The sequence below is a fragment of the Pelophylax lessonae genome, assembly GCF_965119305.1.
Source record: "Pelophylax lessonae genome assembly, chromosome: 5".
NCBI classification, from domain to species: Eukaryota; Metazoa; Chordata; class Amphibia; order Anura; family Ranidae; genus Pelophylax; species Pelophylax lessonae.
The window spans coordinates 302,101,590-302,173,678 of record NC_138772.1 but is presented as its reverse complement, the minus strand read 5'-3'; the positions used below and the strand labels follow the sequence as shown (position 1 = coordinate 302,173,678).

General features: G+C 42.6%; 1 pseudogene across 1 annotated transcript; it reads left to right on the top strand.

Moving 5' to 3' along the window:
* Window positions 1-60,254: 60,254 nt before the first annotated feature.
* On the top strand, window positions 60,255-69,084 carry LOC309556492 (elongation factor 1-alpha, somatic form-like; annotated as a pseudogene). Its single transcript has 4 exons — window positions 60,255-60,439; window positions 61,673-61,709; window positions 65,669-66,451; window positions 68,403-69,084. The product of its transcript is annotated as an elongation factor 1-alpha, somatic form-like (transcript).
* Window positions 69,085-72,089: the final 3,005 nt, after the last annotated feature.

Below are 72,089 nucleotides of genomic sequence, written 5' to 3'. Positions count from 1 at the left end.
TTTTTTGCAAAATTTTCGCTAATTTTTTATTAATATCGCAAAAAATGAAAAGCGCAGAGGTTATCAAATACCACCAAAAGAAAGCTCTGTTTGTGGGAAAAAAAGGACGTAAATTTCGTTTGGGTACGGCGTTGCATGACCGCGCAATTGTCAGTTAAATTTGCACAGTGCCAAGTTGCAAAAAGTGGCCTGGACGTAAAGCAGTAAAATCCTCCGGTGGTAAAGTGGTTAATAATAAAAAGGTTAAAATTGGCGCAAATAAAATATTTACTTGCATTCAATGTCCTGAGTATTATCAGAGTTCAGAAGCTGAGCCAGTTGTGATCGGTTCTCAAACTTTATAGATGTTTCTTCTTGATGATAGATGTTTCTACCATGAGAACTCCCATAACAAAGTTTGAGCAAGCTTTTCTCTTTTTTCTTTGAGCCCCAGTTCACACTTATGCGAGTGTGGGAAGGCTGCGAATCCGCCGCCTGTTCCCGCATCGCACACGCACCCCCGGCAGTTCACACTGCCATATGCGATACGCTGGGGGTGTCAATGTAATCTTAACGACACCCCCAGTTTGATCGCATATCACAGTGCGATCGTGCAGTTCGCACAGGATCGGATTGCACAAGTGTGAACCGCTGTGCGATCCGATCCTGATGCGGCTTCCAAAAAGGGTCCCTGTGCGTGTTTGCTGCGTCTGCGGTGCGAATTTAGCCATACAAAGTGTATGGCTAAACTTGCACCGCACAGCCGATCGCATGTAATGAAGGAGCAGTGCGCTCCGACATTACATGTGAACCCGGCACTCTCACAAGTGTGAACCGGGGCTGAGACTGCAGGGGGTGTTAACAGATGCACCTGACCAATAAACACAGTGGCCATGGGCTGCCCTAAGGTTTATGACATTACCAAGGAACCTCCCGTATAGACAGACTTATAACATAATTCATATCTTCCAATATCTACCAGTTGCCTTCTTGAAACTGATAAATTATTGTGCAGCATTGAATTTTATATCCATAGATACCAAACACAGGCTATCTTAAAGTAACCTCTGACCCGTAAGGCATCTGACAGCTAGCTTGTCTTCCATAGGAGCTAAAGTGGTCATGTATGATCTTGTTCCGTTCAGTATTTTATTTTGATTTTAACTATACACTTTCTACAGACATATCTTGTTTGTGTTTAAAGTTATGAATTTGTTTGTGAATGTGTTCAATTAACAGAGCTTTTGAATGGCTCTGTTTTACGAACCATTAGCCTTTATCCTTCTTTGCCCGGTTATGGCTTTACGACCGCCCTGAGTATCAGAACAGATATCCGTCCAGACATCTTTTCAGATAACGGCTTGTTTGAAGTCGAAACTCTCTGCATTCCAGGAATTATTTAGCTCGGGGAGGGGGCTGTGTGAGTGAGGGTCTTTTGTAAACTGTCATGGCGTCCTATTGTAATGTTCTGGTACCTCTGGTACCCTTTATTCCACTTTCCAAGTCAGTGTATGCGTCCCACCATTCTCTTCTGGTAGGTGCGCATACACCTTTAAGACCGATGCTGTCATCACTGAGCGCCGCAGAGCGGCTATTTCAACCGCCGGCGTTCTCACTCACATGTTCGTTCAACCGTCATGGTTGGATCGTCCCTGCCTGAAGTCAGCATGCCAGATGTTACTCGCTCCTGTATCTCGCTACCTGAACTTGTTCCATATCTGATCCTGTGTCTCGCCACCCGATCACTCCCGGCATGCTGCTTTCACCCTTCACTCTTCAACCTGCCTTGAAGCTCACATGCTCACAAGTGTACCTCGCTGTCTGAACCTCGCTACTGATCCCTGTATCCCGCTACCGGATCACTCGCTCATACCGAACCTCTCTACTACTGCTTGCTATTAGTGATAAGTACCCCGCAGGGGAATCCTCCATAAACCTTCCTACTAAGCTTACACTATCTAGCTCTGCATATTAAGGACTGTTACTATCATCTGCACTGTTGTTTAGATTGCTAGCTCTTGAGCCTACTAACATCTATCCTTGCACTGGGTTAGTCTCTCCTGTATGTCATCTGCTATCCTACCACCTACTACCATACATGATTGCTAACCTATCTGCATCCTACCTGTTACCATCTATACTCTCATGAACATTTCTCTCAAGTGCTGTTCACCTATTGTCACTGTTCATACCTGTCTCTTTAGCTCATCACCACTATACTGCTATATACATCTATCACTCCAGGAACATCTTATTGAGTGTGTATATTTGTATGCTGAATCAGACAGACCACAGTGATGAGTCTTGGGAGTTGGAATTGGTATTTCAACGTATCTCTACATGACTACTGAGTGGAGTTTTTCTGCAGCTGCAAATCCATCTTGTTTCAGAAAACGCAGGAGCGTTACACCTATAAGCAAATCGAACAACATGGCCACCTTGTTCTGTGTCTAGTACAGGTGATCATTACAAGTACTATGTATTATGTACTATTTTATGATTGTCTAAATAAAAACTACAGTTTTTATTATACTGTATGCACTTTATGACTCATTCCAATACCTTAAAAGCTCCTTCCTCCTTTTCTCCTATATATTAAATAAAAATTTGACAATGGCTACGGCCTTCTTCCACTCAAAGACATGTTTTTGTTTCTGTCTATGTTGCTGTTACAAAGTTTCTTTCTTTTCTTATGTGTTCCAACATTGTCAACTAGACAGGAGGTGAGACATCTCTGTAACAAAGCCACAGAGAGCAATGAAAAACAAGCAGGTGTTCTAAAACTTTCATAATCTCCCAAAATCAATCAATCAATAAAAAAGGCTTGGCATACACTTTAAATATGGTTTGCATTGAACATGTAACCATGAACAGGCTTGGCATTTCACTAAAACTGAAAAATATACATTGCTTTAGTTTTAGGGATACAAGAGAACTGAAGAAAAAGTTTGCTAAAAGAGGAGTTGGCCGTGTCTTCAAATTGGTGACAGAAATCAGAAAGATAAAAGTAGAAAGTATTTTAGTCTTAAGGCCCGTACACACGTAGCGATTGTCGGCCGTAAATATTCGGCCACCGACCGATCGGCCGATTTTCGGCTTGTTAGTATGGTGCTTCCGACAACCGACTGCAAATTTTCGGCCGAACAGAATCTGGTGTGCAGGTTATAAAATATTTGTTGGTCAACACCAGAACGGCCGATTGTTCCTCAGTCAGTACAGAATTCGGCCGACAAACAGCAGATGAGCAAGACTGGGCATGCTCAGAGAAGAAAAAACACACGGAAAGTTAACCATCACATGACATCACTTCTGCAGTCGGCTGTTGTTGGCCGACAAAATTCGTGTGCAGTCTTTAGCACTTTTCAACCGACAGGACAGCACCGGACAAAAGACGGCCGATCGTTCGGCCGACAATCGGTACGTGTGTACGGGGCTTTAAAGAACTTTTAGGCATGGCTACTTTGTGTGTTTGTGTTTGCAACTGTGGACTGCCAGAGGGCCCCTGAGAATAAAAAAAATATATATACAATGACACAAATAATTGTGAATGTCAAAAAAAAAAAAAAGCAAATGTTGGAAATTTAAGTAAGTTTAAGTTTAAAGTAAGTAAGCTTAAAATAATTTTACATATCCCAGCATTGTATATGGTGGCAGGCGTAGTTCTAGCCACATGATCCAGTGGGAATCAATCTTCTTCACATTTATGAAGGAATATAATACCCAATTTGACTATGTTTCAAATATTTATGAGAATCAAAGATATCATCATTATAATGCCTACATTCTCCTCCAGTCTTCACTGCATCAGGTCAATATTTTCCTGCTGATGTGCTGCAAATCAAGTAAATGTTATTGTCAGTATCTATTGTGCAGCAAAATTAACTTGAATCAAAGACTGTAAAAAAGGAAAAAAAAAGTACCCATACCAAGAAGGCAACCAGTGTCGATGCCATTTCCAAAGGAAGGCACTAACCTGCCAGAAGGCCCCAGGAGACTGCCAAGAAACCAAGCTGATTCAATGAAGCTGCCTGTACAGATATGCACAAGCAGCCAGAGAGGATTAATGAGGCATTCATGTGCAGTGGCCAAGGTAGTGCTTAGAATTATTGGGTATGTAGTTTTGAGAACTATCAAGTAAATGATCAGTGCATACTTTCAGAGGTTTGGGGAAGTGGCACATAGGAAGCCAGCTAGTACTGACAAGGTACGCATGTGCAGAGGTCTGTGGTGGTGCTTGGAATTATTAGAGATGTACTTCCAAGGAGTGGGATCAGGGGGACTATTTATGAAGTGATCCGTTCATGTTCCTGGAAGTTTAGGAAAGTAGGGTATAGGAAGCCATAGGCTGCAGTTTTAAATATAACATAGATGTTTCAGAATTTTCTTTAAGGCAAACATTTAGGGGACAATTTAAAAAATAATATGCTTTGTGATAGGGATGAGCTTCGACTTTGAGTCAAACGTAAGTTCGACTCAAACATTGGCTGTTCGCTCGTTTGTCGAATGACGAACAAATGGGCTTTTTTGATGGAACTTTGAGTTCCCGTATTATCATGGACTCTGGCTTCTGAATTCCAATAAATCACCTGCTGGCTGGGGGAATCAAACCCACAAGCCCTCACATTGCAACCCTAGTATTCTACCACCTACGCCATCATTAAGCCTGCTTAAGCTAAATGCACTCTCCCTAAGTGTTTTCAACCTAACTGTGCTTGACGGTGGCATAGCTGTTAGAATACCAGGCCTGCAATTGTGAGGTCGTGGGTTAGAATCCCCTGACCAGCGGGTGATTTATATGTGGAATTCTACAGTTAATAATACATTGCTGGCAGTGAGAGAAATGTTTGCTTTTACAGTTTGTCAAGATCAGTGCAGTGTATACATCAAAATTTTTTATATATATATATATATATATATATATATATATACAGTATATATATTAGACACTTCAGTTTATATCAGTTTGTCAGTATTGCTGAAAAAAAAACGGCGTGCCCCCCCCCTTCCGTACCAGGCCCCTCGGCTCTGGTATGGATTTTAAGAGCCCCCCCTGCCCCAAAGCCCCCACTGCCCCATGTTGAGGGCATGTGGCCTGGTATGGCCAGCCAGGCTGTGTGCTCAGGTAAGGGTCTGGTATGGATTTCAGGGGGAACCCCATGCCGTTTTTTTTTTTATTTTGGCGCGGGTTTCCCTTAAAACCCATACCAGACCCGAGGGGTCTGGTATGGATTTTGGGGGGGGCCCACACCATTTTTTTTTCATTTTTTTATCTCTACTGCCAGGAGCCGACAATACATAACAGCCGCAAGCAAGTTTAAATTACTTTTTTTCCTTTAGAAATGTCAGTATTGCTGCAGCAGGCTAGAAACATTGCACAAATGTGCAACTTGAAGGGGGCCCGCCAGGCACAATATTTAAAGAAATTTTTAATTTTTATTGTTTCACTTTAAGCATTATTAAAATCACTGCTCCTGTAAAAACAATCATTTAAAAAAAAAATTGCATTGATGCATGTCCCCCAGGGCAGTACCCAGGTCCCCATACACTTTTTTGGGGCCAACAACTTGCATTTAAGCCTTTAAAATTAGGACTTTTAATTTTTCATGTTCGTGTTCCATAGACTTTAATGGAGTTCACATGTTCGCAAGAACGTTTCCTCTGTTCGAGATGTTCTGTGCGAACCAAACAGGGGGGTGTTCAGCTCATCACTACTTTGTGAATGTCTCAACATTTGTGCATGTACAATGAATAATTCCTGTAATGTTTGTAATATGTGTGCGAAAGTTCTATTGTTGCCTTTTTCTGGGCGAATGCAACAAACGCTAACATTCTATCCTAATTCTATTATCCTAAATAGCTAAAGAACAATCTGTCACTAGAGTTAATAGGCTAAGAACATTCAACCAGCAAGGGAAAGTAAAACTTTTATGCTATGTGCAGTCTATAGAGAGTCTTGTATGAATAGCCAAACTAATGGGTGTTCAGCCGAATTAACTTCCAGCTGCAGAGTGAAATGGAACATTTGTTAGTGGTATCATTATCACTGTAAAATGTGTTAGCTTTACCCTGAAGAAGGTTATGAGTGTGCTCCCCCCTCCCTAAACCATACCAATCTTAGTGACTTCAACATGAGGTTTACCTTGCCGGGGGGGGGGGTCCCTGGCAAAGCACCTAGTCCACTTATTGATGAGTATGGGTCTCTTTCTCACAACCCTCACCCAGTGGTTGTGAGGTTCTGCAGGCAGAGGGCATATTGAAATCTCAAAGCACCCTTAAAAGAAGGGGGCCCTCGAATATACCCTCAGGTATATGAGTAAGGGGTACACGGTACCACTACTTATTCAACAAAAAATAATTTACTGTGTTGGTTTTTATTTACCTGTCATCCAGTAATTTCCAGCTAACAGCTAAAAGTGTCAGATGTGGGTGAGTCACTGGTTGTTAAAACATTGGCAGTTGTTGGCTCTAACAACCAGAAGGAAGCTGTTACATTTAGCAGTGGTGATGATACTGCTGCTAGATGTTTTTCTACACATTGAAGCTGGACACTCAGTCATCCAAACCATCATTAGTTCAGCAGTCTGCACAAGATTCTCCACATACTGCACACAGAGTAGAAATCCCCCTCATAGTGTTTTCCCTACTAGTTGCATGTTTAACTCTCATGGTTGAATATTCTTCATTTATTTTTCTCCTAGGATCGGATGTTAGTGATTGCTACATTTCCCTGGCAAAAGGCAACAATAAAACTATTACAAACATATTACAAATATTATGTGAAATATTTGTTATGCTTGAGTGAATCTGAGACATTTGCAAAGCAAATTTATTATAAATGGTCCAAATCATGTCTTCTGCTTGATTGCATCAATACTACTTTAATATTATCCTGGGTTCTGAAAATCTAAGTAAGCATCAACTGGATCATGACAAGTGAGTAGTGTTGAGCGAACACGGACTGTATTATTCGTGTTCGTACCGAATAATTGGATTTTTTGTACCCGAACACGGACACGGACACTTTACTGTATGTTCGGGTAAAAATCCGTGTTCGGTCGTTTTATTTCCGGGTTTTGCATGCTTTGGCGCTCTTTTCATGGCGGGCTTTCAACAGCCAATCAACAATCGTTTAACTGGTGTGCCTTAAGCCATCCCAGCCATGCCTGCAAATGTCTCAGTAGCTGTGATTGGCCGTCTGAAGCATGTGACCAAGTCTTTATAAGTTCGAGGCAGCCGCAGCGGCGTCATTATGCTGCTTAGATTCAGGGACAGAGCACACATCAACGTGCTGGCTGCTGATTAGGGAAAGATAGGCAGGAAAAAACCATTTGTGTCCGGATAGAATTGAGGGACAGGTCGGAGTGTTTAGGCAGGGCGAGTTGTAGGCATTTTAGGGATAGAGTCTGCTGAATTATATAGGGTCAGTGTCTTCTACAAACTACAATCGATATTGCTGTGTGGGGGGTGGGGTCTGCACTCAATCCTGATCTACGATCTCTTCTCAATCCTGTTAGGGACAGAGTCTGCTGAATTTTAGGGAAACTGTGTTCTACAAACTACAATCGATATTGCTGTGTGGTGTGGGATTGGAGATAGGCAGGTGTCAGTGATCCACATCCATTTTTCTGTGTGTGAGCTGCAGTGAACACAATCTTTTTGGGCTGCAGTGAACACAATCTTTTTGGGCTGCAGTGAACACAATCTTTTTGGGCTGCAGTGAACACAATCTTTTTGGGCTGCAGTGAACACAATCTTTTTGGGCTGCAGTGAACACAATCTTTTTGGGGTGCAGTGAACAAAATCTTTTTGGGGTGCAGTGAACACAATCCTTTTTGGTGTGCAGTGAACACAATCTTTGTGGGGTGCAGTGAACAAAATCCTTTGTGGGGTGCAGTGAACACAATCTTTTTGGGGTGCAGTGAACAAAATCCTTTTTGGGGTGCAGTGAACAACATCCTTTTTGGGGTGCAGTGAACACAATCTTTTTGGGGTGCAGTGAACAAAATCCTTTGTGGGGTGCAGTGAACACAATCTTTTTGGGGTGCAGTGAACACAATCTTTTTGGGGTGGAGTGAACAACATCCTTTTTGGGGTGCAGTGAACAAAATCCTTTTTGGGGTGCAGTGAACAAAATCATTTTTGGGGTGCAGTGAACACAATCTTTTTGGGGTGCAGTGAACACAATCTTTGTGGGGTGCAGTGAACACAATCTTTTTGGGGTGGAGTGAACAACATCCTTTTTGGGGTGCAGTGAACAACATCCTTTTTGGGGTGCAGTGAACACAATCTTTTTGGGGTGCAGTGAACACAATCTTTGTGGGGTACAGTGAACAGAATCTTTGTGGGGTGCAGTGAACACAATCTTTGGGGGGTACAGTGAACACAATCTTTGTGAGGTGCAGTGAACACAATCTTTGTGGGGTGCAGTGAACACAATCATTGTGGGGTGCAGTGAACTCAATCTTTGTGGGGTACAGTGAACACAATCTCATACTGAAGGTTTGAGGGTGCTGCCTGTTCCATACTCCCCCTACTCCTCATCTAGCCTTTTAGGGGTACAAACAATAGTAATTGGGGCCTAGTGTGGTTGTGTACGTGTGATATACATACACTTTTTTGGGATCATATTTTCTATTCCGCTATTTAATCAAAAACCTTTGGGGATCAGTTAAATTGGGGGATAGTCTGTGTTGGTACGTGTGAGAGAGATCCACCTTTCCAAGTTGTTGGGGTTCATCTCATACTTCTGAAGGTTTGAGGGTGCTGCCTGTTCCATACTCCCCCTACTCCTAGCCTTTTAGGGGTACAAACAATAGTAATTGGGGCCTAGTGTGGTTGTGTACGTGTGATATACATACACTTTTTTGGGATCATATTTTCTATTCCGCTATTTAATCAAAAACCTTTGGGGATCAGTTAAATTGGGGGATAGTCTGTGTTGGTACGTGTGAGAGAGATCCACCTTTCCAAGTTGTTGGGGTTCATCTCATACTTCTGAAGGTTTGAGGGTGCTGCCTGTTCCATACTCCCCCTACTCCTAGCCTTTTAGGGGTACAAACAATAGTAATTGGGGCCTAGTGTGGTTGTGTACGTGTGATATACATACACTTTTTTGGGATCATATTTTCTATTCCGCTATTTAATCAAAAACCTTTGGGGATCAGTTAAATTGGGGGATAGTCTGTGTTGGTACGTGTGAGAGAGATCCACCTTTCCAAGTTGTTGAGGTTCATCTCATACTTCTGAAGGTTTGAGGGTGCTGCCTGTTCCATACTCCCCCTACTCCTAGCCTTTTAGGGGTACAAACAATAGTAATTGGGGCCTAGTGTGGTTGTGTACGTGTGATATACATACACTTTTTTGGGATCATATTTTCTATTCCGCTATTTAATCAAAAACCTTTGGGGATCAGTTAAATTGGGGGATAGTCTGTGTTGGTACGTGTGAGAGAGATCCACCTTTCCAAGTTGTTGGGGTTCATCTCATACTTCTGAAGGTTTGAGGGTGCTGCCTGTTCCATACTCCCCCTACTCCTAGCCTTTTAGGGGTACAAACAATAGTAATTGGGGCCTAGTGTGGTTGTGTACGTGTGATATACATACACTTTTTTGGGATCATATTTTCTATTCCGCTATTTAATCAAAAACCTTTGGGGATCAGTTAAATTGGGGGATAGTCTGTGTTGGTACGTGTGAGAGAGATCCACCTTTCCAAGTTGTTGGGGTTCATCTCATACTTCTGAAGGTTTGAGGGTGCTGCCTGTTCCATACTCCCCCTACTCCTAGCCTTTTAGGGGTACAAACAATAGTAATTGGGGCCTAGTGTGGTTGTGTACGTGTGATATACATACACTTTTTTGGGATCATATTTTCTATTCCGCTATTTAATCAAAAACCTTTGGGGATCAGTTAAATTGGGGGATAGTCTGTGTTGGTACGTGTGAGAGAGATCCACCTTTCCAAGTTGTTGGGGTTCATCTCATACTTCTGAAGGTTTGAGGGTGCTGCCTGTTCCATACTCCCCCTACTCCTAGCCTTTTAGGGGTACAAACAATAGTAATTGGGGCCTAGTGTGGTTGTGTACGTGTGATATACATACACTTTTTTGGGATCATATTTTCTATTCCGCTATTTAATCAAAAACCTTTGGGGATCAGTTAAATTGGGGGATAGTCTGTGTTGGTACGTGTGAGAGAGATCCACCTTTCCAAGTTGTTGGGGTTCATCTCATACTTCTGAAGGTTTGAGGGTGCTGCCTGTTCCATACTCCCCCTACTCCTAGCCTTTTAGGGGTACAAACAATAGTAATTGGGGCCTAGTGTGGTTGTGTACGTGTGATATACATACACTTTTTTGGGATCATATTTTCTATTCCGCTATTTAATCAAAAACCTTTGGGGATCAGTTAAATTGGGGGATAGTCTGTGTTGGTACGTGTGAGAGAGATCCACCTTTCCAAGTTGTTGGGGTTCATCTCATACTTCTGAAGGTTTGAGGGTGCTGCCTGTTCCATACTCCCCCTACTCCTAGCCTTTTAGGGGTACAAACAATAGTAATTGGGGCCTAGTGTGGTTGTGTACGTGTGATATACATACACTTTTTTAGGATCATATTTTCTATTCCGCTATTTAATCAAAAACCTTTGGGGATCAGTTAAATTGGGGGATAGTCTGTGTTGGTACGTGTGAGAGAGATCCACCTTTCCAAGTTGTTGGGGTTCATCTCATACTTCTGAAGGTTTGAGGGTGCTGCCTGTTCCATACTCCCCCTACTCCTAGCCTTTTAGGGGTACAAACAATAGTAATTGGGGCCTAGTGTGGTTGTGTACGTGTGATATACATACACTTTTTTGGGATCATATTTTCTATTCCGCTATTTAATCAAAAACCTTTGGGGATCAGTTAAATTGGGGGATAGTCTGTGTTGGTACGTGTGAGAGAGATCCACCTTTCCAAGTTGTTGGGGTTCATCTCATACTTCTGAAGGTTTGAGGGTGCTGCCTGTTCCATACTCCCCCTACTCCTAGCCTTTTAGGGGTACAAACAATAGTAATTGGGGCCTAGTGTGGTTGTGTACGTGTGATATACATACACTTTTTTGGGATCATATTTTCTATTCCGCTATTTAATCAAAAACCTTTGGGGATCAGTTAAATTGGGGGATAGTCTGTGTTGGTACGTGTGAGAGAGATCCACCTTTCCAAGTTGTTGAGGTTCATCTCATACTTCTGAAGGTTTGAGGGTGCTGCCTGTTCCATACTCCCCCTACTCCTAGCCTTTTAGGGGTACAAACAATAGTAATTGGGGCCTAGTGTGGTTGTGTACGTGTGATATACATACACTTTTTTGGGATCATATTTTCTATTCCGCTATTTAATCAAAAACCTTTGGGGATCAGTTAAATTGGGGGATAGTCTGTGTTGGTACGTGTGAGAGAGATCCACCTTTCCAAGTTGTTGGGGTTCATCTCATACTTCTGAAGGTTTGAGGGTGCTGCCTGTTCCATACTCCCCCTACTCCTAGCCTTTTAGGGGTACAAACAATAGTAATTGGGGCCTAGTGTGGTTGTGTACGTGTGATATACATACACTTTTTTGGGATCATATTTTCTATTCCGCTATTTAATCAAAAACCTTTGGGGATCAGTTAAATTGGGGGATAGTCTGTGTTGGTACGTGTGAGAGAGATCCACCTTTCCAAGTTGTTGGGGTTCATCTCATACTTCTGAAGGTTTGAGGGTGCTGCCTGTTCCATACTCCCCCTACTCCTAGCCTTTTAGGGGTACAAACAATAGTAATTGGGGCCTAGTGTGGTTGTGTACGTGTGATATACATACACTTTTTTGGGATCATATTTTCTATTCCGCTATTTAATCAAAAACCTTTGGGGATCAGTTAAATTGGGGGATAGTCTGTGTTGGTACGTGTGAGAGAGATCCACCTTTCCAAGTTGTTGGGGTTCATCTCATACTTCTGAAGGTTTGAGGGTGCTGCCTGTTCCATACTCCCCCTACTCCTAGCCTTTTAGGGGTACAAACAATAGTAATTGGGGCCTAGTGTGGTTGTGTACGTGTGATATACATACACTTTTTTGGGATCATATTTTCTATTCCGCTATTTAATCAAAAACCTTTGGGGATCAGTTAAATTGGGGGATAGTCTGTGTTGGTACGTGTGAGAGAGATCCACCTTTCCAAGTTGTTGGGGTTCATCTCATACTTCTGAAGGTTTGAGGGTGCTGCCTGTTCCATACTCCCCCTACTCCTAGCCTTTTAGGGGTACAAACAATAGTAATTGGGGCCTAGTGTGGTTGTGTACGTGTGATATACATACACTTTTTTGGGATCATATTTTCTATTCCGCTATTTAATCAAAAACCTTTGGGGATCAGTTAAATTGGGGGATAGTCTGTGTTGGTACGTGTGAGAGAGATCCACCTTTCCAAGTTGTTGAGGTTCATCTCATACTTCTGAAGGTTTGAGGGTGCTGCCTGTTCCATACTCCCCCTACTCCTAGCCTTTTAGGGGTACAAACAATAGTAATTGGGGCCTAGTGTGGTTGTGTACGTGTGATATACATACACTTTTTTGGGATCATATTTTCTATTCCGCTATTTAATCAAAAACCTTTGGGGATCAGTTAAATTGGGGGATAGTCTGTGTTGGTACGTGTGAGAGAGATCCACCTTTCCAAGTTGTTGGGGTTCATCTCATACTTCTGAAGGTTTGAGGGTGCTGCCTGTTCCATACTCCCCCTACTCCTAGCCTTTTAGGGGTATAAACAATAGTAATTGGGGCCTAGTGTGGTTGTGTACGTGTGATATACATACACTTTTTTGGGATCATATTTTCTATTCCGCTATTTAATCAAAAACCTTTGGGGATCAGTTAAATTGGGGGATAGTCTGTGTTGGTACGTGTGAGAGAGATCCACCTTTCCAAGTTGTTGGGGTTCATCTCATACTTCTGAAGGTTTGAGGGTGCTGCCTGTTCCATACTCCCCCTACTCCTAGCCTTTTAGGGGTACAAACAATAGTAATTGGGGCCTAGTGTGGTTGTGTACGTGTGATATACATACACTTTTTTGGGATCATATTTTCTATTCCGCTATTTAATCAAAAACCTTTGGGGATCAGTTAAATTGGGGGATAGTCTGTGTTGGTACGTGTGAGAGAGATCCACCTTTCCAAGTTGTTGGGGTTCATCTCATACTTCTGAAGGTTTGAGGGTGCTGCCTGTTCCATACTCCCCCTACTCCTAGCCTTTTAGGGGTACAAACAATAGTAATTGGGGCCTAGTGTGGTTGTGTACGTGTGATATACATACACTTTTTTGGGATCATATTTTCTATTCCGCTATTTAATCAAAAACCTTTGGGGATCAGTTAAATTGGGGGATAGTCTGTGTTGGTACGTGTGAGAGAGATCCACCTTTCCAAGTTGTTGGGGTTCATCTCATACTTCTGAAGGTTTGAGGGTGCTGCCTGTTCCATACTCCCCCTACTCCTAGCCTTTTAGGGGTACAAACAATAGTAATTGGGGCCTAGTGTGGTTGTGTACGTGTGATATACATACACTTTTTTGGGATCATATTTTCTATTCCGCTATTTAATCAAAAACCTTTGGGGATCAGTTAAATTGGGGGATAGTCTGTGTTGGTACGTGTGAGAGAGATCCACCTTTCCAAGTTGTTGAGGTTCATCTCATACTTCTGAAGGTTTGAGGGTGCTGCCTGTTCCATACTCCCCCTACTCCTAGCCTTTTAGGGGTACAAACAATAGTAATTGGGGCCTAGTGTGGTTGTGTACGTGTGATATACATACACTTTTTTGGGATCATATTTTCTATTCCGCTATTTAATCAAAAACCTTTGGGGATCAGTTAAATTGGGGGATAGTCTGTGTTGGTACGTGTGAGAGAGATCCACCTTTCCAAGTTGTTGGGGTTCATCTCATACTTCTGAAGGTTTGAGGGTGCTGCCTGTTCCATACTCCCCCTACTCCTAGCCTTTTAGGGGTACAAACAATAGTAATTGGGGCCTAGTGTGGTTGTGTACGTGTGATATACATACACTTTTTTGGGATCATATTTTCTATTCCGCTATTTAATCAAAAACCTTTGGGGATCAGTTAAATTGGGGGATAGTCTGTGTTGGTACGTGTGAGAGAGATCCACCTTTCCAAGTTGTTGGGGTTCATCTCATACTTCTGAAGGTTTGAGGGTGCTGCCTGTTCCATACTCCCCCTACTCCTAGCCTTTTAGGGGTACAAACAATAGTAATTGGGGCCTAGTGTGGTTGTGTACGTGTGATATACATACACTTTTTTGGGATCATATTTTCTATTCCGCTATTTAATCAAAAACCTTTGGGGATCAGTTAAATTGGGGGATAGTCTGTGTTGGTACGTGTGAGAGAGATCCACCTTTCCAAGTTGTTGAGGTTCATCTCATACTTCTGAAGGTTTGAGGGTGCTGCCTGTTCCATACCCCCCCTACTCCTCATCTAGCCTTTTAGGGGTACAAACAATAGTAATTGGGGCCTAGTGTGGTTGTGTACGTGCGAGATACATACACTTTTTTTGATCATATTTCCTATTCCGCTATTCAATAAAAACCTTTGAGGATCAATTGAATTGCGGGATAGTCTGTGTCGGTACGTGTGAGAGAGATCCACCTTTCCAAGTTGTTGGGGTTCATCTCATACTTCTGAAGGTTTGAGGGTGCTGCCTGTTCCATACCCCCCCTACTCCTCATCTAGCCTTTTAGGGGTACAAACGATAGTAATTGGGGCCTAGTGTGGTTGTGTACGTGCGAGATACATACACTTTTTTTGATCATATTTCCTATTCCGCTATTCAATAAAAACCTTTGAGGATCAATTGAATTGCGGGATAGTCTGTGTCGGTACGTGTGAGAGAGATCCACCTTTCCAAGTTGTTGGGGTTCATCTCATACTTCTGAAGGTTTGAGGGTGCTGCCTGTTCCATACCCCCCCTACTCCTCATCTAGCCTTTTAGGGGTACAAACAATAGTAATTGGGGCCTAGTGTGGTTGTGTACGTGCGAGATACATACACTTTTTTTGATCATATTTCCTATTCCGCTATTCAATAAAAACCTTTGAGGATCAATTGAATTGCGGGATAGTCTGTGTCGGTACGTGTGAGAGAGATCCACCTTTCCAAGTTGTTGGGGTTCATCTCATACTTCTGAAGGTTTGAGGGTGCTGCCTGTTCCATACCCCCCCTACTCCTCATCTAGCCTTTTAGGGGTACAAACAATAGTAATTGGGGCCTAGTGTGGTTGTGTACGTGCGAGATACATACACTTTTTTTGATCATATTTCCTATTCCGCTATTCAATAAAAACCTTTGAGGATCAATTGAATTGCGGGATAGTCTGTGTCGGTACGTGTGAGAGAGATCCACCTTTCCAAGTTGTTGGGGTTCATCTCATACTTCTGAAGGTTTGAGGGTGCTGCCTGTTCCATACTCCCCCTACTCCTCATCTAGCCTTTTAGGGGTACAAACAATAGTAATTGGGGCCTAGTGTGGTTGTGTACGTGTGATATACATACACTTTTTTTGGATCATATTTTCTATTCCGCTATTCAATAAAAACCTTTCTAGGGCAAGATCTTAAATTACAGAAATATGAGGAGACCGTCAAATAAGGGCCGTGGCCTGGGTCGTGGTGCTGCTGGTAGAGCTCCTGTTGCAAGGAGAGGACATGGTCGATCTGTGCCAGCTACACGCACAAGTGAAACACCTTCCTCAAGTGTGAGTAGGCGACAGAACCTGCATCAGTATTTGGTAGGGCATCAAACGCCCCTAGAAGTGATGAGGCCAGAACAAGTTGAGGCGATAGTAGATTGGTTTGCTGCTGACAGTGCCTCCAGTTCCTTCACATTGTCTCCCACCCAGTCTACTGCAGAAAGGTCAGAGTTGGCACCTGCAGCCAATGTCCAACCGTCTTTCACCTCACCCCCTTGCAAATCAGGCCAGCAGTCTGAGCCCCAAGCCATACAGCAGTCTCTTATTCTTTTTGAGGACTCTGTCAGCAGGGTTTCCCAGGGCCATCCACCTAGCCCTGCCCCAGAAGTGGAAGAGATTGAGTGCAGCGATGCCCAACCACTTATTTCTCAAGATGAGTACATGCAAGGATCATCGCAGCACGTCTCCGATGATGACGAAACGCAGGTGCCAACTGCTGCGGCGTTCAGCATTGTGGAGACCGACAAGGAGGGCAGGGGTGAAGACTGGGTGGAAGATGATGTGGAGGACGATGAGGTCCTCGACCCCACATGGAATGAACGTCATGCAGGTGAACTGAGTAGTTTGGAGGAAGAGGCGGTGGTCGCACAGAGCCACCAGCACAGCAGAAGAGGGAGCAGGGTGCAGAAGCGGAGCGGCCGTGCCCTAGACACTACGCCCGCTACTGCCCAACGCAGCAAGGGAACGAGCGCACCAAAGTCAGCTCAAAGGAGTTCTCTAGCGTGGAAGTTCTTTAGAAAATGTGCTGATGACAGGACACGAGTGGTTTGCACCCTGTGCAATCAGAGCTTGAAGCGAGGCATGAACCTTCTCAACCTGAGCACAACCTGCATGATCAGGCATCTAAGTGCAAAGCACGAGCTGCAGTGGAGTACACACCTTCAAAACCAAGAAACGTCTCTGGCTCATCCTGCTTCCTCTTCTGCTGCAGTCTCGGCCGCTCCAGCCACATCTGTAGTGATACCGGCACCTGCCACCCCGCAAACAGACGATCTGTCAGCAACACCACCACCTGGGTCACCAACAACCATCTCCACAATGTCCCGTGGAAGCGTTCAGCTTTCCATCTCCCAAACACTTGAGAGGAAGAGGAAGTACCCCCCTACCCACCCGCGATCCCTGGCCCTGAATGCCAGCATTTCAAAATTATTGGCCTTTGAAATGCTGTCATTCCGTCTGGTGGAGACGCACAGTTTTAAAAACCTTATGTCGGTGGCTGTCCCACAGTACGTCGTGCCCAGCCGCCACTACTTTTCCAGGCAAGCCATCCCTTCCCTGCACAACCAAGTGGGGGAAAAAATCAGGTGTGCACTGCGCAACGCCATCTGTGCCAAGGTCCACCTAACTACGGATACGTGGACCAGTAAGCACGGTCAGGGGCGTTATATCTCCCTAACGGCACACTGGGTAAATGCAGTGGCGGATGGGCCTGAGGCGGATAGCAATTTGGCGCATGTCCTTCCACCACCGAGGATTGCAGGGCGCTTCAGTTTGCCTCCTGTTCCTAACTCCTCCTACTCCGCTTCCTCATCCTCTACCGCCTCCTCATCCGGACAGCGTAACACCTTCACCACCAACTTCAGCACGGCCAGGGGTAAACGACAGCAGGCAGTTTTACAACTTGCCTGTTTGGGGGACAAACCACACACCGCGCAGGAGTTGTGGAGGAGCATGGAACAGCAGACAAATGAGTGGTTGCTGCCAGCGAGCCTCAAGCCCGGCCTGGTGGTGTGCGATAACGGGCGAAATCTCATAGCAGCTCTGGGCCTAGCCGGTTTGACGCACATCCCTTGCCTGGCGCATGTGCTGAATTTGGTGGTGCAGAGGTTCCTTAAAAACTACCCCGATATGTCAGAGCTGCTGCAGAAAGTGCGGGCCGTTTGTGCGCACTTTCGGCATTCTCACCCTGCTGCTGCTCGCCTGGCAGCGCTGCAGCGTAACTTCGGCCTTCCCGCTCACCGCCTCATATGTGACGTGCCCACAAGGTGGAACTCCACCTTGCACATGCTGGAAAGACTGTGCGAGCAGCAGCAGGCCATAGTGGAGTTTCAGCTGCAGCACGCACGCGTGAGTCGCTCTGCGGAACAGCACCACTTCACCACCAATAACTGGGCCTCCATGCGAGACCTGTGTGCCTTGTTGCGCTGTTTTGAGTACTCCACCAACATGGCCAGTGGCAATGACGCCGTTCTCAGCTTAACTATCCCACTTCTATGCCTCCTTGAAAAAACAATTCGGGCGATGATGGAAGAGGATGTGGCACAGGATGAGGAGGAGGAGGAGGATGAAGAGGTAACATTTCCAAGGCTTTCAGGGCAGTCATTCGCAAGGGGCTCCGAGGGTGGGTTCCTGCACACGCAAACGCCAGGGACGCAATTGTCCAGCAGGGGCACAGTTCTGGAGGATGAGGAGGATGAGGAGGAGGAGGAGCTGGAGGAGGAGATGGAACCATGTTCACAGCAGGGTGGCACCCAGGCCAGCTCATGGCCATCACTGGTGCGTGGCTGGGGGGATACAGAGGACACGGACCATACACCTCCCACAGAGGACAGCCTTTCGTTGCCTCTGGGCAGCCTGGCACACATGAGCGATTACATGCTGCAGTGTCTCCACAACGACCGCCGAGTTGCCCACATTCTAACTTGTGCTGATTACTGGGTGGCCACGCTGCTGGATCCCCGTTACAAGGACAACGTACCGTCCTTAATTCACTCACTGGAGCGCGATCGCAAGATGCGCGAGTACAAGCGCACGCTGGTAGACGCCATGCTGCTGGCATTCCCATCTGACAGCGGGGCCACAGTGGAAGCACAAGGCAGAGGAGGAGGAGGAGGAGGTCGCCAACGCAACCAGGGCACCGCCAGCACCTCAGAAGGCAGGGTTAGCATGGCCGAAATGTGGAAAAGCTTTGTCAGCACGCCACAACAAACAGCAGCACCAGCAGCTCAGATGGAACGTCTTAGCAGGAGGCAGCATTTTACCAACATGGTGGAGCAGTATGTGTGCACACGCCTACATGTAGTGAATGACGGGTCTGCCCCCTTCAACTTCTGGGTCTCCAAATTGGGCACATGGCCTGAGCTTGCCCTTTACGCCTTGGAGGTGCTGGCGTGCCCTGCAGCCAGTGTATTATCTGAACGGGTATTTAGCACGGCTGGGGGCGTTATAACAGACAAGCGCAGCCGCCTGTCCAGAGACAATGTGGACAAGCTCACGTTCATTAAAATGAACCAGGCATGGATCCCACGGGACTTTTCCGTACCTTATGCAGAATAGCAATGGATACCGACCTTACCCACCCATTGTTCCATTTTTGCTCTTTCTCACTCTTTTGGGGTGTACCCTCATTTAAAATTTGTGAAAAGAAGCAGTGTTGGCTACCTCGTCCTCCTCCTCAGGGCCAGATTAATGTAGGGGCTATTGGAGCTGCAGCTCCAGGCCCCTACCTTTTATATAGGCCCCGGGTTGGCCATATTCACTGTTACCGCTCTTCTGTCACTTGTAAACACAGAAGTCTGGCTTCTATGCTCGCTTCCCCAGGCAGCACCCTCAGAACCTCCCCACACAGCGTGAAGGCCGGACAAGGAGGGACAGTTGGCGATGCATGGATGTGTTTATGGGCTTCAGAGACAGCATCCCATGTTGAATTAGGCATGCATGGCTGCACCCTTCCTCCTCTGGGTGCATGGCAAGGCACGGCCCTAAGGCCCTTCAAAATCCTCAGCACCAAGCCCATGATGCTGTTAATCCGGCCCTGGTCCTCCTCCACCGCCGCTTCCACCTACACCGCCCATAGGTGTGCGCAGCCTATTGCATTAAGGTGTGCACCCCAAAGTTGAAATACACATGCATGTGTTTGCCAGCAGGGAGAGTAATGTATCGGGGCCATGTACCTGTAGGCAAGGAGAAATAGAGCAGAGCAGGTCCCAGGGAGATCTTTCCCATCTCCTCACTGGCAATGCTATGTGCCCTAGGTGATTAGGGTGTGCCCAGGCACACCCAGCACACCCTGTGCGCACGCCTATGTCACCGCCACATCCACCACCACCTCAACCTCCCTCCTACTCCATATGGGCCTCGTCCTTCAGAGATGAAGAAGAACATTGTTTTATTTTTCTGTTTTTTTTTGTTGTTTTAAGTTATTTCCCTATCCACATTTGTTTGCAGAGCACTTGCCATGCTCTTAATTACGTTTTGCTGCCATTTGCAGCACTCTAGCCCTTTCCTTTGGTGTTTTAGAGCCATTTTAGTGCCTTAAAGTTCGGGTCCCCATTGACTTCAATGGGGTTCGGTGTCCGGGAAAAGTTCGGTAAAAGTCCGGGACACGGACCCGGACTTTTTTTTAAAGTTCGGCCGAACCCGTCGAACACGGACATCTAGGTGTCCGCTCAACCCTACAAGTGAGTGAATAGAAACAATCAAAATGTTAAAAGGGCTCATTAGGCAGGGCCAGCGCTACCACTAAGTGAACTAGGCATCTGCCTAGGGTGCACTGCCACCTAGGGTGGAGCCACAGCTGCTACAAGAGGATAAAGCCCGCACAGCACATGTACGCTGGCAATCGCACCTTGTCGCAGCCACATGAACAAGAAGATGATCCTTCATCTCAATCTCGTTGCTGGCATTCACAGTTTAGCCCGGCTACCCAAGCACATGTGCTTATGTCAGTAATGGGCAGGCTGTGGTTACCTTTCACCCCCAGGGAGCCAGGTGGCAAGGATGGCCAGGGCTTGCCACTTGAAGTGTCTTCTTCCCCCATGGAAGAGTGAGCAGGGTCCTGTGTGCCATGCCTAGCCATCTCCTCCAGTCATTGAGCTGGGATGCCAGGCAGGGTGGAGGCACTGTGCCGGTCACACTGGAGGACTTGTATTGTAGCACTGCAGACTCCTGCTAAAGTGACCCACGTGATGTGTGTCTTGGATCCTCACTCCTCTCCTCTACCCCGGGCACATGGATCAGAAGGCAGTGTGTGAAGCCAGATCTGGCTTCCTGAAGCTGTTAGTGTCAGGTCAGCGAACTGAAGCTCTTCTGTCCTTTCTGACAGTTACTGCAACCTCAGGATCACACCAAGGTTTAGTTATATATCTCACACTGGTATGAGAACCACCTGATACCATCACTATAGGGGGTTATCTGACGCCACTACCTCCACCATAGGGGGTCACCTGACACCATCATCATTTTAGGGGATCACCTGACACCACCATCATCAAAGGTGGTCATCTGACACCACAATCATTAAAGGGGGTCACCTGACACCACCCTCACCATAGGAGGTTGCCTGACACCACTTCCACCATAGGTGATCACCTGACACCACTTCCACCTTAGGGTGTCACCTGACACCGCCATCGTGTATCCAGGCACTGGGACTGGTAGGCCTGAAGGAGGTAGTAGGAGTAGAAATAAATGCAGTGTGCAGTTTTTTTTTTGGGGGGGGGGGGTGCAAGTAGGTGGTTTTGTCTAGGGTCCAAAAAAGTCTAGCATCGGCCCTTCTCATAAGAATGATTCAGAAACAGTGCTGTTTTGTCGCATTCCCAGGAATCCACTTCTTGCCTGTAGAAGTTCTCGACTGGCCTAAATGCTGGAGTATTCTTGGGATAAGGACTTGAGTTATCTGATGGAACCAACTCACAGTGTGCTTGTGTGCTTCCATCTGTATACCGCTTCCTCCAGTCTTGAACATAGATATCAGATAATATTGCCGCAATATACAAATCTAGCCGAGAATAGCTTGTATAAGATTTGGAACCCTTTATTTAACAAACTCACACAGAATATATACCCCAGAAGGAGGACACCCCCCTCCTGATCCAATTACCCCAACAATACAAACTGTAACCAGAAACATAATTTAGTTGAGCTAATTAACTACCCATCTGGACAGGAACAATAGGTGAATGGGAATCCACACCTAGACAATGTTATAAATAACATGCTAAATAACTCAGCACTTAAACCAGCCTAGGTGACACAATGCCCACCCAGATCATGTTGTGATTATTCAGACAATAGGTGACCCAATTAACAATGGGACAGGCATGCTTAGCAGAAAACGCATAACACCTCAATACACAGACAATAGCAGGAGACCACCAGTAACAGACTGTCTGGCTCCTATGTTGAAGAACATGGAACAGAGGCCAATGTGGCCAGCTCTTTCATTGAACATGTATAGTTCATAATCAAACAAACAAGGAATAGTCGTCATACTGTATATTTCTTGAGAGATATTTTTGATAAATATTACTGGCCTTTTTGAAGTAATCCAAACCATATTCTCAGTTGTCCATCATTTTCTCAGTCACCCTGTGCTCCTAATAGACAGAGGGTGACTTACACATAAGAGGGACCTGGGGAGCTGAGACAGGGACTTCCCAACCTCTCTAAGGTAAGCTGGATTCCATGGGCCCACCAACCAATGTGACTCTCGTCACATCTCTCCCCTTTTGAAAGGAGACTAACACAGGAGGAGACCCCAAACGGGTTGACCTCAAAGTTAGTTCATTGTTCCAGTCTCCCAATGCCTGTACCCACACGTACACCAAACAAATTGTATTCAACAGAGCATTACTTACCCAGCCAATCTCTGCCTCTCTAGTAGATTATACCCGCCACTGGGGAGTAGCGTGGACTGGCCCTTCTCCCTTCTGGAGAGAAGACGGGGTGGCTGCGCTCACTTCATCATGCTGTTGGCGATCTGGGCCAACTGCACAGCATCCCTGGGGTATACAGGTGGAGACTGTAGTCCCATCTACTTTCTCATGAAATCCATCTTTTGTTAGTTTAGGGCAGAGGCCAGTAGCACTCTGCTCTGTTGCCAGCTCTACTGCTGGATCTGTGTCATCATTCTGGGGTGTCGTCTGCTGCTGGGAAGGGGAATCGGCTGCTCCAACTTCCTTACCCTCATTTGGCTGTTGGGACATCCTTTCTCTGCTTCCTCTGCTCTGGCTGACTGTTGGGGAGGGAGGACGACAACCTCCTCCCCCTTCTCCCCCTGGATCCTGATCTGCTGCTAGGAAATGGCCACCACATTCTCACCTTGGGCCTCCGGAACTGCCACATGTGTGGGGCAGAGGTCTTGGACCCTCTGTCCAGTTGTCAGTGCTTCAGCTGGAAAAGTTTCCTGTAACTCCACCGATGCATGCTCTCAGGAAATCCCATGTCCCTGTCAGTGGTGTAGCAGAAAGGCTAGCTGGCTCTTCTCTCAGGGAGGTTGAAGCTGCTGTTGGTGTTGAGCAGAGCTCAGTGATGTTTGGCCCTGATGCCAGCTCTTCTGCTGGAGGCTCACTAGAGGATGTTCTTCCTCAGCAGAAAAGTCTATTAAATCCCCAGTCTGTGGAATTGCTGAAAGTCCAGTGCACGGGAAAAGGGGGCCCTTGGGCACAGTGCCAACACTTTGGAAGGTGGCTTATCATCCATATCATCCACCAATGAAAAGTCAATTAAATCTATGATCCATGGCTGGGGAATGAGGGTGGCTTCCTCTTCTCCCCAGAACTTGAACTACAGCTGGGAAGATGAGTGGGCTGCTCCATCTCCCGTACCTTTATCCAGCTGTTGGACAGGCATATTACTTCATTCAAGCTCTTCCTGTGTAGAAACAGGTTAGTCAAGTTCAGTAAACACTTGCTGCATCCACCATAAGAGCTCTGCTTCCAAAGCTGCGGATGAAGGGTAGCAAAGCTCACTGTTACTCGGCTACATTGTGGACTCTTCAGCCAAGATTTCCAGACTGCTGGCTAGTACTTCTTGATAGCCCCAGGCAAAGTGAGCCCAGCTCTGGCACTGAGCTGAATCTAGCAGCCGCCTGTAGGCGATCTCCAGCTCCCATTTCTGAACAGCCAGAAACTCCATATCTTCATATCCAGTACTTCTGAGACCACTCCAGATCACTCCCAAAGTTACGATCCCCAGATAACTTCCCATACAATAGTACCAGGTCACCGTAGCCAAAGCCTTCAATTGGGCTGTCATCCGCTATTCAAGGGCATACATGCCACCAGAGGGCTCTATAGCTCTCTTCCAACTGCATCTCTGCCAAAAAACAGCACCCGCAATCCATACTGCGACCAGTACCTTTCCTGGATGGAGGGGAGAATTTTTCCCTGGTGGCGCTGCTTACAGGCTTGCATTTCCTTCCATAGTTCCCAGCAGACAGAATAATACCATCCTATCAGGACCTGCTCTGACACTGGTCCCCTGTGCTGTATCTGCATTTTTTGCAAACCTCCTTCCGAATTCCTCTTCCATGACGGCTGGCATCTGTACCTCTTCTCTTCCGCTATCCGGACCTTGGATCCAGGTGGAGGTTTGGATGTCCCAGACTGCAGGAAGCATCCTACCGCTTGCCACCAATGTGACAGAACTGATCCACAGTGTGCTTGCATGCTTCTGTCTGTATACCGCTTCCTCCCGTCTTGAACATAGATATCAGATATTAGCGCTGCAATATACAAGACTAGCCAAGAATAGCTTGTATAAGATCTGGAACCCTTATTGAACAAACTCACACATTCACACATAATATATATCCCCCACCAGGAGAACATTCCCCTCCTGATCAGATCACCCCCAACAATACAAACTGTAACCAGAAACATAATTAACCTGAGCTAACGTCCACCCAGACAATATTGTGATTAATCAGACAATAGGTGACCCTATTAACAATGGGACAGACATGCTTAGCAGAAAACACATAACACCTCAATACACAGAAAATAGCAGGAGACCACCAGTAACAGGCTGTCTGGCTCCTACATTGAAGAACATGGAACAGAGGCCAATGTGACCAGTTTGTTTAATGAACATGTATAGTTCAGAATCAAACAAATCAGGAATAGTCTTCATATATTTCTTGAGAGATATTTTTGATAAATACTGCTGTCCCATATGAAGTAATCCATGTCCATTAAGTAATTGTCCATCATTTTCTCAGTCACCCTGTGCCCCTAATAGACACAGGGTTACTTACACATCAGAGGGACCTGTGGAGCTGAGACAGGGATTTCCCAACCTCTCTAAGGTAAGCTGGATTCCATGGGCCCCCCAACCAAAGTGACAGCCATCACAAGTTCCTTTGCCCTGAAATCTGGGAACTGTGGAGAGTGGTTGAAGGGTCTTTTCTGACTATAAGGAGAAAGTACTGATAAGTTGTTGAAGGTCATATGGTAAAAATTGACACCCAAACATTTGACAATTCCATTTTTAAAAAATAATAACCCCCCAAAAACCCCTTGTTTTAGATGTATTGTCAATCACAGTGCCCTCCACCTGCCAACCCTCCAAAAAAATAAACCAAAGAATTGGGCAAAAATGACCTATTCTGTTGGTATGCATAGCTGAATAAAAGCACCTGGGCTGTCATCATATAAGGGAAGGGGAGGGGATAGCAGTGATTATCATTGCAAAAATATGGTCATAGGTCATATTTGGATAGTGATGTCATCACAGTTCCTGCCTCTTTGGTTACATGAGTGGGGTTTACCAGTGATGTCAGTGTTTCCTAGAAACCAGTAACAGCAGGATCCATATATAGAAGTGGTAGATGTATTCCTAGTTGTTTGCTGTTTTTTATTTTTATCTAGAATAGATAGAAGGATATGCATTGGTCATGACTGACATGGATTTATAGAAAGATTTTACTATAGAGTAGATTATATGTAGAGAGTGTAAAAGCAATTGATATATTTTTAGGATAAAAAAAAGAACAAGGTCTCTTTGCCATCCATTGATTCAGGTAAGTTTACCAAATTTAAAGATTGATTGTGCTTAAGACAAACGGTTGCTTACCATATCTCCAAACAAAGTTCAAAAATATTAGTGTATCACTATTAAACTCTATGTTGAAGGAAATAAAGTTTTTTTTACATTATGTTTTATTTCTTTATGGTTACAATTTAATTCCACTTTATTGTCGTTCTATGCATTTTTGTTTAACTGCCATTGATGTCACTGCTGGAGATTCACAACTGCAATTTTTGTATAGAGCAAACTTGCTTCTGGCTGTAAGGAATGCAAATACAAACCTAATCTTCAGCATTTTACCATATAACATATTGATACTAAAACTCGGATTTGTCACTAAGAAACTCAATTGAAATGTGAGTTTTTATTGCTTACAAATTAAGCACCCTGCTTTGCATTGCCTTGATCAGAACACCCTACTTATGAACATTTTAAATATTCTGTTCTCCTGTGGCTCATAATGTTTTTTTGCTCTATTAGATTTACAAGATTCAAAGGACAACAGAGAAAAAGTCTGTTAAAATAATTAATGCTAATCTAGGATTCACTGAGCTTACTAAAGTAATGCTAGGATAGGTTAATGTTGCATTTGAAGCATAACGCTAAGCTTAACAGTCTTCCATTATAATGACATGCAAATTTTATGCTAACTAGGTGTTAGCATGTGACATAAAATCTCTTAAGCTCAACATAACTCAACACATCGCTTTAAGTCTCAAAACTTATCATCAGAATTTATATAACAAGAAAAAAAAAACTACAAGTACTGTAAAACTAGAAAATTTAAAATTGCTGAGAACAACATTTAAATGATTATAGATTCTTCTTAGTCAGCAAAACAATACTTAGATTAGCTTAGCAATGAGGTTCAGGTTCATCGCTATCATGAGTTTGTGATTGATCCAGTGAACTAATTTGAAATTCACCAGACCATAATATTTGCAACCATTCTTTGTAATGCATTGCACCTTTCAACTGTGGTCAGCAGGCTTTTAATCGGGGCTTGTTATGTGTTAGACCCCTAATTATATTCAAGTGAATTCCCATCAGAGATTTGTCAGGGTGTGTTGAGTAGTTCAGAAAAAGCTGACAATTCAGAGAACCAACAGTTGTTTTAGCGAAGCCCCTTGCAATCTTCTCAATTTTTATTTGAATGTTTTTATTTACACTTTTATTTATTTATTAATTTTCTACTAGGTTGGCTCTTAACATTTTAGCTTTAGTTTTTGAAGGGAATGTATTTTTTGTGTGATATGTTCTTTTTTTTTTTTTGTTACAGATACAAGCAAAGCTGCACTTTGTTTGCAGCACATCACCACACACTTGTGCACCAAAGCACCACATCAATATCCCCCCTATTACCATCACTGCCATTAAATTCCCATTTGATAACTACTTCTGGCCCGGAAGGTTTTTCACCTTAATAACCAAGCCATTTTTTGTGATTCGGCACTGCGTTACTTTAACTGACAATTGCACAGTGGTGCGACGCCTCTGGCGAATGGGTGTGCGCGCGCCCCACGAGCACTTCCGTGAAGCGACGTACAGGTACGTCGTTTCGCTGGAACCTGCCGACCTGCTGCAGTACATGAACAGCGGCTGGTTGGCAAGTGGTTAAAAATGTTAGGCAGGGCTAAAACAAAAGACAAAGATTTTGCATATGGACATAGTTAGGGGTGAGCAGGTTTTGAAGGAAAGGGGTTCTTGGGCCACATATGGAGGCAGGGCCCATATGCCTTTTCTACCTCAGAGTGTATATGCTATACAGCCAAAGCATAGCAGAGTGGTTGACAAAGCCTTGCTTTCTTCCTCCCCACAGGCACGGAGAACCAATTTGTCTGAAACTATTGTTAATTTTGCCCTCTTCTTCTTTCTACCTCTCCTCTGCTAATCCCAAAATAACCTGCAAACTGGCAATGGGAAATCAGCAAACCTTTTTGATCACACAATCACTGTTTTACCACAGGAGGATGATCTGGGTCATGTGCATGCATTCTTTTTTCCAAATATTGAGGATGTGGAAGATAGCTTCATGACCATAGAGTGAGAGGACATTGGGCAGGGAGCAGCAAGTAGAAATGATGTCCAGGCAGCTGAAACTTACTGGAAAGTGTACTTCAGTGATGAGAAGGGGGTGGTAGAGAGTTAAAGGATGCCACAGACTTGAAAGGAGGACAGTTTTGAGGAACCGGAAAAAAGCAGCAAGGGGGATTTTTGTCCAGAAGTCGTTTTCAAAGGACTGGAGGAAGCAGCCACCTGATGGTACTGTGACACTGGTACAGATCTCCATCGCCAGGGCCAGTCTAGAAAATATCTGCTACTGTTATGGCACTTTTCCACTGCAAGTACCGGCTAGTACCGGCTCGGCTCTACTCGGCCCTGCTTGGCCCGGTTTGCTTTTCCACTGCGGTACCGCATGGTATAGTGTCGGAACGGTTCGGTACGGTATGGTATAGGTTTGCTTTTCCACTGAAGTAGTACTAAAGTTAAGTGGGTGGGATAACAACGGGGTGGGTGTGATTCTCTGACCAATCAGTGGCTAGTAGTGACTGCATGCAAAGGATTGTGGGATATGGTACCAGTTTGGTACCTGTTGGAACCACAATCGAGTAGGTACTGTTTTTTTCCAGAGCCGTACCGTACCGTACCGTTCGGTTCCATGCAGTGGAAAAGCAAACCTATACCATACCGTACCGAACCATTCCGACCCTATACCATGCGGTACCGCAGTGGAAAAGCACAAAAGCGTGCCGAGCCGGTACGGTTTTATGCAGTGGAAAAGCGCCATTAGAATACTTGTGGTCTTCAGTCTCCGCCTGCAGTGTATCAACTGTTTAGGTACCACATGCCTTTGTAACACATGACTTTGTACCAAAGAACTCAGTGGGACCAGCACTTTAATGAGATGAGGAATGAACAGCAAAAGGCCCACACTCCTACTTTCTGCATCTTACCACTCCCCACAACATTCTCTTGCTACATTTCTTACAACTTCAGTTGCCTCTAGTGAGGGGAGTCTCACAAGGGGTTTCAGAAACTTAGGATAAGTCACATAAAGCAGAGAAGGTCAGAGAGTGTCACAAGGCTATAGTAAGTAGGGTAAAATGAAGGCTTGAACCTTTGCAGACTTCTCCTACACTCACCCTGCCATTTTCAACAGTATTTTTCTGAAGGCAGGTATCTTTTCTGCAGCTGCTGAAGTAAAATGGGTTATTATCCCCAAGTTACCCCTATGCCCAGCATGTTAAAGCCAATTTCCATGCTTTTTTTTAGGTATAGGGGACCAGGAAAAGCATTTTTACTTATCTGATACCTGATTTCCTGGATTTTCCCTTGGCATCCTCATATCCAGTGAAGGGCTGATAGGTCTGCATTGCACTTGATGATTTCTGAAAGTATCTGACCACCAGAGTGGAAGGAAGAAGAGGCTGTATGGATCACTCTAGCAACTTGGAAGCAGGAGCTAAAGACTGACATAGAAGCGCAAGATTTTTACTTTCCTGGTATGTCCAGGTTTAATGCTTTAAAGTCTAATTTGCTCAGTTTCACTCATGTATGGGTAATGGTATTTTGGCATCCATCCCCTCTCATCAGGTGTGCCTCGGTCTCTGTTTGCTCCTGTCCTTGTGGTCCTTAGAAAGGAGCTCAAGCCCTGACCTGCTCCCGGGCCTCTTTGTGAACTATAGATATGTAAAAATCTATGATACATCACTGCTGACTGCAGATATGCGGATGGACTACACACGCATGTAAGTTGCTTGCCTGCTTGTGTTACGACACCCCAAAGTATGAAAGGGGTTACAGTCATCTAGGATATTCCGCTCCCGAACACCAGGACAGCTATCGACCACTCCAATCCGCCATACATGAAGCACATCAATAATTCCCCCCCAAGTACGAGACAAGGCTCTGTAGTGAGGTTCGATCAAGAGTAACTCTCTTCTCTTTTATTGAAAGAAACACAACACTTATATATACTTTGAGAATACCACATGAACAATGACTGTGTAATTACAGCCAGGTGAGCTCATTAACATACTTATCAATAGTCTCAGACCCAATTAACATACTGTCCTATTTTAGACAAAAGCACTTATTTAATCAGTAGACATTCTTTAGGAGGGGTAGCTGGAAACAATCCCCCCCTCTCTGCAGCTAATACACATTGAATTAGCAGACACGGTGTCTCTACTAGTTCCTGGACGCCCAAATTAGGAGTTTCACTTCCTGTGCCTTACAGTGTATAGGAATAAGATAGATCTCCATATTTCCTGAGAGATACTGGTAATGCGTATACTGTCCCAAACTCATAGGAAAATGACACAAAGGGGTTTACAATCCAGGGACAGGGTGATCCGTCACACATAGTGACGGTTAGTACCATCAAATCTCTTCCCCCCAAAGGTAGACTAATTCCAGGTACCAGACCTCCAACTGGTCTGTGCCTGAGTTCCAAGTAAATCTGCCATGGCCCTCCCCTCCCAAACCAAAACCTATCCCATATGACCGCACTCCATTCAAACATTCAAGCATCTGGACCTCAGAATGTAAGTAGGTCTCCGTGATGTGGGCCCGGGATCTGGACCGGCAGGAACGCTGAGGTCAAGTGGCCTAGGTCGTTCCCCAGTAAGACATCGGTGGGGAGCTCCTGTATCAACCCCACATCAATCAGACCTGACCCAGCACCCCAATTCAAGTGGACCCTCGCAGTGGGTATCTGGTGCACCCCTCCCCCTTCTACCCGTACCACTACTGAACCTCCAGTTCGGGTGGCATCTGGGACCAAATGTCGCATGACCAAAGTGAGAGTGGCTCCCGTGTCTCAGAGACCTCGCACAGGCTTTCCGTTTAACTGGACAGATTGGCAATGGTGCTGGCGGTTCTCTTTAGCAGCTTTCACTGGGTCAGCTTCGTGAAGGGTACCCAATTGCACCTCAGTGGGTTTGAATATTGGTATGACTGGGGGAGCCTCTGCGTGATAGTAGGGGACCATTGTCTTTACTGGAGGGGGTGACCCTGGTCGGATCCATGCAGCTTGGCCCCTGCTCTGGGTACAGTCTCGTTGGTAGTGCCCAACCTGCTTGCACCTGTAGCACTGTACCCCACTGCGGGATTGGTATCTGCGTGCCTGCGAGTTGGAGGAGTCCCCCTCTCTGTGGTAGGGGTGGTCCAAGATTGGTAATCCGGGGCTTGAGCATTGGTCGGAGGCTAGGTTGTTGCTGCTTGTGGCCATGGTAGTAGTGGATGGCTTGGACCGGGTCTGCTTCATGGAGGACGCCCCAACATTCCTCCTGCTCAATGCAGTAAGCAGCAGGCTGGTTTTTGCATGGATTTCCGCCGGCTGGCCGTCTCCATGACTGCGCCTGGTTGGCTGTGTTCAACGGGCACTCCGGCCTTTTGTGCCCAAGCTGTTTGCATCCAAAGCACCGGATGGGTTGCGAATAATCCCTGGAGTTAAAACGGGGTGGCTGGGCATAGCTGTCAGTTGCAGGCAAAGCCGGGGTGCGGTGTGCTGGAGCCTGGTAAATAGTAGTATTGGTGGGTGCTGCTTGTCGGTATTCAACCCTGGCAGGAGCTTTGGGCACATTATCATCCAGCTAACCAGCGTCTGTATATTCATCTGCTAATCGAGCGGCTTCCGGGAAAGTGGAGGGTTTACGGTCCCGGACCCATTCTCTGACCCCGACAGGTAACTTGTTGAAGCAATGTTCCAACATAAACACTTGTAAGATCTCCTCCCCAGATACAGCTTGGCATCCTGCCATCCAGTGGGTTGCTGCACGGTGTACTCTGCATGCCCACTCCATATAGGAGTCACTCGCTTGCTTGGGGGTCTCTCTGAACCTCCGCCGGTATACTTCTGGCGTTACTGCATATCTGGCCAACAGGGCAGCTTTAACGGCCTGGTAATCTATAATTTCCTCCTCTGGGATGGCCCGAAAAGCATCTCTGGCCCGGCCGGACAATTTCCCAGAGAGGATGGTGACCCATTCGTCCGTGGGCACCCTGTGTAAGGTACACTGCCTTTCAAAGTCTGCCAAAAATCCATCAATCTCCCCCTCAGATTCCACAAAAGTTTTAAACGCAGCAAAAGGTACCTTCTTTCTTCCCACATTATTATGGGGTGCCTCCGCTGCTGCAGCTCCTCTTCCTTGCAGTTGGGCTGTTACCGCTGCTTGCACTCGTTCCACAATGTCAGCCTTATTTGCACTGCCCGGTTAAATTGTATTTCCTCGGGTGTTAAATCCAAGATGCCGGTCACATTAGCTCTCTACCTTTCTTGTGCTGCATCCATCTCCAACAATTTGAGCAATAATCTCTCGTTTCTTTAAATTACCTGCTGGTTGTCCTCTACGTTGCAATAACTTTTTGAGGGTAATCCGTTTCAGCCCCTCATACTGCATCGGTAGCTGTTCTGGGCGGTGGGACTCATCCCGTCGCTTGCCACCAATTGTTACGACACCCCAAAGTATGAAAGGGGTTACAGTCATCTAGGATATTCCGCTCCCGAACACCAGGACAGCTATCGACCACTCCAATCCGCCATACATGAAGCACATCAATAATTCCCCCCCAAGTACGAGACAAGGCTCTGTAGTGAGGTTCGATCAAGAGTAACTCTCTTCTCTTTTATTGAAAGAAACACAACACTTATATATACTTTGAGAATACCACATGAACAATGACTGTGTAATTACAGCCAGGTGAGCTCATTAACATACTTATCAATAGTCTCAGACCCAATTAACATACTGTCCTATTTTAGACAAAAGCACTTAGTTAATCAGTAGACATTCTTTAGGAGGGGTAGCTGGAAACAACCCCCCCTCTCTGCAGCTAATACACATTGAATTAGCAGACACGGTGTCTCTACTAGTTCCTGGACGCCCAAATTAGGAGTTTCACTTCCTGTGCCTTACAGTGTATAGGAATAAGATAGATCTCCATATTTCCTGAGAGATACTGGTAATGCATATACTGTCCCAAACTCATAGGAAAATGACACAAAGGGGTTTACAATCCAGGGACAGGGTGATCCTTCACACATAGTGACGGTTAGTACCGTCACAGCTTGTCTTAAGTCCTTTTCAGATACATTTGGTATTTCTTTGTTCTTTCTATTATAATGATGTTTTTTTCATGTAATATACACACAGATATATGTCATAAGAATTGGGGACCAATATATACACCCCCTGAAGAAGGCTTATATCAAGTTGAAACGTGTTGGGGTTTATTGGGGATCCTACATTTCTTATTTTCAACCTGCATTGTTCAGTATATAATGTGCGGTATCCTTCATCTATGCGTTTGATGTACTTTGATGTATTGAGGGTTTTTTACCCATATACCCATATCAGGATGTTTTATCCTTGCTTCTTTGTCATTTCACTTTTTTTTTTTTTTTTACATGAAAGCTTTTTATGTACCTATTGTATGAATAAAGTTTGATATTTTATATATTATATATATATTTTGCTTCACATTTCTCTACTCAGCATCATAACATCCCCTCTCCCCCGATTTGTCATGGAAAATCATCCTTTGGTGGTGTTCCCAGGTTTTTTTCCTTAGGTTTAATGCTTGTTTTTCAAAATTAGCTGCTCTTATTTATGCTCAGGAAATCAACCCTCTTCTACGAAATTATGGTCTGTGCTACACCAAAGTGGCATGTAGCCAGCTGCCATTATTTTTCACAGAAGGCCATCCTTGCCATCCATCGACATTTGCAATATAGTGTGTCTTGGTTGCTGCGCCACACTATCAGCAGCCAGGTAAATGTGACCATTCACGTAGTTCAGTAAACATGGGCAAGGATGCTAAATATCTTTCATGGCACACTGCATCATCTTGTAGTGGTTATGAAGGATGCCGGGTGGGGCACACCACTTGCGCATGTGGTGCTTCCATGTGTCTTGTCCAATTGTGTTAGCATTGTTACTTGTACCGACTCTTCCTTTCTGGCCTCATCCTTTTACTCCTTGGACCCGGAATTAACCCTCAAGCATCTTTTAGCATATGAAACATCCCAGACTAAATTCTGTCATACTGTGTTGTAGCTCATATGCCTGGGGGACAAAAGGCCAGAGCTGCTGGCAGCTCTTCAGTTTGAGACTGAGAGATGGCAAGTCATCTTTAAAATCTTCTTGTCGCTTGCAATCCCCACATATCCCTCCTTTATACTTCCTGAATAACCCTTCTTTCTATCCAGACGGTAGCTCCGAACTCATTCCATCTATGAAAATGACAGGACCTTCATAGGTTGGCTCGTTTTGTTACCAATGCCGCATTAATTCCCTTTGCCTCATTGCAGGAGAAATATCAGCTCCCAAGTTCAGAAATATTTAAGTATCTCCAAACCCTGCATTTCTTCTCTGCATCAAGGGTCAAACTGACCTGCAGTCCCAAAATTTCTTTGAACATGTGTTATTCAGATTCACGGGCTCCAGGCTTGATCTCCAAGATTTATGCTTATCTGATTTCTATGCCAAATTTAGAATTGCTGGCCTACACTACCCGTTGGTCTGCTGATATCAATATCCAACTGGAGCCTGATAACTGGATAAATATTTGGCAATCCACTAAATCCTCTACTGTTAACATATTGGTGCTGGAAACAAATTATAAGGTATTGACCAGATGGTATCTGGTCCCAGCTAGAATATTGCCTTCCTATCCCCTAAATTGTTTCAGGGGCTTCCTGGACGTGGGAACTTATTTGCATATTTGGTGGACCTGCCCTGTAGTCTCCTCATTTTGGGCTGAGGTATTTAGCATGCTCTCTCTGCTTATGGATGCCCAAATTCAGCCTGCCCCATCTATAGCAATACAAAACAAATGCCCTGATGACCAGACAATAGCGCAATTCAAACTCCTTTTGTATGTAACCACTGATTCCAATGAGACCATCGCTAAAGCCTGGAAAAGCTCCTTACTATGTCCAATGGAGATGAAACATAGGATGACCCAAATGATGATCCACAGTAAGATTGAGGCCACATTGCTGGATCATGTCCCAAAGCATTTAAAAATATGGGAGCCATGGGTGGTTACATATTTGCTGCCTACTTTTTTTTACAAACCCCTGCTAGAGTCCTAGTTGCTTACTGCAGACCTTATATAACTCAATTATTTGCCAAAGTGTAGAGTGCTATCTGACCAATGAGAAACTCTGCATTCACCTTCCTGTTGTATGGATCTAGGCTCCAAAAATGCAACTTTTCCAGAGTTCCACACTAGAGACATTCATCTCCAGGCAGCGATGTCACCAGAAAACGAAAAGGAGCCTCTCATAGTGTAATAAGCAACTGATAGTTTTTTTTTTAAATAGATAAATCCTACTCACATCATGTAAAGACTATAAGAACAGCATAGCACAAAGCAATGTGAAGCCCATGCAGGTGTTCACTTCCGCGGTTGTTGAGTGTGAACAGCAGACAGCCCGACCTCAGCCAGAGTAGATGCCAGAGAAACCTAGAGTAGACCGGTTCCCCAAGCTGCCACACTTGGCAAATGCACCATACATGTGACTGTTTGTACTTTATTTATTTTGGCCTGTGTATAGGTTTTATTTAGCGCTGCACACATTTTTCATTACTGGTTTCAAATTACAACTTTATGTGCTGGCTGCTATTTTAGACATTATTTTATCTTTATGTTGTTTTCCAATTAAGTGCAGCAATACTGTTTATATAGCCATTTGTCAAAACTGTGACATTTGGCAAAGGGGAGTGAGAGAGTCAAAGAGAGCTATGGGGGAATAAAGGTAAGGCAAGGGAAAGATTTATGTCATTAATATTTATTTATTTATCTTTTACTAGTAACAGTGGCGATCAGTGATTTTTAGCGGGACTGCAACATTGCGGCGGACAGATTGGACACTGAACTGACATTTTTGACACTTTTGGGGGGGACCAGTGACATTACTACAGTAATCAGTGCTAAAAATATGCACTGCTACTGTACTAATGACACTGGCAGGGAAGGGGTTAACACCAGGGGCAATCAAAGGGTTTAATGTATGCCTAGGGGGTGTCTTCTAACTGTGGGGTGGTGGGCTTATGGAATAAACACAGGGACCTGAGTTCTGTCTCTACGGGGAACGATCGTGGGTGCCCGGCGGCAATTGTGACCGCCGGCCCCATAGATCAGCTTCCCCACTGGCGTGCCCCTAGGATCGCTCTCACTAAGCGATATACAGATACGTCGTTTCGCGGGAGCCTGCCGCCATATATCTGCAGCGGCTGGTCGGCAAGTGGTTAAAGTAGAAGTAAACCCTCTTATCGATTTAAGCCAAGGAAGCTGCCATCTTGGCCTCTGTTTAACCTTCAACTGCCATGATGCTGCACATGTGATCAATTATGACACCAGCCATTGGATGGTTTGACAGTGTGGTTGAGAGCACAACCAATGTGACAGTTAGCATTTCAGGCATGCTGGGAATGTGACTGTTTTTTTTTTTTTTTAATTAATGCATTGATGGGTTTACTTCCTCTTTAAGTTATCATTATTTTAAATAAATAGGGAACTGCTTTGTTTATCAACTATATAAATATATTTTTGTTAAATACAGCATCCATATCGTCAGCAGATTATTAAAATTTAGTGTCAGTAAAACAAAGAAAGAGCAAACACTTTCAACTATGTCTTCTGAGTTTGTCAAAATAATTTGAATTTATAATACCTTTAATTTGCATATAAAAGCTATTCCTTACTTTAGCTGTAAGGGTTCTCAATTTGAGCCATATGTTTTTGTATAGTTATTAAAAGAATCGCTTATACTCCAACTACTTCATCATCAATTGTCCTTCTACTTTTCTTTTTTAAATGTTCAAATGTGTGTCAATGATGCTTTAATTTCTTTAGTTTATTTTATCACATAGACCCCTCATTATTAGCTGCTCGCTTAGTATACACTTTATTTAAACATCTAGGTGATTGACAGAAGAAAAGGTAAAATCTAAACAAAAGCAAACATTTACAAGTATGCCATTGTTCTTTAATTTTTTTCCTTTGTGCTTCCACTTAAGTATCTGGAGATCTTATTTTGATAGATCCATATGCTGCATTGTACACAGATGGGAAGCTGAATTATATCTTCCCCAAAGGAATTCCACTTTCGGCTTTGATTTTTATGTGCATTTGGCAAACTCTGGGATTTGTTTTCCTAGGACTCTAGCCTGCGTGTTGTTTCTTGCAACATACTTTGTTTTGTTTCTTATTTTTTGGTGAATTACCACAGTCTGTTACAGTTGTCACTTAGTACTGTGAGATATGTTCAGAATTCACATAAAGAGGAAAATTCATAACTCGGCTGGACTGAAAGAACTCTTGAGTTATGTCTCCACAATGACTCTCAGCAGAGGGATAAATATGATATGTTGCTCTGCCAAAGACTTTTAAGAAGGTTATATATGATGACTTCTATATTAATGCAATATATTATAGTTTAATCTATAAAGATATGTTGAAATTCTCATCTTTGTATATATTCTTTTTTAAGGAAAAAAAAATGTAATGAAAAAATGTTCAAAATGTACAATTTGTAAATATGAGTTTACTAATGTAGAAAACTGTAATGTAAAATCGGTGAGGAAAGAACATTGGCAATATGTGATCTAAAGGAATTAAGATAGTAAATGTTAAACTTAATTTGCTATGAAATTCAGGCTTGCTAATAATACCAAATCAGATGGCAATGCTGTAATTATACAGAAAGCTTTATCTGGAAAATTATTAGATGTAAACATCACATAAAGTTTTCAATATTTCTCTCTGCATATAAAAATGAAGATAAGGAATACTGTAAATTGGTCTCTAAATTCTTTGCAACAAGAAGTTTTCCCCCTGATATACTGTTCACTACCCAGCAGACAGTTGGATGTAAGTTGATTACTACCTATAAAGTAGTTAAATCTCCATAAAACACTTCAAGAGAGATAGAAACAATATGAATATGTATTTGCAATGTGCATTATCTTTTAAATACCAAAAAGACTACGGTATATCTTCTTGCTTTCATTATGACTCAGTTATTTGAGTGCCCATGCACATTATAATTTGATTGTACAATCTCTTTTGGATCTACTAACAAAAATGTAACACAATAACCTATCTGATTGGGTACAAATTTATGAGCTTGTTTTTGTAAATCAAGGTGATTGTTCAGAAATTGCCTTATCGGATTTTAAAGTATATGGCCAGCCTAAAGGGTTAGTTCACCTTTATTAAAAAATTGCCCATGCAGATAAAGGGCTTCTTCAGATAAAAACAAACTGTGCAAACTAAAGTTGATTAATGCCCTTGCGATAGGTGTTGGCCATTTACACACCTCGTGAATCCTAACCTGAATACTTCCAGAACGTTGCTGAGTGAGGCCCAGCTATTACTGTTCATTTTCATTATTATAAGAGTGAGTTCTACTGCATCAGGGGAGAGAAACTGCATATAAGAAGGTTTGAATCAGTGAAAGAGCTAACTTTTGTGATTGTGAAGGTGAACAGTAATAACTAAACCTTACTTAGCAATGTCCTAGCAAAGCCTGATGGTGAAGGTGAACAGAAATAACTAAACCTTGCTTAGCAATGTCCTAGCAAAGCCTGATGGTGAAGGTTACATAGTTACATAGTTACATAGTAGGTGAGGTTGAATAAAGACAATAGTCCATCCAGTTCAACCTGTGTAGGTGTGTGTGACTGTAATCATCTAACATAGCCCTTTATCTCCTGATCCTTGAGATGTAAGTCTAAGAGTCTTTTGAAAGTCACCATACTACCCGCAGAAACCACCTCTTGTGGTAGACAATTCCACAATCTTGTAGCCCTAACAGTAAAGAACCCCCCACGTTGCCTGAGGTTAAAACGCTTCTCCTCTAATCGCATTGTATGTCCTCGAGTCCTCATGCAATTCCTTCGAATGAACAGCTTTTTTTCTAAGCTGAGATCCCCATTAAGATATTTATAAATTGCTATCATGTCCCCTCTCAGACGTCTCTTCTCCAGGGAAATTAAATCGAGCGATTGCAGCCGCTCTTCATAGGTAAGGTCCTCCAATCCCCTAATTAGTTTAGTTGCCCTTCTCTGGACTCTCTCCAGCTCCAACACATCCCTCCTGAGGACTGGCGACCAGAACTGGACAGAATACTCCAGATGCGGTCGGACCAGAGTTTTATAAAGTGGAAGGATTATAGTCTTATCTCTGGAATACATCCCTTTCTTTATGCATGCTAATATTCTGTTGGTGAACAGTAATAACTAAACCTTACTTAGCAATGTCCTAGCAAAGCCTGATGGTGAAGGTGAACAGTAATAATTAAACCTGGCTTAGCAATGTCCTAGCAAAGCCTAATGGTGAAGGTGAACAGTAATAACTAGACCTTGCTTAGCAATGTCCTAGCAAAGCCTAATGGTGAAGGTGAACAGTAATAACTAGACCTTGCTTAGCAATGTCCTAGCAAAGCCTGATGGTGAAGGTGAACAGAAATAACTAAACCTTGCTTAGCAATGTCCTAGCAAAGCCTAATGGTGAAGGTGAACAGTAATAACTAAACCTTGCTTAGAAATGTCCTAGCAAAGCCTGATGGTGAAGGTGAACAGAAATAACTAAACCTTGCTTAGCAATGTCCTAGCAATGCCTGATGGTGAAGGTGAACAGTAATAACTAAACCTTGCTTAGCAATGTCCTAGCAATGCCTGATGGTGAAGGTGAACAGTAATAACTAAACCTTGCTTAGCAATGTCCTAGCAATGCCTGGGGAGTTTTCAGGTCAGGCTTCATGTGGTATTAAATGGCCTCCACTTGTAACAAGTGCATTATTCAATTTTGGTTAAAGCTGCGCAGCTTGTTTTCATCTACAGACATCCTTTATCTGCATAGACAGTTTTTTTTTTTTTGTAAAGGTGAACTAACCCTTTGAAGTGGATCTCCAGGTATTATATTTATTGTCATCTGACGTTGGTTCATCTTTTCACAATGTAATATTCCATATCTTATTTCTAGAGGGCACCTGGAGACGCTGAAAACTATTATATGAAGCTATGTACAACTATAGCTACAATTTTTGGGTTTCTGTTCGAGTGGCTTCCCCTCTGAACAGTGAACACATGGGGTCATTTTCTCAGCACCTTTGCCATTTAAAGCATACTTTGTAATTTCTTTAATGAATATAAGGTGTTCTCTGATTGCACAAGGTGGGGAGAAGGGGTTGATGACATCACAATATGCCTTTATTCGACAATTGAACACCTTGTTTATGATTTTAAAAAATGGAAGGCATTCTCTGAATTCTGTGTCAAAACAAACAAAACTCATTGTGCTCAATATACATATATCAGAAATTCATATGTTACAAAAAGCAAGGATCAGTGAATTAAATAGGAAGAAAGAGACACCTCACACTATAAAGTGTCAGAATAGCAACACAAATAAAATAACAAATAGTTGTGCTGTCCCTTTAAATACATATACATACACTGTCCCTTTTAAATCATATAGTGCTCAAAGTTGTACATACAATAACATTTGTGCTAAAACGCTGTATGACCCCTGTGAATGTGGGGTCTATTGCTCTGGCAAACAGTTCTGTGTACAGGTGGAGGAGTGCTAGATGTCACACACCTGAGCATGTTTTAAATTCAATAAATTTAATAATTTTTTATTTAACAAACAAAGTTGGTATACAATTGTCAGACATAGTACGGTACACAGTACGGTATGGTATGAGAACAATTAGTTGGGTACAACTGCCTGGATGAAAGGCATGGATGGTCAGCAACAAAGACAGAAAATTCTGATCTCTCAAGTTATCTAAGTGTGGTGCAAGAATGCTTCCCAAAGGATCCAAGACTTGTGGAAAATGTCCACTTGAAACAATATATTTGCCATGTTTTTTCTCATATTTGAGGCTTAAAGCCATGTGCCTCTTGACTTCCACGAAGCTCATTGGATTTTCACCTTCTAGTGATAGCCAGTCTAGCTGCAAAAGGTCTTGCATAGTGATAGGCCTTAAATCAGCAAGTATGCTGTTTATTTCCACACAAAGAAGGGCTAGTTTGGGTCTGGGTTTTAGGATTAAGCCCTATATTTGAAGTAATTAGTCTAATTAGTGCCCTTTAAAAGCTGTGAAGATGAGGGCAGGACCATAGCATAGCAGTATTATCTGTTGAGGGAGAAAATGTAGCCATTGTATAGGGACTTACAGGTATGTATATACCATCTCAAGTGATTTTTTTGTGACATCTTCCAGTAAGTAGTACATCAAGAGTATGCCTGGTTGTAAAGGTTGGCTTTCTATCTATCTAGTTTTAAGTTCCTGGTCCCAAAAGTATTTTAGACTGCAGTATATTGCGAGTTGTAGTAATATCTTTAATGTTGCTATGTGCTCCAGACCAGAACAGTCAAACCTGAGTAGGAAGCTCCAGAGTACAAATAGAGTAGGAATAGAATTATGCTGAAAATAGGATTCTAATGTAGCATAGGTTAGATCAGGAATCCTCAAACTATGGCCCTCCAGCTGTTGCGGAACTACATGTCCCATGAGGCATTGTAAAACTCTGACATTCACAGTCATGACTAGGCATGATGGGAATTGTAGTTCCTGAACAACTGGAGGGCCATAGTTTGAAGATCCCTGGGTTAGATCATCTCTAACAGGAAATGAGTGATGCGTGTGAAAGATTGTCAAGGGATTTGAGTCTGTCTTAATAAGTTACTTTATCTACAGTGTAATACACCTGCGGCCATCCAATGTTTGAAAGAGATATGAGGAGTAAGGAGTCAAAATATACCCAAAGTAAAGGAATTTAGGTTCTATGTTCATGTGGGCTATGTGTTTTAAGAAAGTATTTCCAAGCTTGAAGGGGGGGCTAAGACGATGAGGTGACTAGTGCTGAAAGTAAAGCGATTTGCGGAATAAGCAAGTAGTACATTTTGTAACATGCTTGTGGTAGAAATGATTATTCAATCATGCTCCACTGTTTAACCACTTTAATCCCGGGCACTTTTACCCCGTCCCTGCCCAGGCCAATTTTCAGCTTTCAGTGCTGTTGCACTTTGAATGACAATTGCGCAACACTGTACCCATATGAAATATTTATGGTTATGTTAACACAAATAGAGCTTTCCTGGTATTTGTTCCCCCACTGTTTTTTTTTATTTTTTTGCCAAATAAACAAAAAAAGGCCAACAATGTTGAAATGTTTTTCTTTGTTTCTGTTATAACATTTTGCAAATAAAGAATCTTTCTTCGTGCATTTAAGCCAAAATGTATTCTGCTACATTTCTTGTGAAAATTCTGGTGAAAATAACTCAAATAACTGTATATTATTTAGTCTGTAGGAAAGTTATACAGAATATTTGAAAATTGATCCTGATGTACTGATGGCCTATCTTATTTCTTGAGACCTGAAAATGCCGGGACAGTACAAATAGTCCAAATGACCTTTTTGGAAACTAGTTTTATTTAGGTAGAGGCATGGAACTTGTTTTGAAGTTGTAATTTTTTGTCATAATGTTTTAGAATAAGAAGAAAAAAAGTGTTTTTCACTTTTTTTTATTATTTATACTGTCACCAGTGAAGAAAAGCATCATCATATAACTGGTGTGGCAGTGATCAGGTATAATAACTGGAGACAGTATGTAAAAAAATAATAATAATATTTTTGTAAACATTTTTTAAAATATTTTTTTCATTTTTCTTTTCTTTTTTTTTTCCATTTTTTTTACATACTGTGACAAATACAATTTTACCATAATAATACTGTACCACTCTGGGGAGATTATTAGGTATTTTTTTTTTTACATACTATGATAGTTATAGCAGTGAACTTCACTGCTATAAGAAAATATTTGTACTGAATGACACTGTGTGCAGACACTGCTTATTGTTGTGGTTAGCAGAGATTGGCCATAGCTAATCACATTGTGCAAATGGGCTTTTATTGGCCCTGTTTATAGCATATGATCACTGTGGCCAATTACAGCTTGCAACATAATTGTATACAATGAATGGCATTAAAGGAAGCCATTCATTGTTTACAACTGTCATGTGATCTGCTGTGTTTGGTAACAGTGATCACACGGTACCAGCAGCGGGACAGTACACTGATCAGTCATTCGTTGTGTCCGTTGTGACATAGCAGGTGACAAAAAATGCAGGAGCATGGACCAGAGGGGCCACGCGACGTTCGTTCTTGGGAGGACTTCATGTGACATCCTCCCAGAACATTAGAGCTCCTGCCTGGCCATAATGTTACAATGGGGCGGGCAGGAAGAAGTTAAACAAGAATTGTAGGGACCAGAATTTAGCTTGGATTAAAACTGTTGCATGCAATAATTTTTAATGTCTGATAAAGCCATACCACCTGCTTGTTCGTGCTTTATAAGTAGTACATGTGGACTCCTAGCTTTTTTACCTTGCCAAATAAATCTTGAAAAAATATGGCGAATTTCAGCAAAAAAAGGAATTTGGCAAAGGTATATGTAGTATTTGCGGAGTCTCTTTAATTTCTTTTGAACTGAAAATAGTAAGGGGGCATTCTCGTTAAGCAGTCTAGACAGGGATTATTAAGTTTAACCCCTAGGTAAGATAATTGATCCTTAGTCCACATGGCAAAGTATGGTAAAGCCTTCTGTAGCGAGGTGACCAGAACTGTTTTAATACCCACATTAATAATGCTGGATTTATAATAGAACACTAAATTAAGTATCTGTTAAATGGTAAGAGTCCTTTAAGATAAGGTTAGGATAACATTGTCTCCCAATAAAGAAATGGTGTGTACTTGTTCTTTAATTTTTATACTTTTAATGTCAGAATAAAATCAAATTTTTTTCTGCCAGGGGCCCCATTAACAGTGCAAAAATTGAGGACGATAAAGGGCACCCCTTGGGTTACTGTTGGTGATATTCAAACTTTGTGATAGCATCCTTTCTGCATAGAAATTACCTGAAGAATCAGTGTACAGAGCCATAAAAGCTGAGAGTACATAGCCAAAGAAAGCTCTTTACTAGAGCTTGTGAAAGGTATCCACTTAGTATGTGGTCAAAGGCCTTCTCTGCGTTCTCTAATTTAACAAGAGAGAAGGCACTATGGTTTGCTCAACATAATCTGGCAAGTTTAAAACATGTAGCAAGTTTAAAACATGTCTCATTGCATCCGGAGCTTGCCTTCCTGCCACAAAGCCTACTTGATTGGGTCTTATTAACCTAGGAAGACATTTTGAGATCTGGTTGGCAATGATTTTAGCATAGATTTTTAAATCCATATTCAATAAAGAGATAAAAAATCGGAGGTTGTATTGGGTTCTTCGCTGGCTTTGGCAAAGTAATAATAGTAGTGCTATTTTCTTTGGGAACAAAGCTGTAGATGCCGCAGCATTATACAGCCTCTCTGAATATGGACATATGGACTGCAGACAATAATATTCAGCCGAGAGCCCAGGTGATTTATTTGAAGGCATAGACCTAATAGTTTCTTACATTTCTTTATGGGGGATAGACATTTTTAAGTGAATTTAGTTAACCTAAGCTCAATTTTGGTAGTGAGACTGAGTTCAAAAAGTTCAAGATGGCTGATGAATTTGGTTGTGATTGGATGGAAGACACCCCGGTCCCCTATCATCTGTTACATCACTACATCATTGCAATTCTTTATATTTTTTCCATGTTACCACATTACAGCAAGTTTATTAACATTTGTGGTCTTTCTACTTTTTCTGTCACCTCTGTCTGAGGCCCAGCAGGGGGTGGGAGGAATTGCCTGGACCTGCCTTTTCTGGGATTGCTAGGTGTGGCCTGACACCTCCTTCTAATCCCCATCTCTGTTTTTATCTGGGGTGTGGGCAGCAGTGGCCATGCTGCGCATGGACACCGTGCTTCCAAGCCTGACCCGCGGCACTTCCCGTGTCTCATTGTCAGGGCATCAAGCCCCATCTGATGCTGGAGGGAGAACTGGTGTGACCCACTTTGTGTGACCCACTTTGAGCTGGATATGGGATGGTTTCACTGCCACCCCTCCCTCAGTTTTTTTGGCATCCGCATGGTATTAGTGAGGTTCCACCCACGGCTGTCTGGGTATTTAGCTGGGGTTGGCTAGAACCTCATGGTGCATACTATCCTTTTTCATGGCGACTATTAGGACCACTACCTAGCACACTTAATAATACAGGTATACAGGTATTATTCTGAGGGTTGGTCTTCACCCTCACAATTTTTATACTTCTTTCACCTCTGTGCATTTTTTCACTATCATGTCTTGTCACTTGGTGGATGGTTTGGGGGTTTTTGTTTCCTTTTTTCTTTTCACCTTATTTATAATAATTTTTGGTTACACTGGTGCTTATTCTACTAGTCATCTGTTCACTTTGTTCACTCTCTGGGACCCACTGAACATATTTTTCTTACTACAAATACTTTATTATGTTATATACCCTATATACCCTAATACACACTTCTCTTTTATTATTTTTCGGTCCATTTATGTCTATACACTTCACATACTGCACTTGATGGCCTGGGTCACCCCATGGCTGCTTCCTCCTTTGATTGGACCTGGATGGTTTATTCCCGCCTCAACACGGGGATAGACATTTGTCTCAACGCCTCCACTTCCCCTCTCAGATGCTGGGCCCACATGTAAGTAGTAAGGCCACTCGTTTGACATCCTCCCTTTAATTAGTGGAGCACCAAATAATGCATTTCCTTTCTACATCTCAAACTTATATGAGATTATTCTTACTTATTTATAGAGACCTTGTTGCATCAACCTCCCGATGAGTGGACCTTACTAAGATCCCCAAAACGTGTAGAGATCCAGAGATGCCAAGATTTAACCGTCCATTCACAGACCAATTGTGTACTTTACTACAGAATTTTATGAACATTATCATACATGTGGTGTTTTATCATATATGGATTTCCCTCTATCATTTTTACTGTATATGGTTGTATCATCAATGCAAATCATTCTAATTCATAATTGTTTATTATGGAATTTGTAATAAATCATTATTTGTACTTAAGCTGCATCTATTTAGTGATCTACCTAATTTAAAGTCCAAAGATAATTGCCCTGTTTATATATATAGGGATGGAGGTAGATATCACTGTGTATGCCTCAGATCATTCACTTTTGTCCGAATCTGGTTGTGAGATAGACTGAACATTTTTCAAATTGTAGAGTGTGCTGTAGTAAGTGCTAAATGCATTAGGAATTTTTCATGTTGGTTGTATATCTTTTAACTTGTGAGTGAGCATAGTGAATAAGGCATTTTTGTTTAATAATTTTCTCTTTGGCATGGGCTTCTAGTAGTTTACTAGCATTGTTGCTGTGTTGATAAAAGTTAGCTTTTAGAGCTCTAAGGTGTTGATCCTGATAGGCCAGTAGTAAGGTACAGAGATTGTTTCTGGCTTGTGCCAGCTGAGAGGTAGTAGTTGGGGAGGGTGTTTTTATTTTATTAGAGAGCTCTAATTGTTCTATCTCAGTGAGAAGTGTATCCAACTGATGTGTCCTCTGCTTTTTAGTTATAGCACTTATTTTAATAAGGTGTCCTCATATATAAGCTTTGAGAGTGTTCCAGCAGCAACGTAGAGTTTGGTAATGGTAAATATTCTGATAGAGTCTTAGATAAATCGGTTACATTTTTTGGTAAAGAGAGCAAATATGTATCATTGCATCATGTGATAAGTACCCCATTTCAGGCCCCCTCTATAATAAGATAAATTGAAGCATGGTCTGACCAGGATATAGCACATATATCTGTATGTATATATGTACTGTATATTACATGCTGTAACAAAAATCTACAGTATTAGTTATTTCATTAAATCAATTCTAGAATACATAAGGTGTGAATACAAAAATAAGTGAAGTCCTTCTCTATGGAGTGTTGGCATCTCCATACATCGTATAAGTTGGAAGAGGAGAGAACGTTGTGTAATGAGATCTTATAGGGTTTTTTAAAGTCTGAAGTAGATATGCCCAGAGATTTGTTTGGTACTGTGTTAAAGTCTCTGCACACAAGTACATATCCCTGGCATACTTCGTTTACCTTTTTTTCCATAGTTTTTTTTTTAAAAGGTATGAAAATATTAATCAGAATATATTTAGTATAATTGATTTCACACATTAGAATAAGGTACCTGCCAGAATCATCTGTGAATGTTGATGTGTAAGTAAATGCCACAGAATAATTCACAGCAATTGGCAGAACAAGAAGAATATTTGGAAGAAGTGTTGGACATAAAGATATGGGGAAAATAACTGTTGAAGAACTTGGGTTTTTTTTAGTTGTGAAAGTGTGTCTCCTGAAGACATACTGTAGTATATTGCACTATAGGGCCCAAGCTTCTCTCTATAACATGTATCTTTTAGCAGGGCTGTTAAACCCTTTCACATTCATTAAGGATATTTTAAAATGCATAGATGGGAGTAAAGTAAAGCTGGTGACATTTTGGTCCCATGATTGCAGGAGGTCTAAATATGCTGATACACAGATGTATAAGATTATCTTGATATGGCTTCATTTGGCCTGTTGTGATATCTGACAAACAAAAGAGATGTCCCTGTAGCTGTCTTTGTAAGAGACTTTGCTTGCTCATTGGTGGAGGGAGGTCAGCAGAATCGAGCAGAGTACCTATAAAAATGGCATTGTTACTATACAAAAGAAAAATACAAAAATTAATGAAGAATAAACTTATCTGGCTGAGCTATAGAAAAAAAATAAAAAACTGCAGTGTAACACAGAGCATTGGGCAGTGTATTACCACAGATTTTTCAGTGGCATTGTATTACATGCATTTTATAACAACATAGTGGGGACCCATTGGGCAAATGTGAATGCTAAAGATCTCAAAGTATGTCAGCTCTATTAACCAGCATCAACTTCATGCCACTCTGAATCAGCCCTTTTAGGAGAAGAGGATTTGGTGCGAGTGATGTTATCCAAGTCCAGAATGTTCCAATCTTTATGGAGGCTAAAACCAATCTTCAGTGTCATAGCTGAGTATGTTTTCCCTTCTTATGTGATGATCAGTTTAACTAGGTACCCCCATTGATAGGGGATGTGGTGTCTGACCAGGAGTTTAGCGATGAATGACAGGTTACAGTGTTGTCGTAGCATATATTGTGAGTTCTGCAAGCAATGTTAGACCTGCTAGGCATGGATGATTTTTGTCATCATGTCCTTTTAGTGCTAACAGTAGTTCTTAGTATGGTATAAATGGATGCATGTTAGCGTTTCCCTGGGGAGCCTATCAGGCAAGTGCGGTGGTTTTGGCAATGCGGTCTATAGTGAACTCCTTAACTGAAAAGTCAGGTAGGGATTCTGCTAACTGTTTAAAGAAGTATGATCATGGTTCCCAAGCTTTAATTGTTTCAGGAATGCCTCTTATTTTAATATTGTTGGATCTGGAGCGGTCCTCCAGGTCTGCCCACCTAGCTTTAAGCCATATAATCTTATCCTGCCTATCATTGTGCATATCCACAAAATCATTAAATGTGTTAGCAAACTCCCTTATTTTGTTTTATACATGGCTAACTCTGTCACCAGTTTCTTGTATTTTGGATTTAAATTGTCACATACATGACATGATATCTGAGTGAATGGAACTCCTCAAGGAGAATAACATGTCTTTCAATTTGTGTTTCAATGTAGTATCTAAGACTGGCAAGTTAGATTTAGAGTAAGCCAGTATGGAGTCAGGGAATTCTCTAGTGTAAGCCATGAAGAGACCAGGGACACTTACTTCTGTATCAGGGACACTTACTTCTGTGTCTGCAGCATGTGTCTGTGGACTTGGCTGGGATGTTGGTGAGAGAAGAAGTCTGTGGAGGAGAGTTGTCTAGGAGGTGAGGGGAGTGTTGTGTGCCAGAGCTCACTGGCCGGGAGTTTTCTTTCATATATAAGTGGTTTCAGGGAGATGCAGAAGAGCTGCCACCACAGCCATCTTGGGCATGCTGTTGGAGCAGCGGCCGGAAGAAATCTGCTTGCTTGCCTATCTGTCTGCATTCCCTCCTCTTTTTATGTGTGCCCATTGGCTTCCAGGAGCCATGTAGGGGATGTATCCAAGTGTTGGAAGATGGATGCCACTGTAATTCACAGTGTTTTTTACACTTGGGTGGACATTGGTTTATAACTGATGAATAATGAGTACTGTAATTTATGTTGATTGGATATTACTATGTGTTTGATGTAGTAGATAGATTATTACACACTCTGAGATTATATCTGCCAATAACTCAAATCATAACATTATAAAATTAAATTATTTTATTTGTATATATTGTTTAAAATTGTATAAAAACAGTGTACACATGTTAAAAAACATGGAGATGATTCATGTTTGATATCCATCAGGTGAATTCATTACAGTTGCTTGTCACATTGTAGCAATCCTGACATGTTTCACCATTTATTAGGTTTCCTCAGGGGATATATACTGCAACTCCTAGATGGATGAATCAAAAGAGGGAAATAAGTATATATACATGAAAATTGTCCCGTTTAATGTATAGCAAAAAATATATTAATACAATAACTTAAATAGTTTCCAAACAAATTTAGTTGTACAAAAATACCATAATCCACATAAATGCACATATACAATCATCAAATTATACATAAATACATAGAGATTGTTCAAGGGCATCTTACCAGGTTTGAATCTTATTGTCTGTATATTGGATTCACAAGGGTTGTTCAATTACAAATACTGTATGCATCCAGCTTGTATATCAAAAAAGGGAAAGGGAATTGTGTCCCACCCTAAAGGCCAAGGTGATAGCTGTTGTGCAGTTAACCGCAGGAGGGGCAATCGAGCAGTCAGAAAAAAAAAGAGAAATGGAGATAGATTTAAATAGAATAGAAATCCCGAGTGAGTATACTCTCAGACCCTCTATGAGATATGTCTGACCTGATTTTGTAATGCTGTTTTTGGTTCTTTAGAGTTTTGTGTTGTTTTGGGTGTCTGGTGGTGGCATGTGATATGCTGTCGTTATTTGCAGGTGAGTGGTCTGTTATGTGGCTGCTAGATGGCCCTAGTTTCATACACGGACCTTTAACACTTCCCTTGGCAGCAGGAATGGTGCGTGGATAATGAAAAGTCCAAAGTCGGACTGTGCTTGAGTCCAATCTTTTGGGCTGTTGATGTGGTGGAGATGGGTGGTGTCCACCTCACGTCCATGCTGCAATGTCATTTTATCCGGCGCAACAAGAGGGGTATATAAAACAGTGGGCGCCCTACACTTGGCATTGTTGGCGGGAAAGCGCAGCATGCAGATCTTTGGTCATTGAATGTTTGTTGCTGTGATGGTAAGATGAATGTTTTTTAAAATGTTTACACTGTCTTTATACACTTTTAAACATTATATACAAATAAAATAATTGAATTTTAATATGTTATGATTTGAGTTATTGGCACCTAAAAATTCCCAGCTCTTATATAAGAGCAATCTTTGAGATTACAGAGTTCTCGCCTAGACGAGAAAAAAAGGGGAGGGTTTGGCAAAGCCAATTTTGACTGGGACTTTAACGGTACCAATAAAAGTATAGGCAAAAGAAATGTAAAATGTTTAAACTTTATTCATACAAGTAAAAACTCAATTAGCTGAAAGCTTAATGAGTATTGTGGCATATGAAAACCCAAAAGAAAAAAAAAAAAAAATGTTTTATATCAAACGAAAAAACACATACATAGACACAGATAATAGAATGGGTCAGATAAATAGGTATGAGCATATATATATGACCAAATCACAGCAGTATATATAGATAGCTGCTCAAAGTGAATATTCAGATATTGATCCACTGTGGCAGCACTCAGCGCCCAACATGTTTCGCCGGAGGCTTCTTCAGGGAAGTATAATGAAATACAACAATGGTCGTGATGCTCTGTCAGAACCTATTAGATGAGAATCTTCATAAGGGATACATTCTAATTATCCTCATAAAATTGAAGGAAGAGGTCGTGGGGAGATAACTACAGACCAGATTAGAGTCAGGCAGCCATTCTGAAGACGAATCTGCACTCCGATATCTGAGAGAATGATATGGCCGATAATATGTAGAGGCCAAGATTGGTAATCAATCACTGACTATTGGCCTGGTGTGGCTTCTATGGATGGAAGAGGAACATGCGGTATACGCTGCGCATCTTGGATCCCCATGAACTAGAGTTCGTGGGGATCGCGCTTTTACACCTCCAAACGTTGCAGCAAAAATGGACCCTGGTGGGAATCTATGCACCCAATTCTCCCCCTAAATCCTTTTTCCACTCCCTCACACCGCTGCTAGCTCCCTACCTCCATCTCCCTTTGTTGGTGGTGGGAGATTTCAACCAATGCATGGCCCCCTCAGAGGATAGAGCAGGGACCCTCACTTCATCTCAGCCACTCGCTGCACCCCCCTCAACTTGTCTAGCTTCCTTTGCCTCTAGCTTTCTCCTCACTGACAATTGGAGACTGTCTCACCCAGTGGCGTAGCGTGGGGGGTGCAAGGGGGGCGGCCGCACCGGGTGCAACATCTGGGGGGGGCGCATCCGCAGTGTCACTCTGTCTGTCTGACTCTGACATACACAGTTCACACACTGTCTACGGCTGCCTCCATCTTTAGGCTGGGAGATGTTCAGCGCGGCCGCCCTATGGCTAAAAATGGTGGGTCGAGGCGGGGCTGGACTGTGCCTCACCTGTCCATTGGTGTAGGGTGGGATGGCGTTGCAAGCCAAGCCCCGCCTATGCTACCTCTCCTCACTGCTCAGTGGGTTTTTTTTTTTTTTGCATCACCTGATTAGAGCCAGAGGCTCTAATAGGCTTCAAAAAAAGGTGGGCCCGGCCATTGTGTGACCAGCGTGCCCCTTTCAATGATGCATTCTGCATTGAAAGGGGGCACGCTGGTCTCTCTGCATTGAAAGGGGGCACGCTGGTCATTCTGCATTGATGGGGGCACGCTGGTCTCTCTGCATTGAATGGGGGCACGCTGGTCTCTCTGCATTGAATGGGGGCACGCTGGTCTCTCTGCATTGAAAGGGGGCACGATGGACATTCAAACTTGTATTTAGATGCATTTTACATTAATTTCATCAGTATTTTCATAACAAACAATACATGTGCTTAGGGGGTAAGGGTTTCTTTAACTAATCTAGTGAAAGAGACTCGAGTGCTAAAATCCCGCGGGTTAGGGGGCGCAAATTACTTGCCTTGCCCCGGGTGCTGACAACCCACGCTACGCCACTAGTCTCACCCAATCGATAGGGAATTTACATTTTTCTCGCACCCTCACAACTCCCTGTCTCGCATAGATTATGTTTTCGCAAATGACCACATGCTCCCCTTTACTTCCCGCACCTCCATCCATGACATTGTGATATCGGACCACGCCCCTGTTTCAGTTGACGTTTCCTTCACTTCTCACACTCCTGGGAAAAAAATTTGGAGGTTCCCCTCGTACCTTTCCAAAGACAAAGACATCCGCTCTGTCCTTCATGACACCTGGGAGGACTTCCTAGCTCACAACTCTTCCCCGGATTGTTCCCCGACCCTTCTCTGGGAGACGGGTAAAGCTGTCTTGAGGGGTCGGGTTCTGTCCTATGCCTCGGCCTACAAGAAAAAAGTAAATGCTGCATATCAGACTGCTAGTCAGAGCCTTAGAGAGGCTCAGGCAGCACTTAATCGCTCCAATACCCCCCTTCACAGGGAAAATTGGAAACTGTCAAAGCTACGCTTCAAGCAGTGGGCAGAGGCGTAGGAGAGTCTGCACTCCTCCTTCCGGAATTGGCAATTCCACAGGTTTGGGAACAAGCCCGGGAAGCTTCTGGCCTCCCTTTGCAAGCCTCCCTTCACTCCCACGAACATATCGGCTCTCAGAAATGATCAGGGCTCTGTGGTCGACTCCCCCACCGAAATTGTTGAGGTCCTAGAACGATACTACAGCTCGCTCTATGGTCCAGACCCTATTGACGAGACAACGGCCTCGGAATTTATTGAGACCGCACACCTACCCTCAGTGGCAGAAGAACATCTTGCTCTCCTAAACGCTCCCATCACGGTAGATGAAATACTGTCCACCATTAAGCAACTCCCCCCCAACAAGGCCCCTGGTCCGGATGGATACACCTCCGACTTTTATAAACTTATAGCCCCTGACTTAGCACCTACCCTTTGCGATGTCTTCAATTCTATCCTCCAGGGTCATCCCTACCTCCCCACGGGCTTCCAAGCCCTCATTAAGCTTATTCCGAAGAAGGGTAAGGATCCCCTGGACCCTGGCTCATTTCGTCCAATCTCCCTTCTTAACCTGGACTCCAAATTGCTTTAAAAGATTATGGCCAATCATCTGGCCTCCTTCCTCCTCACCATCATCCATCCCGCCCAGGCAGGTTTTACCCAGGGGTGCTCAGCCACTTCGAACATTCGAAAGGTCTTGGTGGCATTGGAGGCGGCCTGCACCGACCCAGCCAAGGACTGTGCCATTATAACCCTCGATGCCGAAAAGGAATTTGATAATTTCAGCTTCCATTGGTTGGAAATGGTCCTGAGGAAATTTGGCTTTTCTGGCCCCTTTCTTCATCTGATCCAAGCCATGTACGCCACCCCTTCAGCACAGGTTATGGCGGCAGGTCTCTCCTCTCGGTCCTTTCGTCTGTTCAAAGGCACTAGGCAGGGCTGCCCCCTTTCCCCTCTCCTTTTCAATTTGGCAGTTGAACCCCTTTCCAGGATTCTTACTTCCCATCCTCAGTTGAGGGGGATATGAGTGGGAGGCGTGGAACTCCGATCGGCACTTTTTGCGGATGATGTTCTGGTCTTCACCTCGGATCCCCCTCACGACCTCCCTGTAATACAGTCCTTATTTGAGTCCTTTCGCCTCTGCTCGGGCATGCGTATAAATTTTTCGAAAAGTGAGGTACTGCCCCTTAACGCCCCCCGGGCCCCTCAGTGGGCCTCTTCTTCTCCGCTGCCGCTGGCCAAGACCCACATTACTTATCTAGGAATTAAGATCGGTCCCCACCCCTCGTCCATATACCGCTTAAATTTCACCCCTGTCATAGATAAATTGGTGGCAGATCTCCAAAATTGGAACTCTTTACCCATTTCCTTTTTTGGTCAATGTCATCTTTTCTGGATGTCTGGCTTCCCCAAACTGCTGTACCCGATGCAAACCATCCCTCTCCAATTGAAACATACGGATATTCAAAGACTTCAAAAGGCCCTCGCTTCGTTCTTATGGAAGGGGCGCCGGCCTCGCATAGCACTCACCAAGTTGTTCCTCACAAAACGGGAGGGGGGGTAGGTCTGCCCAATACTAGGATCTATAATTTGTCTTGCCTGTTGAGGGGTTGCCTGGACTGGATACGACGGGAGTCTAAATATACCAATTACGAGCTAGAAGAGAATATGGTGGCTCCTTATGATCTATCCTCTTTACTGCATTGTGCGCATAAGGATCTTCCTGCACACCTCAAATCCAACCTCTTGCTCAGGGACACTATTGCTACGTGGAGGGCAGTCAGGAAACAACTGAAGGTCCCTATGACCATCTCTAAGGTTCCTTCCTATCCGGGGTCACCCCTTGTTCCCACAGGCCCGACAACATCACATCTGCTCTTCCTGGGCTGCAAGAGGCCTAACAACGCTCTCTCAACTTTATGACGACGCCTCGGGGGCACCCTTGTCTCTTGCGGATCTTTCCAGGCTCTATGTTGTTACCTCCCACCAACACTTGTTTGTCCAGCAGTGCCTCAGTTTAACTAACGCTCTCTGCTCCTCCAAATCTTTTAGATTCAAAGCTTCTCAACTGGACTTCTGGATTCTATCGCAAAAGCACAGGATTTCACATATCTATAAACCACTTAATGCGGACAGTCTCCAAGTTGTTGCCCTGCAAATAGCCTCACCGTGGGATAAAGTCTTGAACTCTCCCCATGCTCATGTTTATGCCTTGCAAGGATATCGGTATACGTGCCGCCATGTTCACAACGAATTCTGGAGGGAGCAACAATTCAAGATCCTGCACAGAGCCTACTTCCCTCATCTTCGCACATCGCGGGACCTCCGCCACCACTATTGCACGCTGTGTCACTCTCTGCATCTCACCCTACTCCACAAATTTTGGGAATGCCCCCCGATCTCAACTTTCTGGGATAAATTACTTATTTTCGCCTCCCGCCTAGTTAACTACCCACTACCCAAGGACGTATATGCTCTAGTGTTCGGTCACTTGGACACACAACTGGACTCTGTACCCTCCCGCATTAGAGCTTCCCTGCTGCAATTTAAACCTTGGCTTTCCTCATGCTACATGGTCGCCCGCAGGGCAGTACTCAAACACTGGATGGACACCACTCCTCCCACAATCTCTGAAATCAGAGCTGACATCATGGCGCTTTGGAAAGTGGAGCATATGGACCTTGCTAACCGACCCCTCCAAAACCCCTCCAGATTCAGGAAAAAGTGGATAGGTGCCTTTTCTACCTCTGGACTTCCCCCCGCCATGGGGGACCTGAGTTGATCATCGGCCCTCATCATGGTCACCGACTTGCCCGATATCATTCCATTTAAATGGTTGTGACTTCTGACTGGTTATTAACTACTACTTATTTGATATCGCTAAATGTTGTTAACTGCACATATCTGTTTTAATCCATGACTCCATATGATACACCGCTTTACCCCTTCGCCATAGTATAAGTTGACGTTTGCATTTGTGCTCCTCTTCCCCCCCTCCCCCTTCCCCAGACCCCCACCCTTATTTTCCTTCTCTCCTCTCTTCTTCCCCACCTGTTCCTCCCCCCCCCCCGTCCTCACTTACTCGTAGTTTCTGCAGGTCCCTCCGGGGATGGATTACTTGCACTATATAGTCTCCTTCAAAAACGAAGCTTGAGACCTGTCGTTCAGCATAGCTCTATTGCTATGTGCTCGTTCTATTCAATTGTTCTTTGTATTGAATGTTTTTGGTTAATGCACCGTCTGTTTGCTGTATAACTTAACAAGTCTCAATAAAATCTTGTTAAAAAAAAAAAAATGAATTTACAATGAGCATACTGTATAATAACACCTCTTATTTGCCCTGAGCATTATTTGAAATATTAACCGGGGAAAAAAGGCAGATCAGAAATAAAGGTAAATGTAACTATTAAACAAGGAGGATTGCACCAAAGTAAGCTTTACAAGATGGTGTTAATACCAAAGTGTTGTTTTTACCAGTGGGCCCACTGGCTCCAAGGTTTTTGGATGTTGTTGTAAGTTCTCCTATCGGAGGCCAACAGTGTTTCATAAGTATAGTGGTTTTGGATTATTTGTGTAGTTTCATCTATCGATGGAGGTGTGTTAGACTTCTACTTTCTAGTTATCAACAGTCTTGCTGCTAGCAATATGTGGGTTACTACTGTACGTAGGGGTAAGGGGACAGATAAATTGAGTAGAGCTAAGCCAGGTGATAGAGCTATTGGGGCCTTAGCAATGTCTGAAATAAAATCTTAGACGTTAGTCCAGATTCAGTGGAGCATTGGGCAGCTCCACAGGATTTGGACCAGAGATCCTATCAGACCGCATCCTCTCCAGCATTGCGGAGACATTTGAGGTTTGAATGTGGATATTTTTAATAGGGTTAGGTACCATCTCTGGGTGATTTTAAGATCGTAGAATGGTAACAATCCTTGACGTCTACAAGACCAGAACATCAGTCTCTCATGTGAGCTAAGATCATAGAATGGTCACAATCCTTGATGTCTACAAGACCAGAACATCCAGCAAGTCTGTGCTTTATGAGTCTGTTGTGTGCACCTCAGTCATTAATTTTTAGCATCCCTTAAAGTAAATCCCTTGTACTAATTTCTCTGATTTTGAAATAGAGGCTAAGGCCCTACAGAGTCGTCTCCAACTGAGAGGGTATAGCAAATCTTGCATCAAGAGGGTATACAATCAGGTCAAAAATAGTGACAGATCACAGTTATTACATCAAGTCAAAACAAGGACTGGTCCTTCTACCACCAGACTTATTACCACATTTATGGGTCAGCATCAGACTGTATGTTAGATAATAAGTAAATATTGGTATCTATTACAGGCTGACAATACAGTATCAAAATATATTGGCCAATGTCCTGAAATTACCTTTAGGAGATCCAAATCTCTAATCTCTTACCCCTGTCCAAAAATGGTACCGTACCTTGTGGCAGGTGTAGTTTTTGTCCTTTTCTCTCAAATTCTGTCACCATCACGCTGCCTAATGAGCGTATATATACACCACAGTTCTATGCAAATTGCCAGACTGTCGGTGTTGTATATCGCATGCAATGTAATTGTGGTGCGTTCTATGTCGGAAAAACCAAGCAGGCTTTTTTTTTTCAATGTATCTCTTATTTCCAAAACAAGGACTTGAAACACCTATCAGTCATCATGTGGGATTATATCAAAATTTTGATTTATCCCATATTCAGTTCTTCGCTTTGGAACATGCACCTATTCACGAAAGGGGAGTTGACGTTGATCGTCTCCTACTCCAACGTGAAACCAAGTGGATTTTCACTTTACAGGCAACTAAACCCTCAGGTTTAAATGAATCCATAAGTTTTAAATCTTATCTCTAACTTTCATCCATCAATATGTTCTACCTCTAGCTCCATCGTTTCAGCATTGCATAGGAATTCTAAAATCTTTCAGATTATTATATTTATTATTATATGTATGTATATGTATGTATACATATATATATATATATATATATATATATATATATATATATATATATATATATATATTATATGTGTTTACACCTTTGTTAATAGTTTGTTAAAGGGCATCTTTTGGTCACCTTATGTTTAGAGTGACCTTAATCCCTCCCCCCCCTCTTCCTTAGAAGAGACTATTTTGTTTTAAGTTCCAAATATGTTTTCCTCTGTAGGGTTCTCAATTGGGCCTTGGTGGGTGAAGCTGATCCTTTAGTTGACCGTACAGATGCCCAGGCTCTCAATGACGGGCAACATGCCGGTCTACCTTAACCGGAGTTTGCCATGGCCTTGGGCCCCACTATAGAACCCGCCCCGTTCATGTTCTCCTTTCCTGTCTATTGCTGTATATGCATATTTATTTTTCATTTTGCATTTATATATTTTTCACCCATTGTTATCTTTATTTGGTACTTTTTTTTCTTTTCATTCCTAGTGAGCATATTCTCAGACCCTTCATGTGGTCATGTGATAAGACTGATCTAATTTTTTAATGCTGTTTTTGGTTCTTTAGAGTTTTGTGCTGTTATGGGTGGCTGAAGGTGGCATGTGATAAGCTGCAGTTATTTGCAGATGAGCAGTCTGTTATGTGGCCACTAGATGGCCCTATTTTTGTACACGGATCTTTAGCACTTACCTTGGCAACAGGAATAGTGCATGGTGATGGGAAGTACGAAATCGGACTGCACTTGCGTCCCATCTTTTGGGCTAATGATGAAGTGGAGGTGGGTGATGTCCAACTCGCAATCATGCCACATCGTGGCGTCATTTCTTCAAGTGTGATGGGAGGGATATATTAAATAGCGCCCCCCCCCCCATGCTTTTCAGTGTTGGCGGGTAGCAGCGGCATGCAGATCTTTGGTCATTGAATGATGATAAGATGCCTTCTATGATGGTAAGATGCACACCAGCACTGGGCCTTGTCTTGGTGACTTTGAATTATTTTCTGGTTGAGTGCGGCATATATTTTTACATCTACGTCATTACTTGCCTTTTCAGTCTGTCGCTATAGACCTTTTTTGACCCTCTTTGGAAGCATGCCTTTGGATTGGACTTTTTTCAATGGGCGTTATTTACCTATGGTCCCTTGTTCGGTGTATATCTAAGCCACTTAAGTAGGTAAAGATGCATACTACTATGTTACTTCTATCAAGAGTTGTTCACATTGATAGTGTATACTTGAAAATTCTATTTAAATCTATCTTCATTTTTCAGATAGATTTAATGTGCAGTTCCGTTTTTGGCACCAGTTCTCAAAAAAGATATTGGGAAACTGGAGAAAGTGCAGAGAAGGGAAACAAAACTGATAAGAGGCATGGGTGAGTTCAGCCTATGAGGATAGATTAGAGGAACTAAATTTGTTCTCTCTTGATAAGAGAAGTTTAAGGGGGGAAAGGATAAACATGAACAAACACATAATGGGTTCATATAGTGAACTTGGTGTTGAGTTATTCACGTTAAGGTCACCACAGAGGACAAGGGGGCACTCTTTACATCTAGAGGAAAATATGGAAAGGTTTCTTCACAGTAAGAGCTGTGAAAATGTGGACTAGACTCCTTCTAAATGTGGTCCTGGCCAGCTCAGTAGATTGCTTTAAAAAAGGCCTGAATTCTTTCCTAAACGTACATAATATAAATGGGTACTACCATTTAAAGGAAAAGTTGATCCAGTGAATATCTGATTGCCTCTTGGGGGATCAGGAAGGCATTTTGTCCCCTGCTGGAGCAAATTGGATCATCTCTCTCTGGATTGTGTATATGGGATTGTATGATTGATTTTTTTTTTTTTCTTGGTTGAACTAGATGGACTTATGTCTTTTTTCAACCCGACTAACTATGTAAATATATACCTAAAATATTTTCAGCTAGAATGGCTGAATCATTGACCAGCTCTACCAAACATGAAGGTAGCTACCATTGTGCTGATGGCATCTATAGCAAACCGCAGAGGATGATGGGGATATTTGCTGCAACATAGATGAAATTTTATACCACCTAGCAATCATTTTATAATTTATCTTCTGATAGTAGACAAGAGAGGGAATGTGTGAAAATGTAGTCCAAGCTTCTTGGTCCAAGCTTCTGGTGAAGACTGCCCACCCAAGGCTTGTTCCCAAGCATGAGAGGGTTCCAGTATCTTTTTACGACAAATGGTCATTGGCAAGTGTGCCCTCAAGATGGCCATTTGTTGCAAAGATACCAGAACCCTCTGATGCTGTTTTGGGTGATTGTTCCTTTGACCAATTCTGGGCATACCTATAGTGTGCACACATGTTTTTCCTGGGGGCCCTCTGGAGCTCAGGGGTCTAAAGAAATTACATTTCTTTTTAAACCTTCTGGCTTTGTCTGGAGTCTTTGTGGTGATACATCCAATATATTAGCAAACCTTCCCCTAAAGAAGATTTGTAAAATGAACAAACTGAATCATGTTGGATTTCTCTGATGGGGGACATCCTGTGAAGAAAATCTAACATGGGATGTATTCATGTGGCGGATCCCTGCCAGTTGTATATGGATATTGCAATTACTGTATATGAAAAATGTACCACTCTGCCAGGATTAATTTTCATGAAGATTTATTTTTAAATGTATAAAATAAAATATAGTATGTTTTATACATTTTGCCTTATTACCATATAGATTCCTATGGGAGGTAAAGAACAGGTTGTATAAAGATGTGGACAGTGTGCTAAGATTTTTCAGTGAAAAAATAAACAATAGTCCTGGTGCTTATCCTCCGGATAGAGAATCCTTGGGCAATAAGTCAATTGACCATAGATCAATATTATAATAGCAATCGTGATGATAACAATAATGATAATGGTGATAATGGTAAAAATAATGATAATGAAAATAATGATGATGATAATGATGAAACCACCACTCTCAGTGCCGCCAATACCAGGCATGGGATGTAAATGCATACATGTGAACTAGAAAAGAGGGTGGCACACAGAGGTGATATAGATGTCAAATCACCCTAAAGTTAGTACACAGTCAGTGGGGGGGTAAATAAAAAATAGTTTATTCACATTTCCAGAAAGGATGATAAAATTGAAGTGTAACCATCAGGTCCTGAATACCATCGAGGACGTAGACAAGTTCCCGGATGAACCAACAGGGTTGGAGGATGCTGTTGTGGATACCTCTTTGGGGGTGAAGGAACCCCTGGGGTGGATGGATAAATCCCCAGTCAAGAGAGGAGCGGAGTGGAGCCAGAGGGATGATAGGTATGTCAAGACTTGACAAAGCGCAGGTGCGCGAAACATATAGTCACAGCAACAAGGAGAAGCTTGTGTTCCACGCTGGTTCCTGCTCTGGGAGTGTCTGCCCAGTGATCAAGTGACATCTATCCCGGGTGGGCTCCGGCGGTTGTGTGTAACAACCGACACACATACCAATCATCCCTCTGGCTCCGCTCCTCTTTTGATCGGGGATTTATCCATCCACCCCAGGGGTTTCTTCACCCCCAAAGAGGTATCCACAACAGCACCCTCCAGCCCAGTTGGTTCATTTGGAAACTTGTCCATGGCCTCACTGGTATTCAGGACCTGATGGATACACTTCAATTTTATCATCCTTTCTGACCCACTGACTGTGTACTAACTTTGGGGTGATTTCACATCTATATCACCTCTGTGTGCCACCCTCTTTTCTAGTTCATAAGATTAATTCATGAGATTTTTCAGTGGGGACAGGCAACTTTCATTAGTTAAAAAAAGCCCATTTTCTAATGTGTCACAACATCAAACTAATCAATGATGCCTCTATGCCATCTTCTGCTATCTCATGTCCAATGGTTTATTTATATAACTGTACTTATAAAATTTGCTGTTATGCTGTAAAAAAAAATATATATTTTATTGCATTAGGTTATTCAGTATGCACAAACCAGCAAACACAGCAATTTAAGTGACATTACCAATGCATGCCCTACTATTTTGCTTACTATCAGAAACACATACAAAAGTAACTGTTTCAGAAAAAGGACTCAATGAATTGCCCTGTGAAAAAATTGTTTATTAATTAAGGTGTATTCAAGCCAAGCTATGCTGTGTATCAGTATAATCATAAAAATAAAGTTCTAGACCAAACTAAATATCAAAAGATTTTTTTCTGTTCCATTTTTCTTATTCCATCCTGGTCAATTCAAAAGCCAAGTAATTATAATGCTTGCTTGGCAGTAAACTGGTTACAGAAATGATTTGATATATATATAGATATATTTTAATATGGCAGATTTAATATCACACTCCTTTAATAAAGTTTTATATTCTCATATGACAATCAATATAAAATGTCTAGGTTAGATAGTCCGTTTTAATATTTTATCAATTTAATATTTTCTTGCAACCCTTTGAGTTGATTTAATTCAAAATAAAATTGTCTGTGGAAAAATAATATTTGATTTTCATCCCAACTTTAAAAGTTTGTCCCATTTTTTATTTTTTTTTTTATTTTAGTGTTGACTTATTTATGGTGCTCTATGTTGTGGAAAAGGTCAGAAAGTATTTCAGCTTCACATTATTAAACTATATACATCACACATACACACTGTATGTTATCTTATAATATAATTTTAATAGGCAATTGATATTAGCCCTAATTTTAAAATGTATGATGACGAGACACTAGACAGTGAAACCAATTAATACTTTAGGTTTAGAATTATTACGCGAACACAATTAGTAATGGTGAAATAATCATAGTTCATCCTATCAATGCTTCTTCTGTAATATGGCTTGACAATATGATAGGATCCTATTGTATATAGGGATGAATAAACTGTTTGTGAACCTAAAACATAGCACCAAATCTCAATGAAATGTATGAGGTTTATGACTCCACTGAGTCTCTGAACTTCATTAAAGTCTATTTAAGCCAAATCCTAGTATTTTTGGCTGGCCTTTTTAAGGCTAATTTGCATTTTCTTTTTTAAAGTACACTGGCAGTTGAACACGGACTTGTAACAATACAAATTTTATTTAACCATTCACCTACTATTGTATGTTTTTCCATGACAGATCTGTAACCCTTTATTTGACCAGCACCATTTACAACCAGCGCTGGATAAATAGCCAATCTTCCCAGTTATCTGTGTGTTCGGAGCTGTCATTAGATTGCTGGGAACCCAGAGACACTGAAAAATTGTGGCAAACATGACATCACCTTGGGGTGTATACTTTCCAAAAAAGAGAAATGTGGTGGGGGTTTGCACAATTTTGACATTTTTATTTCAATAGAAAAGAAAGGACATTTTTTTTTTTTCATAAATGTTAGTTGTTTATTTCTCTTTATAGTAAAAATAATAATTAAAAAAAAAAAACAGGTATTAAATACCATCAAAGGAAAGCTCTTTTGGAGGAAGCACCTTTTAATGTGGGTTAAAGGGCAACATTAAAAGGCACAAATCCTCTAAAGAGCGTGTTTTGGGGATGCCTTAAAAGGTAACTCCATTTTCGTGGGGAAAAAATAGCAAATAAAGAAAAAAACAATATAGTGTATAAGTACACAAATCATATTGTAATTGAATGTTATTAAAAATTACCTTACCTTTTCAATCTGCAGCTGTTGTAATTTTCTGGAAATGCAATGTAATATGGCTACCTGGAGCTGTTCTATACACAGAATTTGTACTGACCACACTCCAGAAACATAATTTCCTGATTGTGTGATTGGCTGTCCAATTTTCCCAGAAGTCTGCCTAAGATACAAGTCAGATTTCTGGCATCCCCTGCAACAAAAATGTAATTTCTTCCTATAGGAACTTGTCTAAAGGGATACAGGTCCAGCAGATTCCCTCATTAGCGCTTTGCAGCTGCCACAGCTGATAGATAATTATGAAACCACTCCCATTTGTACCACTCAGCACAAGGGAACAAACAATTATTTCTTCAGAATAACAAAAGTTAGGAATCTGCAAAAAAGTTTGTTAAAATCTTTGTAATGTACATAGACCATCCAAAGGGGATTGTTTTTTCTCAACAAAAGTAAAGTTATGCTTAGTGCCGGTTCACATTATTGCGGCTGCGGCGATCGCATCTAATTCGGAGCGCACTGCTCCCTCATTACATGCGATCAGATGTGCAGTGCGAATTCAGCCATACACTTTGTATGGCTGAATTCGCACTTTATCCGCACCAAACTCGCACATGATCCTTTTTTTCAGCCGCATTAGGATCGGATTGCACAGTGGTTCACACTTGTGCGATCCGATCCTGTGTGAACTGTCAGATCGCACTGCGATATGCGATCAAACTGGGGGTGTCGTTAACATTTAATTGACATCCCCTGCTTATCGCATATGGCAGTGTGAACTGCCAGATGTGCGGATGCGATGCGGGAACAGGCTGTGAATTCGCAGCCTTCCCGCATCGCACAAGTGTGAACCGAGCCTTAAAGCTACATAGGAAGTTAGAGAACATTACAATGTAGTCCTTTAAAAGTAACTGATTCTGTTTACAAACAGCAGCCAGGAACAAAAAAAAACAGACCTTTTAACAGTGGGAGTGTTTGTTTTTTGTAAATTCTTTATTTAAAGGTATGCCAAAGATAAATCAACTGTAATATAACATAGCATCATAATTTGCATATCTGTTAAATATGGTACTTATCTGGAGATAAATCAACACGTGCCGACCAATATCGATCCACTTAGATTCCCACCATCAGATCCCGAGACATGTTATACATTGCGAAACATCAGGTAAATATAACAACAGACCTTGCTATGCAGTGGACAAAAGCAGTAACTCATGAATCTCCATGCAGAATCACAGCCTCCACCGGCATCAATCTCCTGGATGATATACAGAGGCAATGAGCCCTTATTCTCATGAGCAGTCACGTGTATATGTGAGATATTTCTACCCATAAAGGCAAGCATACCAAAAGGCATTTTCAAGTGTTTTCAAATCAGAAAGGGGACACAAGGAGTGTCGCAGAAATGAGAAAAAGAGACAGTGAGAAGAAGGAAGGAAAGAAGTGGTGCAGGGGGAAGAAAGAGAAAAAAATAGAAAGGAGGGGGGTGCGAGCTGCAGGCATGGCAAGACAGAGGGGAGTCGATCTGCCAGGCTACCATCATCCCTGAAGGTCTCGGGACCGCCCTCTAGCTCCTCTAAGTGGCAGCCAATTTACAACATAATCTTTTTGTATACCTTAGAGTAAACAAACTCTTGCCAATAATACCACCATTCAAAACACCGATCCCTCGTGCCTTTTTCTGTGGCCATGAGATCCTCCATTTCATTTATGGTAGCTATTTTTTAACCACATGGCCATCGAGGGAGGCTGTGTCTGCTTTCAGAACAGAGGGACACAGCTCTTCGCTGTCATAATTAGTAGGGGGCAAGATGGATTTCCTATAGGATGAACCTGAAAACCGGTGGTGGTGCAAAAGGAAAAGAGCTGGGTCCAAAGTGAGAGTATGATCTGTGAATCATTGGTTAATCTTTATGAACTCGGCCCAATAGGGCCTCTGAAGCCTGCAGGACCAGAAGATGTGAGGAAGAGAGCCTGGTTCCTCTCCACACCTCCAACACATGTCAGAGAAATTTGGGGACATCTTATGTATTTTCCTCGGGGTGTGATACCATCTTGTCAAGATCTTATATCCTGATTCTTGGTATTTGGAGCATATGGATGTTTTGTAGGAAAAGGACAAGACACACAAAGTGCCAGGATTGACATATCCCTGTTGTTTTTAAGTCTTGGAAGCAGGATCCATCATCCCAGGTTCAAAGGCTGGATTGCCTATCACCGTAAAGGCAGAGTGTTTGTTATTTACTTTTCTATTTTGCTTCTGGAACCAGTAATAAGCGGTACTATGTACCTACATTCTTTCTGAGCAACAGGATATAGAGATGAGGCCCTTGTCCCTTTAGCAAAAGGTGGAAAGGAAAGGTGCATTGCAAGGTAGGAAAGGCTTTGCCATGCCTCCCCTTGCAAAGTACAATCCCAATGTTGAAGGCAAGTAGCTTAGTGTGATTAAGAATGGGTGGGAGTGTATTCTCACTGTCCTTCCTTTTCTGAAAACCCAGGCTGCATACCTAGATAATACCTAGATAATGGTCTGGTTTGAAATTTTGGGGAAACCACATGTCATTTTTTCCTGATTTTTTAATGTCTACTGTCTAAATAAAAAAAACAATAACTACATTTTGCAGAGTTATCCAGGCATGCAGCCTGGGTGGCCTGAAAAATGGGGACAGTGAGTGTACGCCCTCTCCTTTGCAATGTATCTTGTCCCATGTTGAGGGTATAAGTGTCTTATTGCCACATCTTGTGGTGTTTTTTGCAGAGGATATTTAATTCTGGAAGCCTAATTATAATAGGGATCCACAGAAAACCAGTGCCTCTTAGGAAAATAAGTATGGTGCCCCCATAGGAGAATGAATACAGGATACATAGTACCCCTTGTTACTCATTCACCTCAAAAATGTAAAAAAATGTAAAAACAGCCAATTGAAAAACAGTATCATGGCTCTTCCACAACAACTGGAGATCTCATCTATACATGCGGTGGGATCGACAAGCATTCCATCGAAAAATTTGAGAAGGAAGCTGCTAAGATGGGAAAGGGCTCTTTCAAATATGCTTGGGTCTTGGAAAAATTGAAGGCTGAGCGTGAATGTGGTATTACTATCGACATTTCCCTGTGGAAATTTGAGACCAGCAAGTACTATGTCACCAATTTTGCTGTCCCTGGCCACAGAGACTTCATCAAGAACATGATCACTGGTACTTCTCAGGCTGACTGTGCCGTGCTTATTGTTGCTACCGCTGTTGGTGAATTTGAGGATGGTATCTCAAAGAATGGACAAACTCGTGAACATGCTCTTCTGGCCTACGTTGGTGTAAACAAAATGTATTCTACTGTAAAGGAAGTAAGCACTTGCATCAAGAAAATTGGTTACAACCCAGATACAGTTGCCTTTGTGCCCATCTCTGGTTGGAACCAAGTGCCAACATGCCATGGTTCAAGGGATGGAGCATCACCCGCAAAGAGGTAAAAGGCAGTGGAACCACTCTGCCGGAACCTCTTGACTGTATTCTGCCACCTAGCTGCCCCACTGACAAGGCTCTTCATCTGCCTCTGCAGGATGTGTACAAGATTGGGGGTATGGTCGTGTTGACCATTGTTGGTCGTGCTGAAACTGGTATCCTGAAGCCAGGTATGGTGATTACCTTTGCTCCAGTTAATGTGACAACTGAATTCAAGCCTGTGAAAATCCACCATGACTCCAACAGCATATCCTGAGATTTATCTGGGGCAGGAAAGGCCATAGATTGAACAAAAGCACACTCCTCAGGTCTCGCAGGCAAGGTGGACCCAGGGTCCCAGATTTATGGCAATACTACCAAGCGGCCCAATTAGCGCAGTTATCTATCATATATGCTAAGGGAGTTAAGCCAGACTGGGTTTATATGGAGAGACAGGCTATCCCTTTACATACTATCGATTTTCTGCTTTGGCAGCCGCCTTCCTCGCGTCCTCCGATACTGGCTCCTTCTCTCTCGCATTCATTTACACTCTGTGACTCCATACATAAGACAAATACTATTACCTCACCCTGGGGTCCCCTCAAACATATTTTCAATAATCCTGACTTTCCCCCGGGGAATGATATCAAGGCGTTCAAATGGTGGACGGACAAGGGTCTCTACAGAATCGGTCATTTCTTTGACGCAAAGGGTCCTTTTTCATACTCACATTGCCGGAATGTGCTGAAAATGCCACCTGCAGAAGGATTTCGTTTCTCTCAGATCTCACATTTCCTGGCTAGGGTCAGATGTGGGTCCAGGGATCCCCTATCGGTCACTCCTTATGAAAGTTGGTGCTCCAGGATACAGGATGTCAAGGGGGGTATTTCACTCATATATGCATCCCTGATAGACACAGATAGCAAGACTTCATATATGTTGAAATGGGAGCAGGACTTAAATTTTGTCTGGGACCCAGCGGTATGGCACACTTGTACTATGAGAGCCACACGCGGGATCCACATTGTGGGTTTCATGGAAGCCAATATAAAAGTCCTTATGCGATGGTATATGGTCCCTGCTCGCCTGGCAGAGATGTTTGCCAACTCCCCCCCGGTGTGTTTCAGGGGATGCGGCCTTTTGGGTACCCACATTCATGTTTTCTGGGAATGCCCTAGACTACGTAACTTCTGGAATAAAATTTTTTGCACAGTGCTTCGAGTCACGGGGTTCCAAATAGCGCATTCCCCAACCTATGCCCTCCTTTGCCAGCGTATTCCTCAAGTCCCTAAGAATACACAGGCCCTGATTTCCTTTATTTTTCTAGGGGCTAAACTTACAATAGCTAAACAATGGAAACAACCCACAGTTTCTTTCCTTTCCGCGAAACGCAAAATCTCCTGGATCATGACCCAGGAGAAGATGTTTAGCATTCTGGAAGATTCCAAAGCAAAGTTTGAAGCTATATGGGAACCCTGGGCGACCTACGTCCATATTACGCTCTGAACTGGGTCTTCTGGGACGAACTATCTGGCAGTGGATACTTCTTTCCTTGGTAGGCTCGGACCATGGGATCATCTTCCCTATTGACCCCTCCCCTTCCTTCCTTCCTCCGCTTTCTTACTCTCCCACCCTCCCCTACTCTTTGCTTTCCTTCCTTCTCTTCTGGTTCTCTCTTCTATGACTTTCTTTTTCCTTGTCTCTGTCAACACAGTTTGTAAGGTCTGGTTATCGACTACTCAACTCTACTTTTTTTGGTAGTTATGGTCCGCCAATGGTTCCATTGCGGATTGAACACGTTTTTCGTTACCTCCCTCCCTACAGGAACTCTAGGGGATGATGTCCTTTCTGCTTTTTCTAAGTCTCCTCCTGCCACTTCTCCGTGGGGCACAGCGTGTTCCCTTTAGGGGTGCCCCTGGTGAACTGGCCCTTACCCCTGTTTGGATATCACCCCTACTACCACCTTTTGCCTCTATGAGTATTATTGCTACCAACGCATTCCTCTGTTGAGCCTTTCCGCAGCCTTATTTGGTAGATATTTGGGGCTACCGTAACTTTGTTTTCCTCGTTATAATGAGAGTTGATCCATTTGTAACCTTGCAGTTTGATGATTGTGTGCGTGTAAGTTATTTATTGTTATCTTTATTGCAAACTCAATAAAAACTATTGAAACGAAAATCCACCATGAAGCATTGAGGCTGGCTTTGCCAGTGACAAGTGAGGCTTTGCCCGGTGACAACGTTGGTTTAAACGTAAAGAATGTTTCCTTAAAGGATATCTGTCGTGGTAACATTGCTGGCGATAGCAAGAATTACCCACCATTGGAAGCTGGTCAATTTACTGCACAGGTCATTATCCTGGACCACCCAGGACAGATCAGTGCTGACTATGTGCCTGTGCTGGATTTTCATACTGCTCTCATTGCCTGCAAGTTTGCTGAGCTGAAGGAGAAGATCGACTTATCGTTCTGATAAGAAACTAGAAAAAAAAAAATCCCTGAAATCTGGTGATGCTGCCATCATTGACATGATCGCTGTGCATGACACGAGGCAGACCTTTGCTGTTGGTATCATCAAGGCTGTCAAAAATAAGGCAACAGGTGTTGGCAAGGTCACAAAGCCTGCTCAGAGGGCCCAGAAAACCAAATGATTATTTCAACAAGTCAGCACCACCTCAGTCTTAACCAGCGGTGGAAGATCGGTCTCAGAACTGTTTGTCTCAATTGGCCAATTATGTTTAATCGTAAAGGACTGGCTAATGATTACCATGCATCGTAAAAGCTTCAGACAGAAAGTAATCTTTTGTGGACCATTTGTATGTGGCAGTTTTACGTTTTTAGTGTTTTTAAATCAGTAATTTTTAAATGGGAACAACTTGACCAAAAAAACATGTCACCACATTTTTGGAGACCATTAAACAAAGTCAATGAGACATGTATTGTGGCTTGTACTTGTAAATAAAATCTAATTCTCTAAAAAAAAATGAGTATAGGGCACATAGTATCCCTTGTAACTCATTCCCCAAAAAAAGTTAAAGGAAAACGAAAGGACACACTGGGGTTGATTTACTAATATTGTAATTTGTCACAGCTTAATTAAACAAGCTGGAGTTAGATGCTGGTTGGCTTTCATGCACAGCTGCGCCACATTTTGCACTCTCCAGTTTTAGTAAATCAACCCTACTGTGACAAAGTCCTTTATTTAAACTAAAGTAAACAATGCCCCACAATGCCCCCAAACTTAAATTCAACATTATTCACATCATCCAGCGATGCTGATTCTCGTGATACATGACTACCCTCTGCCACAATGACCCACTGTCCAATGATGTTAACACCCCAAAACAACAATGTCATGATGTTCATCCGCCTCACTCCTGCTGCAAAACAACAGATTCCTGACCAGGATATCAGCTTGGGTCATGGGTGACACCACTGACCAAATATAGTATTTATCATATTACAGTGTATAAACTATCATATAGAAGGAGACAGCTAAGATGCCATAAATTAAGTTAGAATCTTGACTCACATTTGAAAAATGATTCACCTTGCCTTATAATTAAGGATAAACTGAACAATCCTAGGCTTGGTTCAGGACATGTTCAGCAAACTCTACTAAAGTTTGGATGTCGAATCACATGGAGTATTGAGTACTCCCCCTGGGGAAATTGTCCCAATGCCAAAATAATAATAATAATAATAATTCTGTTTGAAGGAAGGCAGTAATTTGAATAATGCTTAAAGTGAAACATAAAAAATTAAAAATTCCTTTAAAAGAACTGCTTGGGGGATGCCTTGAACCTGCCTCTAAAGTGCCACATCTGTATGATCTATACAACCTATACAGCAAAAATGACATCTACAAAGAAAACAAAATGCACTTTAAATTAACTGGTAATTTACATTTCCCTATTAGCCTATTTTTTTAACAGCATAGGGACCCCCCCAAAAAATAAACCAGACCCTTAAAGCGATTGTAAAGTCTAATTTTTTTTTTCAAAAAAATAAATAAAAACATGTTATGCTTATCTCCTCTAAGCAGTTGGTTTTGCACAGAGCAGCCTGGATTCTCCTCTTCTCGGGTCCCTCTTCACCTCTCCTGGCCCCTCCCTCCTGTTGAGTGCCCCCCACAGCAAGCAAATTGCTATAGGGGCACCCGAGCTGAGCCTCAGCTTCGTTCATCCATTCAGACACAGAGCTAAAGTTTGGCCCTGCCCCCTTTCTCTCCTCATTGGCTAACTGACTTTGGTTGACAGCAGCGGGAGCCATTGGTGTTGCTGCTGTGTCTTAGCCAATGAGGATTGGAGTCCCAGATGGCTGAGACAGTCGTGGACATTGCTGGAGCGAGAGGGGGCTCAGGTAAGTATTGGGGGGGCTTAGGGGGGCTGCTACACATGGAAGGTTTTTTTGTATCCTAATGCAGTAAGGTAAAAACCCTTCTGATTTTACAATCTCTTTAAGGTTTTTTTTTTTTTTTTTTTTTTTTAAAGAACCAACAGATTATCTCAATAGTTGAAAAGATGCCTAGGTGGCAGCACCACAGCCAAAAAAAAAAAATACTTTTACAATGAATATCATACAATACAAAGGGACCTTTTGAAGTGTAATCTTTAGTTAGCAACCATTAAACATCCATTAGATAATAACACTAGTCTACACTTAGAGATATACAATTAGCACTGTCCATTCATGACACATTTCTCAGAGAGCTTCTTTAGGAATCCAGATGTGTAAGAATGCATTACATTGCACATGTGGTGAATGACTATACTGTACATAGAATTAACATATATAATGACTATAGGAAATTCCCCATCCAGAGGTGGGCCGCAGGTAGGGTTAAAAAGATGTAAACAAATGGGGGAACCTGCAATGAAATTGTTTGATATTCTGGGGGATGATGGGACAGAAGGCAGGGTAATATAAGATACATTTGAAATGTTTTTCTGGTTTACCCATATCAAGAGATAAAGTTTCCACTTTTGTGGATCCATTCTGCCACCCCAATAGTATATTGAGCAATTTCATTGCAGATTCTCCCATGTATTTGTATTTGCATGTTTTCCCCCTACCTGTGTCCCATTTGTGGGTGGTGATTTTTCTATAGTTCAGGTGTAAATTGGTATTTGTAAAATATTTTTAAAGAATTCTTTTTATGTTATTGTGTGATTATGGATAATTGCTGGTAGCTACAGTTAGGTACTGAAAAGCCTTTTTTACATTACATAATAATTATTGTAAATGTAAATGTTTGTAAATGGTATTTTTTTTTTCTATGTAACTGTTCACTTTTGCTCTAATACATCATTCAGTTTAAAAAAAAAAAAAAACATAGGGTCCCCAAAAATCTATACTAGGGCCTTTATCATTTCATGATGGTCTGTTGTGGATTTTAAGGATGAACTCCAACACAAAAAACCCACACAATTCCATTTAAATGTAAAAATTATTGGAAAAAAAAACAAGAAAGAGTACGAAGGTACAGAGGTACAAAATCAAAGAGCTACAAAGAAGGCGCAGTATTTCATTAAGAGCACCATTAACAAAGTGCAAGATATCAATTCCAATAAGGAGATATTTATGCAATACAGCAGTAAGTCATACCCTATTTATCTTGGTCAACTCTGGTTATCAGGCAGAGGTAAGTAGCTAAAAATATAAGCAATAGACAGCTTAAAGCTATGAGCAGTCGAATAAAAGAGGAGCTGAGAAGCCCGATAGGGCTAGAGGCAAGGATATTTTTAAACTATGACCCCAAATAGGAGGTAACACATGAAAGCACTGCAGGGTAAGAGCCGTGGGAAAACTCTGGGACAATACAGTATATCATCATATCATGGTGATTTAGGTGCTGGGTGAGTAGTAGAATATATGGTATTAAAAGAGTAAGAAGGATG